Genomic DNA, 72089 nt, shown 5'->3' on the forward strand with positions numbered 1-72089 from the left:
AGGTTACCACCAGATATTTCATTTCATTGGCTTTAGTCTCATTTCCCTCGATATATATGCAACTTGCTCTCAAGACAATTCTTTCTTCAAAGGATCTGCAACATTCTCTTTTGATTTTACATAATCAATGGAAATTGTTCCATTAGAGAGCAATTGCCTGATAGAATTATGCCTACGTCTTATGTATCGTGACTTCCCATTGTAGACATTATTCTTAGCTCTCATTGAGGCTGCTAAGCTGTCACAATAAATACATATGACACTTATAGGCTTCGACCATAATGGAATATCTTCAAGAAAATTTCGAAGTCATTCTGCTTCTTCTCCAACTTTATCAAGAGCTACAAACTCTGATTCCGTAGTAGACCGTGATACACGTCTGTTTTGAAGATTTCCAAGACACAGCTGTTGGCTTTTTTTGGCCCTTAATCTCGGTTAATTAATTTAATTAATTAATGTTTTGATGATAACAAACACAGTTAGTATTAATTGTTTTTGGTGTGTAAGAATTATTATTATAAATCATAAATTTATTACGAGCTTCAATAATATTATATGATTTACTTGTTATATATATTATTTATTAAAAAATTTAGTATTTTAAAGTGTCCACGGCGTAGAGGTTGATACGACAATTCCAAAGGATTTTGAATTACCCAAATCGGAGTTTAAATGATGAAATTATGGTCGAAAGAAGTTGGAAGGAAAATAACCGAGGTGGATGCCATGACAGTTGAATAAACTAAGTGCACCATTGAAATGGGTGACATGCGCCATGGTATTAAAATGAAATGAAAAAGAAAAGAAAGAAAAAAGAAAGAAATGAAAAAAAATCAAGAAGGAAAAGAATAGAGAGAGAAAGAAATGAGAAGAAAGTAAAAAAAAAAAAAAAAAAAAAAAAAAACCTAATGTTACCGTTGAAGGTAACGTGTAAAAGAAAGAAATTAAAAAAAAAAAGGTCAGACGCAATGCGCTGACATGAGAAGAAACGGAAAAAAAAAAGAAAGAAGGTTAGTCGTTAGAAACATTTATATATATCTAATTATTATTATTATATTCAATTAAATCTCAACCTTTCATCTTTACTTATTATTTAAAATCCAGTGGTCCAAATTTAAATCTGATTTCAAATTTCTTTTTAATTTTTCTTCACCTATTTAAACCATTCATTCTCTCAAATTTTTAATAACTCATTCTCTCATTCTCTCCAATTCATCAATTGTTCATCTCTCCAAAAGCTTCAACGTTTCTTTAAATTTGTTGTGAGAAATTTATTTTGAGAGAGATATTTGAGCTATTCATTTTTATTTCTCTTAACCATTTGAGGGCTTTTATTTGTAAGAATTTTTCTTACAAATTTGTGAGCAAAAATTTGTATACCGAGAGAGTTTGTAAGCTTGTGTTCTCAAATTTCCATATTTTTTGTAAGGGTTGCTCTTGAGCCTGAAAAAGAGGAGTTGTAACGGTTTAATCCTAAACCATCAATCTTCCTACTGAATAGACAATATCAGGTCTTGTACAATTTATTATGTACATTAAACTACCCACAACTCTAGAGTATTCTAGAGAAAATACACCTTCACCATTATTTTTCTTCAACTACAATTTGGATCAAATGGAGTAACTACTAGCTTACTCTCAAAATGACCAAATTTTCTCAACACTTTCTCTATGTAATGAGATTGAGAAAGTATGTATCCATTTGGATTTCTTGTTATTTTGATTCCAAAGATAACATCATCAGCAAGACCAAGGTCTTTCATATCAAAGTTGGAACTCAACATCTTTTTAGTGGAATCAATGACACTTCTAGTTGTGCCTATTATCAACATATCATCTACATATAAACAAACAATGATGCAATCTTTATCTATGGTTTTAGCATAGACACATTTGTCACACTCATTTATCTTAAATCCATTAGATAACATAATGTGATCAAACTTCTCATGCCATTGTTTGGGTGCTTGTTTCAACCCATATAGAGACTTGACAAGTTTACAAACCTTATTTTCAAGTCCTTTTACAATAAACCATTCAGGTTGTTTCATATAGATTTCTTCATCTAAATCTCCATTTAAAAATGCAGTTTTTACATCCATTTGGTGTATTTCCAACTTTTGTAAAGCTGCTATAGCAATTAACATCCTTATAAATGTAATCCTCGTCACTAGAGAATATCAAAGAAATCTAGCATTTCTTTCTGACGATAGCATTTAGCTACTAAACGGACTTTATATTTATCAATAGTGCCATCAGCTTTTAGCTTTGTTTTGAAAATCCATTTACTTCCAATTAGTTTACTTCCATGAGGTAAATCAACCAATACCCAGGTATTGTATGTAAAATAGATTCTATCTCACTATTGATAGCTTCTCTCAAATAAGGTGCATATGGAGATGACATAGCTTCTTGAAAAGTTTGAGGCTCCCCGTCTATCATATAAGTTATGAAATTAGGTCCAAAGGAAGTAGCTTTCTCAGCTCTTTTGCTTCTTCTAGGTTCTATCTCAGTTTTCTGATTGTTTTGACATTTCAAAAAGCTAGCCTCATGATTCCTTTTGATGCCATTACTTTTCGGTCTTTTAAAGAATTCAGCTTCAATAGATTCCATGACAGTATTATGATTAATATAATGTATTTTTGATTTAATCACCAAGAATCTATAAGCAACACTATGCATAGCATATCCTATAAAGACATAATCAATTGTCTTAGGGCCAAGTTTTGTCCTTTTTGGTAAAGGAACTTATACCTTTGCCAAACACCCCCACACTTTGAGTATTTTATATGAGGGTAACTTCTTTTTCCACACTTCACAAGGTGACTTATTAGTCTTCTTATGTAGAATTTTATTTAAGATAATTTTTGCTGTAAGCAAAGCCTCCCCCACAAATTATGGGGTAAACCTGAACTATTTAACATGCAATTAACCATGTCCTTCAATGTCCGATTCTTTCTTTCAGCTACACCATTTTTTTGTGGTGTATAAGGTGTCGTAGTTTGATGGATTGTATAATTAACTTCACAAAATTCAAAAAGTGATGATGATTCATATTCACCACCTCTATTTGATCTAAGCACTTTTATTTTCCTCTCAAGTTGATTTTCAACTTCTGCCTTATATGTTTTGAAAACATCTAAAGTCTCATCTTTACTATGTAATAAATATACATAACAATATTTACTACAATCATCAATGAATGCAACAAAGTATCTCTTATCACCTCTTGTGCAAGTACTTTTTAAGTCACATACATCACTGTGGATTAAATCAAGTAACTCATTACTTCTTTCCACAGATGAAAATGACTTTCTAGAAAATTTTGATTCAACAGAGACTTCACATTTGTGTCTATTATCAATATTAAAATTAAGCAATAGTCCTAAACTTACCATTCTCTGTAAAGAGTGATTGTTGACATGCCTCAGCCTAGAATGCCATACATCACACAACTTAACAATATAAGCAGAAGAGTTATTATTATTATTATTATTATTGGGCACTTGTTCCAGTACATTCAATTTAAACATGTCTTCATTTAGATAACCTTTTTCCCACATACATACCTCCCTTAGTCAGTATAAATTTATCTAACTCAAATACGAGTTTGAACCCATTTTTGTTTAGTAGGGTTCCTGATACAAGATTTTTTAGAATTTCTAGTACATGCCACACATCAGTGAGGGTAAGTATCTTTTTCAGAGGTCCATTTTAGCATGACTTTTCCTTTACCTTCCACTGAGGCTGTTGAAGCATTTCCCATGTACGATTTATCACTGTCATCTAGCTTCTCATAAGTGGTGAACAGTGATTTGTCCCCACAGACATGCCTAGTAGCACCAGTATCAATCCACCAGCCTTTGGTGTCAAAGACCATATTTACCTTAGAGATGACAGCAATTAAATTGTCATCTTCCATAACGTTGGCCTGGTTGTTGAAACTTTGTCCCTTCTTGTGTGTACAGTTTGCAGCTATATGACCACTCTTGCCACAAACCCAGCAGATTGCACGAATGCGCTTGTTAGCATCATTCCTTGGCCCAAGATTCACATTCTTTGTCTTGGATTGATTCTTCTTGGGATGACTCCTTGAAGCTTCAGCCATATGGGCATTAACTTTAACTTTATGTGGCTCTTTGTCTTCCTTTCTGTTGTCCTCTTCAATGCGAAGTTTCACAGTAAGATTCTCCATGGACATCTTCTTTCGCTTGTGTTTGAGATAACATTTGAGTTCTCTCCAAACAGGAGGCAACTTCTCAATCACAGCAGTAACTTGGAATTGTTCATTAATAACCAATCCTTCATTTTCCAACTGGTTGACTACCAACTTGGTATCAACCATTTTATAATCTAAGAATTTTCCAACAAGGAATTTCTTAGTACGAGCATCTTCCAGTTTATACTTCTTGTCTAATGCCTCCCACAATTGCCTTGAAGTATCAAAGGCATTGCAGTAGGCATTATACAAGGTATCATCCAGGCAACTCAGGATGTAGTTGCGACATAGAAAGTTTGAATGTAACCACGCTTGCTTGATAGCTTCAATTTTTGGAGTGATTACTTCTAGGGGAGTAGTTGGGCATACCTCCTTTAAGATGTGAGTAAGATTTAAGGTTGTGAGGTAGAAGATCATCTTCTGTTGCCATCTTTTGAAGTTTTCTCCCTTGAACTTCTCTGGTTTTTCAGCATGAGATTTGACAATGGTTGATCCCATCATCGAAGGAGCGTTGGCAGAAGTGTTTGCAGCCATGACTAATTATCTTTAGATTGTTGGGTAAAGATACACTGTATATATGAACTGTGTAGTACTGACAAACAGATTACAACGTAATTGGCTACAAATGATATAAATTTGAACAACTTGATGAATACCAAAACTTGATAAAATAGTCGAGGCACGCTTCAATAGCGCTGACCTGAAGACAATTATTCACTCTGCACAAGTTGTTAGCAGACTACATTGATCGTCTCAGCAGGATACAACGACTAACTTCGGTAAAATTGCAACCTCGAACTACTCGGATCTGGTAGAACTCTTAGACACTTGCTCTCAACACAAACAAAAACAAGAACTTAAAAAGAAGAGAGAATTCTTATGAGAGGAGGAGAATACTCAATTGAGGTATGCTTGGATATCTCAAAATGAAGAAATCCACAACTATATGTAGTTGTACAAACAAGTAACATCTCACTCAAAATTAAATACATATGTAACATTTTTACATATGTTACATAGGTAACTTTAACACATGTATTTGTAACTTTAACAAAATAATGAAATAACTTAAAATTTAATAAACTAAATAAACAAAACCACTATAATAATAAATAAGAATAATATTAACAACGTATATGTGAATAATTTCTTTTAAGTTTCACTTTCTTTCACACTTTAAAATACCAACAACTATAATTATGCATAAATGTTGCATTTCTTTTCTTGGCCCAATCTTAGAACAAAAGATAGTGCATTCGTGATGTAGGTCTCAACAAAATATATTTTTCAAATTCTAGGAGTACTTAAGGTGCGTCTAAAAAGATACTTTTATCAAAATTACGTTAATTGATTAAGAAAAAAAGTACGTAATAATTTTTTTAAAAAAAGCACGTAATAATAAATCATTTTTATTGATGAAATTATATTAATTAATATACTTGAAGAGAAACTAAGGTAGTTATCGTTGCCCACGAGTGAATACAATACAAATCAACAAAAATCTTCTATTACTCCTTCAAATAAATTAAAATTGGGTCAAAATTATTCCAGATTAGGTTTAATGATTTTTTTATTATTTTTATTTCTAATTTGATTTTTTAAGGGTTTTCAATTGCTTGTGTTTTCATGTATCATAAGTTATTTTTTCATTTGCATGCCTTTTAATTTATCGTAATTTTTCGTAAGTTATGAATCTTTCCATTTACTAAATCTTTTTATTTTTATAGAAAAATTATATCAAATGACGTGAAATAAATATGTGTTTATAAAAATATTATTATTGTTTATTTTATTTTTCAAAAATATCACAAGAGTGGCCTTTGGTTGGTCTCATATAATGGTATAAGTTTGTAATTTATGCTATTTTTGTAAAATTTTAAACTTGATGCTATCTATAAGAATTCATATTATTTTTGAGCTATTTTTGTAATTTCCTTATTTTCGTTGATTAGTGGCTATATATAAACCTTCAAATTGTTTATTTGTATTAAAGAATTTAATACTTAATAAAAATGAAACTTTGAACTTTTCTTAGAGATAATCTATTTTTAAATATTGAGATATTAAAAAGAAAAAAAATTTAAAAACGAAATCATTATGCAACAAAATCAAGTCTAATATTTTCAAAATAAAAAAATCCACCGTCAAGAATAAGATTGAACCTCTGAGTAAATAATTTAACCTAATTTAAATCGGGTTCGGAGCACGGGTCGGGCTCACCAGACCCGACCCGCTGGGCTTTTGCCCCTCTTCCCTCCCTCGCAGTCGCAGGCCCTCAGCTTTCTCCAGTTCCCTCTCTCAGATTCCCCAATTTCCATAGCTTTCAAGCTTTTCTTCTTACACTCGCATCTCTCCACTTCAATGGCTACTAATGCTGGAAATGGATCTTCGCACGATCCCACGAGCTCGAACGAGGCGGAGAAGCCTCCAATTGAGCCCATAAGAATGCCTACTGTCGAAGAGATTCGCGGCCAAGATATTTGGAACAACTGTGCAGTTCGCAGTGTCGTTAGTGGAGTCATGGGTAGGCCATCTAATTTGTTTCAGTTTTTGTTCACTACAATTTGTTTGTTTCTCTGTGTATACTTTTTCCCGCATTCTCACTCATATACTCTGCTCTAGTTTCTCTCGTCGCGAGCGAAACGAATCTTCTTTGTTTTGATCGATTATGTCAGTGATTGCTCTCTCTTCTTCTCTTTCAACATGATGTATTTCAGTTAAACCATTCCCTTCTATGCAGTTTTGGTATGGCGAGTATATTTAGTTGCTATAAGGATTGAGATTGAGAGGCTCAATTCCACTGCAACTTTTGTTCTTTGTTTACATTGTTTACTTTGCGAGCAACCACTATATCAAGTATTAATGTATATTGCCTTAAAAAGAATATATTTTTCTTATTTACAAGAAACAAACCTTATTTTTGTTGAGAATTGAAGAGTTACAAGCGGTCAACTACAAACTAACATCGATACAGTCTATAAAATTACAAAATACTAATCATTTTTTTTTCTTTTTTCTTTGTTGATAAAACCAAACAAGAAACCCCTCCAAATAAAGCAGTGCAAAACGAACATAAAAGTCTTTCCAATTAGATTTAAGTTAGTGTTAGGATAGTTCCGATATTTGGAGAGAAAGCATCAAGAAGCCACATGTACTTTGATTAGCTCAAAGCTTTCTTTCATGAAACATATTTGTTGTTGAAGGTCCTCTTGTTTCTTTCATACCAAAATTTGGAATTTTAACTTTAACGAGACTAGTGTTCTTTCTTTCCCTCTAAAGTCATGGCTGCAAAGAGCAAACATATTATCATTAACCCTCAAATTGATGACACATGACCAATCTAACATTTGAAACAATTTCCCTCCAAATAGACTCACTTTTAACTTTTTCTTTTCGAGTTTAAAAATGTGAGGGTGAGAATTGAAACATCTGAACTTTAAGACAAATATATTATGAGCTATGGTTAGGTGGACAATAGCTTCACTCTATTGCGTACTTATTATTATTTTTTCTCTCCAGTATGAGAATTGAGATCTGTACTTATGTGCCATTGGTGGCATATGTTCTGGAATATTTGCAGGCGGTGGGCTTGGATTGTTCATGGGTTTATTTTTGGGAGCATTGGATAACCCATTGATGCAAGAAGAGATGACTGCTAAACAACAATTTATTTTTACTGCAAAACAGATGGGACGGCGTAGTTGGGGTTCTGCTAAAGCGTTTGCAGTCATGGGCTTTATTTTCTCAGCAGCAGAATGCGTTGTAGAAAAGGTATTAACTTAGTGTCATGTGCAAATGGTCGTTTGTCTTTTCGTCTTAGTACATGCCTGTGATTTTATGGGATCTTTTTTATCCATGTGCTCAGGCTCGAGCGAAACATGATACAACTAATACAGTAGTTGCTGGGTGTGTAACCGGTGGTTCAATATCAGCTAAAGGTAGGCTCTTTACCCTTGTATCCAAGTATTTGCCTCATTTTCTAAGTCAAATGTAGTACACATGCGAACCTTTCAGCTTCTAGCCATGTAGAAATGCTTTATGAAACCAATCTGGTAATTTAATACTTTAGTTGAAGCTAAAATATCTGGAGTTCGTGACTTTAGTTTGGCTTGTGTTGGGAATTATATTGTAACTGTGTACTTACTTGAACAAGATATGTTCTATAGGCTGTAACTATGTCCTTGAGTTCTAAAAATTATATTATAACCTCTTGTTTTCCAGGTCACATTACAGAGAAATTTGAAGATTATGCATGTGCATGTGTAGTGCAATTGGTCTCGTTAATTTATTGCCTTGCTATAATTTCTGATTGTTATTTGTTGATTTTTCATCTTTTAAAATGCCAGAAAATAACCTATTTATTTTTCATGGTTGGCATCAATAACACTGCTGTGTCTGTCATTCACTTCTCTCTCTCTCTCTCTCTCTCCCTCCCCGTTTATATGCTTGATATGTAGTTTGTATTTAGCAGCCTTATTGGAAAATTTTGACCATTTTAAGATAAGAAACAATTTCTTTGGTGTGAAATTTGAGAAAGTAGATAATTTAAGGAGCTTGCTGAAAGGCGCTCCAGTATAGTTTATATAGGAGGGGAAGTAGTTACATAGATGTTTTAACAAGAGCTTCAAAGAGAAGCTACAAATCTAATGATCTCCCAGAATGTTGGAGGATCCTTGAAAATTCCTCCTAAAGAATCAGCGAGGAGGGTGTCCCTGGTCAAGATTTGAGAAGGGCGTGGACCAGTTCATCCCAAAAACGCAAAGGAGTCTCCATTCATGACAGCTGAAAGGTAAAGGAGCAAGAGAAGAAAAATCTCAACATTCTCGCATAATAAATACTAAATAGTAATTTTGAGAAAAAAAAACCTGTGAAGATTTCTTGCCTGGTCTTCTCATTTGTGTTTAAGCCTCCAAGCAAAGTCCAATGGGAAACTCTTACCTTGATGCTTGTCTTTCCATAAAGCCTTAAATATCTTTTTGGAAAAGAATTAGGCAAGTTTTTTGATTAACCTGTCTTTCTCACAGCTAACATAAAGTTTTTTCAGCGTCTGAAAAAGGATTTCCCATTCTTAATCTCTTCATCTTTTAGATGTCCATGAAAATTAAGGCATCAACAAAAAGCCTATAGTTTTTCTCAAAAACTATAGGCATTGCCTTACGAGTAGAAATGTACCACCAGTTAGATCATAGACAACCTTTGATGACAGTGGCCGGTCGATGATGCAAACATCTTTTTGAAAATCGAATTTATTTTCTTTATTTATTTTTGGATAAGATATTTAACTTATTTTCTTTGCCCAGACGGGAAGGGAATTTTCACGTCTATAAACAATCATCGATAGAGCTTAGCTAGGGAAAGACCATACAAGAAGATAGGCCAAGAACCCAACAAAAGGAGCCACCTAACTATTAAAAGCAAGCTAGGTGAAGCCAAGTAGTTATGAAGTCGTTACCAACTACCCTGTTCTCTGACTTGTCAGTGACTGTGTGTGCGTGTGCACGGGGGGGGGGGGGGGGGGGGCATTATCTTTTTAGGTTGGTTCAATAGTTGCTTCCCCTTTGACTAGTACCAAATGTTTGCATGCCATTCTTGCAGTGGCTTCTACATCCAAAAACATATGTTAGTGTGGAGAAAATTACGGTAACTGACAAGGAAAGTCTCGGTAGAGCTCCGGAAGCAACCTCATGAAAGTCTCTCTGGCATGCTGAGTTGATAATCAATTAGGCAATGATATATAGTACTCAATGATAGAAGAATTTTTCTCAGTAACTGATATAATGCATTTTCGTAAGAAAAATTATACAAAAGCATTACCGCCACTGAAACCATTGAGAAGATTTTCTTTAGAATGGGGAGATAAAACCGTTTTCCATTGATTTTATACATGTAAAGAGGAATGCTCCCATCTTGTTTTCAGCCATATTTGGAAATATATTAAATGTTGTTTTCAGCCATATCATGGAGCCTGATAGTTGAAGCTAATGCCAATTTTGGGGATCGCTAAGTTCTTTCCTTGATTTGAAATGATTTGATGTACAAACAATTACATCTAACACTCCTGAGTCCCTCTTTCACAGTAAGCAAGAGCAAAGTTTGTTGAAGGGCTATTTTGTTTTTGGATGAAGAGACTTTCATTAAAGAAAAACACAAAAACAGCCAAAAGGACAGGGGACGAGAAGACCCCCTCCCAAAAGGAACTAAACGATCAACGCTCTCCAATCTTGAAGGATTATTGAGAGGTTGTAGTTACTTGAAGGGCTATTTTGTTGGGCAGCTGCTGATGAGCTGATAGGAATGTTATCGGGAATATTATTATGGTGTTAAGGGTATATTAGTAATTGTGTTAGGAGGTTTGCTTATAAATAGATTGAAGGGGAAAGGATGAGGGTACACAATTGATTAGTATGGTTTAGGTTTGAGTAAGAATACTCAAGAGAGGGGAGGGTCCAAGTACCTCGAATTACTTGGGAGTTATTTAGTTATCCTATCTTTTATATTTCAATATATTGTTAGTTGTTTGGGCTCTATCAATTGGTATTAGAGTCGTTCAGTTCTGGTCATAGAGATGAAGTTGGACGATGCCGCGCATGAAGATATATTGAGGATTTTACCTGAAGGGATGAAACGATTGAAGAATGTGTCCCAACCTATGAGTTTCAAAATGGTGACGACAAATACTCCGGGAAAAACGAAACAAGAGATAACACCAGTAAAGCCAAAAGGAAAAGAATTTGTGATGGAATTGAACATCCTATCTGGTAAGAAATTGAAAATACTCAAGCAAGAGAGTACCAAGAAATTGGTGGCACAAATCATCATATGAGGAGCCAAGAAATTGGTGGCACAAATCATCATATGAGGAGCAAAGGCAGAAGAAACGAGAAGTCAATCGAGAAAGAAAGTAAGAATGAGTTGGGGAAGGAAAAAAAGAGTAGAAAAAGAACTAGAAGATGCCGCTCTCAAAAAATACCAATGAAGATTCAGTTATGGTTGAGAGAATAATGGTTCATATTCTGCCGGAATTCGAAGATCAGGCACAAGAAGGGTGGAAAGATGTCAAATGAGGTGAGACTGTATTTCCAGAACAAGATTGAGGTTCATTGTCGATCCTATGGCAGAAGGTGAAAACTCGAAGAATACAGAGAGATGCCACGTTTGTTGGGAGGCGCACAATCACACTGATAATTGGGGAAAAGCGAGAAAAATGGCTGACGTAAACGGTTGCTTACTATATGTTTCAGAACAGATAATTGCATTAAAGTTAAAATTGTCCATCTGAAATGAGCATAGAAAAATGATGATAGGATGAGGTTGTTCTCCCTACTTGTAGACCAAGTAGTTGGCAATTTGTAAATACATTAGAAGGCTGAACTTGAAAGCACTTTTGAGGCAATTAAAGCGCAAGCAAGACTGAGGCAGAATGAGGCAAGGAGTAGAAGGGAAAAGAAATAGAACTGCTAAAACATTACTGTAGAAATGATATCTCCTACATAGTTCGGAAGATAATAGTTCAGTTAGCAACAATCTTACTGGGGCTGTCGAGTCTTGCTTTGACTATGATTGCACTAAGTTTAACTCGGAATTAAGAACGTAGGGACTCTTGAAATTTCCTTTATTGTTACTCGGTTGTATTTTGTTCCAATTGGGTTCTTCAGTTAAGTGAGATTGTTCTTGACGATGCTGATTTGTTTGTTTGTTTGTCGTTTTTGCTAACACGCTTCACGCTTTCGTCACAAGATGCGATATCTCACGCCTTATATTGTCTTAATCACAGGTGGTCCAAAGGCAGCTTGTGCCGGTTGTGCTGGTTTTGCAGCATTTTCAGTGTTGATAGAGAAGTTTTTGGACAGACACAGTTGAGAGCTGCGTTTTGTGCTCACAATTTTGTGATAGCAAAAAAAGAAAAAAAGAAGATCAATGGTAGAGAAATAATAGGCTTAGCTTGCAATGTAACCATTCTTTTCATCATATAAACCTGAAACTCCCATCTTGATTTGGGATGTACTTGAGAATATTTTCCCCTTTGTTTCAGTAACATTATTCACAATTCCATTTGGTTGGAAGATAGTTTCATTTATACAGAGAGGAAATTGAGGCATTTGTTGCATTGCTGCTTTTTATGGCCCCATCCATAATGTTCCTATTTATCATTTATTATTATTATTTTTTAATTTTGAAAAATATAAATATTTGATGGTAAGATCAAATTTCTTATTTTTGTTAGCTTTTTTCAAAATATAAATAAAAATATTGTTTGATCACTTTTTCTTGCAAAGTGCGTAATAAATATAATAACATATGGGAAAGAATTTGATATTTAATTAAAAATTTAAATTATAGATAAAATATTAAATTTTTTTAATTTAAAATTTTAGAGAATGAAAAATAAATGAATAATTAACATTTTTATTTATTTTTTTAACAACCGATAGTATATATAAAATGTACCATGAGGAGAAACCTTTTATGTCAGATTTACCTCCTCCCACTCTTTTTTGGTGGCAATTTTGTCATTTGAATATATTTTTTCTTTTTACCTCTATTAATTTTAAAAGAGTCATTGTAATAAATAAGAATTTAAGGTTTTTAATAATCAAGAATTAAGGTTATGAATGGATGATTTAATTTTAAATATTTAAACACTAATCTAGTAATTTAGTGTGAAAATTCATTGAATGATTGAAAAGCCCATTAGACTTCTCAAACTATTAAACTTCTCATTCTTTACCTGCCCTGTCCCGATCCTTCCATATTCTTCTACTTCCATATATAAAGATTTCTCCTCTCTTTCTTGCTGGCAACAAAAACTCAAGAGGTGAACGAAATGGACTGAAAAATTACCGGTTGGTGTGAAGGTAATGAGATTTTATTCTCCTGTTTTTACAACCGACAATGGCAACGTGCGTATGTGTTAGGGCAATTCATATTTAAGAGAGAGGAGCTCAAAGGAAGACGAAAACCTCGGAATTAATAGGAAGTTGATAGCAGTTATTGGCTTTCTTGGAAATTATCACTATTGAGAGAAATTGGAGAAAGCATTCAATTCAAACTACACGATATGTAATCAAGTTATTTATTTTTAGAAAGCGACTTATGTTTACAAAATTATGGAGAAAAAAATTCAAATTTTATCCTCTCAATTTCACCAAATTGAATTGCAAAGAGAATAAAATTAAAGTATAAATAATACCAAGGAAGGGAGGAAATAACTTAAGAGGGGAGAGAATATTGCAGGTGAGGATTTTCCGCTCTTAAAATTTGGTGACGTCCATCTTATTTATGGGTATAACAATACAGAAGTCATGTGACATAAAATGAATGGGAGTAGTATGAAAATTCGGATACGGACTAAAAATTTTTCTTTTTTTTCTCTTATGATTCTCAATTGTACACGAGCAAAGTCTTTCCATGTTGTTTATATATAAATTATATAGAGATAGACTCTAACTTTTTCCTTCTCTTTTCGCTTTGTTTTCTTCCTCTTTTTAGCCCACAAATATATGACACTAGAAATATAACAAAATATAAATTTACTATTAAGTAAAATGATACATTGATATTTATTTATTTATTTATTTTTAGGCCAAACATGTGACACTAAACAACAAACGAAATACGTAAATTTATTAAGTAAAAAAATATATTGATATTTAATTAAAAATAAAGGTGATAAATAATTTTATTTTATAATTAATCATCATTGTACGTCTTCCCCACCTAATTTGATTGTTATATTCGTATGTTTCTCTCTCTTTTCTTTAATTTTGTTATTATATTTTTAGTTTGTGAACCCACACATATCACACTAAAAAACAAAATATAATTTATTATTAAGTTCAAAAATATATTAAGTATTTAAAATTAAATGGAACGTAACTATAAAAACATCATGAATTCGACCTTACATGTTGTAAAAAAAAAAAAATTTAATAAAAACAAAATGTAATATCGTCCAGGCTCTGTAATTTTTAATGTACTACAGATTATATTTTATTAATTTTTGCAGTATTTGCAAGTAGCCGAATAAAATATCCCTCAAGCGGGTCCCACGGTAGAATCTTCCATGTGGTACCGAGAAGAGACAATAGTGTATACTAAATTACTGATCCGTCCTTCCAGAAAGTGGAGTGAAGTGAAGTGAAGGGGAAGGCCATTTTGCAGAGCGAAGCAGCAAAAATCAGAGATGTCGACGAGCGAGAACGGCGAACTGGTCTGCGTCACCGGTGGCAGCGGCTGCATCGGATCCTGGCTCGTTCACCTCCTCCTCCGCCGTGGCTACTCCGTTCACGCCACCGTCCAAAATCTCAGTTACACTGTTCCAATTGCTCTGTTCATTCCTTTCAATATTTGCCGAGAAAACTTCCCTCTGCTTCTGATTATGGTTTCTTTCCGCATTATCACCAGTTTATAATTTGAAGTTTGATTCACAAATGCAGAGGATGACAAAGAAACGAAGCATCTCGAAGATTTGGAAGGCGCGGACACTCGTCTCCGTCTCTTCCAAATCGATCTCCTCCATTATTACTCCATCGTCCCCGCCGTCACTGGTTGCGCCGGCGTCTTCCACCTCGCGTCTCCCTGCATCGTCGATGCTGTAGAAGATCCTGAGGTGTTGTTTTATCTCCTGAGGTGTTTATGCTTGAGGTTCTGCTTTTTAGAAATTAACACCGCTCTGTACTCGTAGAGGGATCTATTGGATCCGGCCATCAAAGGAACCCTCAATGTCCTGACCGCGGCTAAGGAGGCTGGGGTACAACGCGTGGTGGTGACTTCGTCTATCTCCGCCATGATTCCAAACCCTCACTGGCCGGCGAACGTTGTGAGAAATGAAGAATGCTGGACTGATATAGATTACTGCAAGTCAAAGGGGGTGAGTCATCCTTCATCTCTTTTGAATCTTTTAACTAAATTTGAACCTATCGCAAGAAAATCGGATAATCAAGAAGTAAAACGAAAAAAAAAAAGAAAGAAAGACCACTGGTTCCTGACTCTGAGGCTATCAGTTATTTTTCTGTTTTAAAATTCTTCCTATTCTGTGGTTATTGGGAATTCTTCTTTCAATTCAATTGAGAATCAATGTTGCTAGGTATTTAAATTCATCGTCATGTTCTTTCTCCCACCAATTTATGGATTATGAGGGAACGACTGAAAGTGGATGTAGACTTTTCTGCCAATCATGAAGCTCGTATTCTCACGACATTCAATTGGAATTTCTTGAATCCTATTTGTTAAGCAGAGTCCATGAGCCTGATTGATCTTGTAGTGACTGCTTAGCAATTGGGATTTGAAAAGGCAGCCAGATGTTCTAATTTTTTTATTTTTTTTTTCTTGTAGCTATGGTATTCGGTTTCAAAAACTCTAGCGGAAAAGGCTGCTTGGGAATTTTCCAAGGAGAAAGGATTGGATGTGGTGGTGATTAATCCAGGCACTGTGATGGGGCCTTTGATTCCTCCCAGAATTAACGCTAGCATGAAAATGCTTTTACAACTTCTCGAGGGTAACATTTTTCTCTTAATTTATACCATACTTTCTTCAAGATGGCACTATTTGTTCATTAGAGTCTTGCAGTTCGATTAAACTTAAACAAATTGCAGCTGAAAAATCCAATGTTGAAGGTTTTGGTAGGCAGCAGGGCGGTTGTTTAGCAATGTAGTTGAAAAATGAAGCCACAAGATTTTCCATCTCTCATTGAACTTGAAAATTACTCTTAGCTAGTTTGATGCCTGCCCAAATTTTTGTCTTTGAAATTTCATTTTTCCATCAAAATGGTATGAAAAGGAACTTATAAAACAATTCATCTAAGAAATTTCCTTGCATTCCACACAAATCATGGCGTTTTTTTGTTCTTCGACAGGGTGCTCCGAGACATTCGAGGACGTCTTTATCGGGATAGTGCACTTTAAAGACGTTGCCTTAGCACACATTTTGGTGTATGAAAACAAATCAGCTACAGGAAGGCACTTTTGTGCCGAGTCTATATCTCGTTACTCCGACTATGCCGCAAAGGTTGCTGAGCTCTACCCTCAATATAAGGTGCCCAGGTAAGGAGTTCATGTGACCCAACTTTCAGCTATGCATTTACAACTTTCACCTAAGAAACAAGAAAGCTAGGATCTTCAAAGATAAAACAGAATTCTTCAATGCCCTTTTGGATCTTATACAATATACTACAGCCTCTTGATGGAGTGTTCTTCACATGAAGTTTTTTTTGGGGGCTGGTAAATTTGCACCCATCAAGATTAAACAGAGAAGAAATGACCAATCTGGTATCATGACCAATCTGGTATTATGTTAAGTCACTTATCAATCCAAAAGTTTAATCGGGTGGGTTACCGTAAATTTAATTTTTTTATAGATATCTTTTAACATTGGAGACATTTTTGTATTAGTTTGCTCTCCGATGGGGCTTGTTCCTTGTTTAATTTGCCTTTTAATAGACCCCGTTTCTTATTTCTTTTTTCAAAATCTTCTTTTCTTCTTCTTATAATTGTTTGTTTTTTTTTTCCAAATTCGTATGGAATTTGTAATGGGGTGGATACTCTGAGCTTCTGATCTCTCATATTTTTCCATTCTTCAGGTCGATAGAAGATACACAGCCTGATTTGGTGAGAGCCAAAGATGGAGCTAAGAAGCTGATGGACCTGGGGATGAAATTCATCCCAATGGAAGAAATCATCAAGGACGCGGTTGAGGATTTAAAGAGGAAGGGATATATTTCCGAACCACTATAAAAATCTCGATTTCAAATCGTCACCTGTAAGTTTTTATTTCAGCCTGCTCTTATGAGTCCTCTCTATGTGACATATGAGATCTTCATCATCTGGATGTTGAAATGTTATATTTGAATGATACCATATTCTAGTCTCCAACTGTTTCTCAAAATACTCTCTTTATCTTCTTTCAGGTAGTTTTTTTTCCTTGCTTTCTCCCCTGAAACAATAATTTTCTTCCATAAAAACCCCTTTTTTTACTATATTTTTTTAACATTTTCAAAAGAAAATATTGTATAATAAAAAAGTAAATGCTCATATCTTAAATATTTATTTGACTATTTTCTAAGGTGATTCCATTGGTTAAAAATTACACTAAGAACATCTTAAAAAGTTGGATAAAATAAATAATCAATCATTGAACGAAATAAAAATAAAAATGAATATTTCCATATCTGACATTTTAGGGTAAGAAAAAAAATGGTTTAAAAACTAATGATAACCCCTTATGCGCATAGATTTAGGAAATAAAATCCTTCTCCATTAAATCTTTCAACAGCATCATTGGATTGTTTCCTCCATTGGAATGAATTTCAAGCCTAGCGCCATAAGCTTTTTAGTTTAATTAAAACCATTGTTAATTGTTATACAAAAATATTTAAAGATTTTTTAAAAAGATAGTGTTTAGTTGGCTGCTAGATCACCTAACTATTCAAATTTAATCTAATTGAGTACCCATGTGAATATTAGTAAAAAATATTGAAACTAAGCATAATTCAAAATTAGGAATGTAATTGTAGCTTCTTTTAAATTTAAATCCGCACAATATTAAAGTTGGGTGAGTTTCTCATGCCTTCTAACTTAAAAATTTAAAAAAAAAAAAAAAAAAATCTCAAAGCACTTTTTGTAAAAATGGATAAAATTAAAATATTAGTGTGTTTGGTTACATTTTCTTAAAAGTAATTTTATTTTATTTTTATTTTTTCAAGTAATTTTAATTACAAGTTTGTTTGGTTGCACATCTAACTCTAAGAGTTAATATGAGTCTAATTCAACTAGTTAAAATATATATATCAGACCAAGATCGTGAGTTCGAATTTCACGCTCACATGTTGGAGTAGAGATTGTTATTTCACTAGTAAATGAATGAGTGGTAGAATGTTGTTACATTTTAACCTTTATTAATAATTAACTATGAGCTTCCTTTTAAAATTATTTTATTTAAGAGTTTAAGGTTTGAGACGGTTTATTTAATTGTAAAGAAAGTGAATTTGAGAAAAAGAAGTTAAAAAGTAAAACTTATTAATTTTTCTATTAAGTTACTAGATATAGCTAAAATTTCTATAAATACCTCTCTTACCACACTTTTACAATACCTGACCCATTCAACATATCTTCTTTCTTCTTTTACTTTCTTTATTTTTCTATTTTGCTCTTTTAAGAGTAATTGGCCAAAAGAGAGATATTCTTTGTTGTGGAGCTTTGAGTTCAATCTCTAGTCGCAAAGTGGTTTGAGCTATATACAGCTACGTTGAGATACTCACACTTCAACCTAATTAATTATTTACATATTTGTTTCTCAATATTTACTCCAACTACCTCTGTTAGTTATAATCCCCCAACATGTAGTTAATAGGAGAAATCTAGTCAACATCTAAGTATTGTTCAAAACTCAATACTAACCCACAAGAGATGTGTGTTGACTCGTACTTAAGTATTGTTCATTTGGAAAAGGACGAGTTACATGATTTTCCTGTCAATCAAAGGATCCCACGTTGAATGTTGAACCTTGGGACTGGGAGGAAATTATTTTAGTAGCGGAAGTAAAGTAGTTGAAGATTATATACCATTATATTAACAAATAAGTTAGGAAGACTTTGTCGATCAAAGCATGATTTAACGGATAAAACACTTATTATTGTTTCAAAAGTTGATGATGTGATCATTTACCTTGTAATTGTTAAACTAAAAGAAATAGTAGTTAGGAAGACTTCAAAGTAGTGACTACAAAAATGAAATATAATTGGACTATAGGTGCAATGTTCAAGATGACCTAAGTACGTTAAGACGGAAAAAAAAACATATGAGCACTTCATGCAAGTTGCACTTTGCTTAAGGATATAATTTAATTGGTAGAGTTCAATTTTTGCATATGCGTATTTGCGATGACAGGTGGTTACCTAACCTACGTCCAGACGATAATGAAAGCATCTTATACCTAAATACACGGATCACTCTTTTTAAGTAATATAGAATATGATTAACCTTTGTTGAAAGACTACTAAGACGAGAAATAGGAAAAAGAAATCCAAATATTATCAAATGAGCCACACAAAACAAAAAATACAATAATTTGTTAATTGAACTTTCTTTATCTACCTCAAGACAACGTGGGACTAAGAAAATGAAAAAAAGGAAGAATGCTAACCACACATTTTTACCTTTTAAATAGTGTTTCAATTTTTAAGTTAAAAGTTACAATACTTATCCAAATTTAAAGTAAAAATTGTAATATCTATTTAAATTTAATTTTTAATAACTATTTAAGTTCAAAATTTGATGAGGTTGAAAGTATAAAGTAAAAATTGATTTTTTCTTAAAAAAAAAAAAGAAAAATTTTAACTCAGTTGAAAACATCTATTCCCAGTAAAAAAGTTGTCCCTTCGAATTTTCACCCATATAAATATGTATTAAAGAGAGAGGAAAAACGAAACAAAAAATATAATAATAATAGAGATAGAAGATTAGAAGCAATTATATATGCGACCTCCTACAAGCCACGTGGCATTTCAGAATGAGGATGTTTTAGAATGAACAGAAACTTGTAAAATTTGGTGCTTCAATCGGAACTTTCCAGAACCTCACCAATGGAATTTCCGGCCAGACTCTGTTCCTTCGTTTACGTTTCTTATCTCCTGTTGTTTTCATCTGCTTCATCTTCCATAGCCGCAACCTCCGATTACTGCAACGACAAAGTCTCGCTCGAACTCTACTACGAATCGCTGTGTCCATACTGCGCGAATTTCATAGTGAACTATCTGGTTCACCTTTTCGACGACGATCTCATCTCCATTGTTGATCTCAGGCTCGTCCCTTATGGCAACGCTAGGGTTGGACGCAATGGTTCCATCACTTGTCAGGTCCTCCGTTTGATTCTTCACCATTTCTGTTTTGATTTATCATTCAAAAGAAATAGCATCTTTCGTTTCTTCCCTGCTCGATTGTGCTTGAGTTTCAAATTGATCCTACGTATTTGGTTATGGCGGAACCTTAGATTGAAAAGTGCTGCTATATGCATCTCGTTTGCGTTTCTCACCGAATTTCATACCCTTTTGTTAAATGCTTATAATGCAAAATCGATTTCGTATTTTCATTTAAATTATTCCTCATCGGGGTTTTGGTTAGTTAAAACACAGTTTGAGCCAATATCGGGGAGGTGCGATATGATATTGTATTAGCAAATCAATTCTCCTTAATCACATAGCTTAATCTATATGATTTCCATTTTAGAGTCTTTCTTGAATTGGCGTTATACTGTTTTTCTATACTCTTTCTAGACAGATCTAAAGAAACAGTCTAACATGCCTGTGGATGGCTGGATGTGCTTGCTTTATTTCATGTTTACGGGCTAATTAGCTTGTACTGTGTTGTTGTAATTTCAGCATGGCCCTGCTGAATGCCTGCTGAACACTGTGGAAGCCTGTGCCATTAACGCCTGGCCTGAGCTGGTAAGACTTTCAGTTGCTTACAAACCTTTCCTTGTGTGTTAGATAGTTTCTAGCATAGAACTCCTGTTTCTTCCTTTCATTTTAATTGCATCAGTCTGACCTGTATGTAGTTTACTTGTGTAATTAGTTATGTGCTGATCACTGTGAGATCAATGATTATAGTTTCTTCATTTTGCTTGGATTGGTACAAAAGTTTTCTTATCAGAATGATAAACAGTCTCTTTATATGTTTCTTCATTAGTCATCTCGGAATTGAGATGCTGAAACTCATTATTATACATCTCACTTTTTTCCAACATATGTCACCTCCCATATGTAGTTGTGTCATTAGTTACTAAGGTACAGATCGAGTGAGTTGGGATTTGGTAAAGGTAAGTTCTCATTCACTTGTATGATTTGTATGAATTGGGAGGCATTTATTACTCCAAGTTAACTATGTTTAGTTTATGATTCTGTTATCTTGTTATTTGTTTTCTTTTATTCCTCTTTTTCACTCCTCTTGGAGTTTGTATCTCTCAGCAATTTTGTTCCTTTTCATATATCAATGAAAAGTTCGTTTCTAGTTAAAAAAAAAACGTTCTCATTCACTCCTACTGATGTAGGATGGGCATTTTCCTTTCATTTATTGCATTGAGTCTCTAGCGTACAAACGGAAGTACACCCAGTGGGAGTCATGCTTCGAGAAGTTGGGGTTGGACCCCAAGCCCATCAACGATTGCTACTCTACCGACCTCGGGAACAAGGTGAGTTTTAACCTTTTTTTTCCCTAATGAAATCGATTAAGTTTTTTGTGCTAGTTCAAGTTTCATATATTGTTTAAATCTCATCTTGTATACAACACAAAGAACATTTAACAATTATCTGTTCCAATAAACCTTTGTGACTGCTGCCAACAGTTTCTTATTTGTTAGACCTTGACTTTTTACTGTATAAATGTTTTACTGATTTCATTGATTGAGAAATAGGTTCCACGATCAGCTCACTGTCTATAGGTTATGAATTGTGGTTGGGCAAACACAGAGATTATCAAGATGGAATCAAATGTTCTTATAATTGAATTTTTATCATATTTCTGCAGCTCGAACTGAAATATGCAGCTGAGACTGACAATCTTCAGCCTCCTCACAATTATGTGCCTTGGGTTGTTGTAGATGGGAAACCACTTTACGAGGTTTGTTTCCTTCTGTCACACGCACTCACATTTCCAAAATTAACTGCATAAAGCTCTAGGCTTGGGTTATACAAACATGGAAACTGTTTATTTAGGGTCGTTCATTAAAGTTTATACTTCTTGTTTCCTATTTCTTGCTTTCGATCTCTTAGAACATAAATGTTTAGTAACTGCTTTCTATTTTTCATTTTTTTTAAAACATTCTGAAAATTGTATATAAATTCTAGAAACAAACAAATTTTGATTTTTTTCCCTCCTGGTTCTCATTTTCAGTCTTAAGAACACAGTAAAAAAACTTTATTTTATCATTTTATACAAAATAAATGCATAATAAATATTAAAAAAATATATAATAGTTTTGAATATTTAATTTTTGCCAAAACAATTTTCATAAATCTTTGTTCTTTTAATTTAAAATTTGACAATATCAGAAAAAAGAAATGGTCCCTAAATTAAAAGAAAATGAAATAAAAGGGAAAGGAAAAGATTACCTAATATGTTTTTTTTTAGTACAACACGTGGAAATGGGGATTCAAACTCATGACTTGTGGTCAGAGATTAGTGCCTTAATCAATTGAGTTATGCTCAGTTGAACTTTTCCTTTTTAGTTTTTAAAAAATGAGGGACAGAAAAAAAAAGAGAACATTTCCATACAAGTCTCTATTTGCTAATTGATTATTAATGCACAGCTCTGGCCCAATGATTGGCATTGACTCCCCAACTACGGTATAAGGATTTTCATAACTTTGCCTTGTTATAGGACTATGAAAACTTCATAAATTACATCTGTGAGGCGTACAGAGGACCTATTCTGCCAAGTGCTTGTAGAACTCCGTCCATCAGTGTCATTTGAAGGCGAGAAGCGTAGTCCGTCCTCCCAGACACTGTAAGTCTCCTCCCAGACGAGATACTGTAAGAATAAGAAGTCGAGAAATGAGAAATGTGAATATAATACACAAGAACGCGATCCAGGTGATACCTCACACTCTTTGGAGTTGGAATGTATTCAATTTAGTAAATAAATCTAGATAACCGAACATGCTTGTACTGTATACATCTGGTTGAGAGAAACTTTGTTTTATTTAGATAATATTAATGTAATTGGGTTATTTCTTAATTTAGAAATCTAGATGAAACGAGAGATTTAGTGATGATGACATTAAGGATAGTGTTCAACATCATGTTTCCAAATAATTGAATTTGAAAGTTCATATTATTGGTTTGGCTACATCATTTACTTAGTTATATAGTTCGCATTTGCTACGAGGTGAAAGAATCTCGACAGGAAATCTGACTAATTGATTTTTGGACCTTTTTTATATGTTCATTTTCTTGTTTTCTCTATGTAGTTTGTGACATGAGAATTTCTCTCCCTCCTCAAGTTCAGCGATAGGATCAAGGATTTGAACTTCCAACCTCGATTATAAGTACTGTCTTGACCGACCAATTGAACTTGTTATTGAACTTGTTGAGGAGAAGTAGGTTGGAAATTGTTGGGATGTGGACACAAAGTTCTTGATAAGACGATCGACTTGTGACACAACAATCCAAGTTTCTTTTGGGAAAGATTTGTTTTTACCTTCTACTCAATGAGTTCATTTTAATTTTTAATATTTAATTTCATAACTTTGAATAAATAGGAAAATCACCCATGATGAATAAATATGAAAATCAAACCCATCGTGGGTAGTTTATTGGTCTAAAGAGGCTAAGAGGAAATAAGTCCGATGGTCTCCAACCTACTTTGAGAATTAGTAATTCCTGTGTTTTTTGGCACCAAATGTTGTAGGGTTAGGTAGTTGTCATGTGAGATTAGTTGAGATGTGTGTAAGCTGGTTTGAATATTCACGTATATGAAGTAGAAAAAAAAAAAGGAAATCAATATCTTTTAAAATTAAATTATAAAAACCAACTTAAAAATAAAACCAAGTTCAGTCATCAAAATTATGTCACTGAAAAGTTGTAATCTAACTGCAAATATTCAAACCTTGCTATCAGCTATAGAAGCTTTAAAAGAAATTACGAGTTTTGTTAGATATTTGTTACTTTAATATCTCATAAAAATTGTGGCCTTATCTTAGCTTTGATCATATTTCGTTTCTTAAAATAAGGTCCATTTTGCAATGTTACATTACAACGACTCTAATGCAACTTCGATCATATTGCAAAATAAACTTAATCAATAAACTTTTTGATTAAGTTTGTTTTGTCTATTCTTGTGATGTTACATCGTAAGGTTAATAATATTTGGCATAAATATGCTCAAAAGATATAATTGAGAATGGTACGTTTAACAAATTATTTAATTAAAAAGTGCATAAATGATTGTAAAATTGAATATAGTTCAAATGGTTAAAGCACTTATTTTTTACTAGAAGTTTACTAAAAAATTGGCACAAATGATTTAAATTTTATTTTACGGACCAATAAAATTATCATATTTCATAGTTTTAGTTAAATAATATTTTCCAATCTTTTGTTGACTTCCATAGTTTTAATTAAAAAAGAAACGTAGGGAAAAGAATTTTAAAATCATAAATACCTAGTTCAACCGTAATTGACATTTAATTCCTATAAAGTGGGAGGTTCAAACCATCATACCCCAATTTGTCGTACTAAAAAAATACAATAATGTAGTTAATGACAGTATAAATATAGCTTCTTACTTTCATAGATTTGTAACAATTTAATACTTGAACTTTAGCATATCGTAACAATTTAATTTTCGTAGTTTAAAATTTGAAACAATGATCATGTGATCGTGTCTATTCTAGTAGCAGATCCATGCATATAAATATAAGGTAAAAAAAATTAATTTTAAACTAAAATTTGACAATATATATCAATTTGTACATTACAAGTTTTGTAATTTTTATTAAATTTTAAAATATCTATTTTAGTCTCTAAATTTAAGGGAATCATTTGAGTTCTTGTTTGATTATATTTGCACCTAAAATTTCCTTACCCAATACAAATCGAGGACCTGATTTGAGTATATAATCACCTTAACTTGTTAGTACAAGTTCCTAAATTTTGAAAATGTCATTTTAGTTTTTAAATTTTAAAGAAATAATTATTTTAGTCTATATTTTTACTTTGATTTTAACAAATTAATAACATGAATTCAAATTTATACTCACCACAACTGCTCAGTACACATACTCAAAACGATATTATTAATTTGTTAAAATTAAAATAAAAAGTACGAACAAAAATAGATAATTTTATAAAATTCAGATAATAAAATAGATATTTTTAAAATTTAATAACGAAATGAAAAAAAAAATGTTGGAACCACAAAAAAAGATTTTGGACCTTATAAATATTCTAGAAGCGCGAGCCACCGCCTGAAATTTCTCTGTTTTTATCGGTTCGCTGTTTTCTTTCTTCCTTAGATTAATTTCACGGCCGATCGGACCACCGGGCCTCCGGCGGTAGGATCAGACACCGATAAGGTCTCCGTTCTCTAATCAATAAGCTGAAGCTGAATCGAGATTGAATTTCTGACCGAATTCCGGGCACGTGGATCGGAGGATCAGAGCCGAATCTTCAGCGATGGAAATCGAAGGAGTAGACTCGTAATTTGCAATCTTGCTTGACAAATCGAATTATTGTGTTATCGCATTCGTATACATGGATTCTAGGGCAAGAATCCCCTCCTTTGCTTGCCTCTTTCATCTCCTACTCTTGCTATGCTCTTTGGTCTCAGCTTTCGATGATTCATCTTCCATAACGGCAAACTCTAACGACGGGAGTGGGAAAGTTTCGCTTGATGTTTACTATGAGTCGCTCTGTCCGGACAGCGTGAAATTTATAGTGGACGATCTGATTAAGTTGTTCGAGGGAGGACTCGTCTCCATTGTTGATCTTAGACTCGTTCCCTACGGCAATGCGAGAGTCGGTCGAAACAGTTCCATCACTTGCCAGGTCTTCCTTTAAATTGATCTTCAGCTTTTCTTTATGCTTTGTTTGGAATCAAAAAAGTATGAGAAATAATTTTGAATCACGTGAGTTGAAAGAAACAGAAATGTTCTTTAAATTGTTGTTTCATTTGGACTGAGCATAATTTTATTAATTTTTTTTTAGGATGTTTGCTAGAAATGAAAAGAAATTAAGAATTTTATTAATGTGGCATTTCTACCCTAATGTGTGAATGAAAAATGAAATCTGATTAATTAAGTTTGACATTCTGTAATACATTTTGGTGAGGATTTAATTTCAAGAGATAACAAAAACGGGAATTCATTTGGATTTAAAATCCTCTCATATCCTGTGGAAAAAAGAGGGTTATTGATGATGACTCGAAAAATGGCATTTACAGCTGCAGCCAATTCTGATTTCATGACTTAATTATTAATTTCCTGGCCCAAGGTGGAGGAATCGGAGAAAGAGAAGGGAATTAGTATAGCAATTATGTCTAAAGATTGATTACTTAGAGCTCGTTTGGTAACGTTTCTATTTCTTGTTTCTCATTTCCAATTTTCTTAAAAAATCTAAACATTTTGCAACTAACTATGTTTTTTGTTTTTCGTTTTCTGGGAATATTCTCAAAATTGTATTTAAATTTTGGAAACAACAAAGAACTTCTAAAATATAAAGAAAAAGATTGTTTGATCATACTTGAATTTGGGGTCATACAATTCATTTTTCTTTATTAAAAATGAAAAAACAAAAACAAAAAACAAGAACGTTACCAAATAGGTCCTTAGAATCTTACACTAAAAACTGGTGATGTGATATGGTATAATTTGTAGCTTTTGGCGGATTATGAGAGCTTAGACTCCAAAACATAGTAGTAATCAACTCTTTACACAACATGCATATGCACATAAGGATATACTATACTTGATGATTCTGATGAACTTTTATTTTGTGGTGATGATTTCAGCATGGTCCTTCTGAATGTTTTCTGAACACCGTGGAAGCCTGTGCTATTAATGCCTGGCCTGAGCTGGTAAGTCTCACGACGAGAGCCAATTGGTCAGTTTTCAATGCGAGTTTCTTCCTTTCTCATCCAATTCAATCACTGAACTTATGTGACATTCAGCCATGCAACTACTTAATATTCAGATACTCTGGTTGAGGTGAGAGTAAAAAAGTTCTACAATGTGCATGGATTTTCTGGAAGAGTATCATGACTTATTTTCGTGTGTTGCTTTGTAATCAACGAGCTTAATGTAGTTGGCTGTTGTTATCTATTTGGTAAATTGGTACTCCATTAACTGTTTCTAAACCTGAGATTCAGAAAGTCATGAACATGATATAACTGGCTTGTTATCTCTTTTGATCACTTTTGAATTATTAAATAGCACTTGCACATAATGTTAACATGCATGATGGATGAGCTGGAATGCTAAGTTTTGGTTCAAATTTGTGAATGTAGACAGGGCATTTTCCTTTTATTTTCTGTGTTGAGGCTGTGGTGTACGAGCGGAAATATACCCAATGGGAAACTTGCTACGAGAAATTGGGATTGGATCCAAAGCCTGTTTATGAATGCTATTCTTCTGGGCTTGGGAAAGAGGTGAGTTACTTAAACTAACTCAGATAAGGCATTTTATTGTTTGCTGATAAATTGTTTGAGGAGAGTTGTAACAATGTGATTAATGATTCAACACGGTTAGAGGTATGATAGAATTTAAAACTGAAATTTGAACCTGTATCGAATGGTTATTTCAGGTTTCACAAGCTTTATTGTGCACTAAATGGAAACTAGTCCTTGAGGATTGATTGTGTTTATGACGAGAATTCTCATCTCTGTGCAGCTTGAACTACAATATGCAGCCGAAACCGACCATCTTCAGCCTCCTCATAAATACGTTCCTTGGGTGGTTGTTGATGGACAACCACTTTATGAGGTTTGTTTCTTTGAATCTATTCTCTCAACACATCCAAACACACTCACAAACTTAGCCTTTACACTCGATCACGTGCACATCGTGGAGGCTTTGATTAATCACCGGGATGAATTTTAAACAAGAACTATCATAAATTTAATGTCACTAGGCAAACCGAATCATCACATTTCTTTTTTTCCCTCTTACACCAAATTTTACATGCCACTTATTTCTCAAAGAAGTGATGCTTTGGCTCTGCAAGCATGAGATTGGTTTTTCACAAAGTGATTTGTCATTAATTTATAGACATTAACTGTTTAAGACATATACCCTCTACCAAAGTCAATTTGATTGCTCAATTAATTAAGACATATATGTCTTCGATCAAAAGGTCAGAATTCTCACCTCCACGTATTGAACTAAAAAAAATGCAGAGTTTAAACACTTTGATTTGAACTCAACCATTCACGTAAAGCTTTGCATAATTTCGCCCTTCTGCAGGACTTTGAAAACTTTGTGAGCTATATCTGTAAGGCGTATAAAGGTTCTTATGTGCCAAGCGCTTGTAGGGCTGAATCCCTCAGTGCCATTTAAAGAGGTAGAAAAGGAAAGTTTATAAAGCTACTGGTTTTATCTGCAATAATGTTGATCAGAATTAGCACCTTCTGCATCTTCTCTAATCTTGATCTTCTAGGTCAAAATTAGCAAAGTTCATCCATCTTTTGCATAAGTTTCAGTGTAGCGGTTCTATTTTAACATTTTTCAGTTATACTCTTCGTATTGATGAATGTTAAAATGGACCGATATAAGTTTACATGATATGATAATTAGTGAGAGCTGTCAGAACGAAGTTGGTGGAAATTTTGAAATTTTTTTTTTCTTTTTAGGTGGCTCTCTTCATCCTCTAAAACTTTTTGCCAGCTCTATTATGTGTCTAAATTTATCATCAGTCAACTTTAATACTCAGATCGGTAAAACATAAAGAACTAAAGAACTTTTTAAATGGGTCAAATTGAAAAAGGTTAAGAAAAAGTTAGGACTAAAAGATATTTGTAGCCTTTATAAATAAATAATTAGCATGCTGTTTAATAATAACTGAATATTTTATTCTAATATAATTTACGGATAAAATTAGGTTCTTGAATTTGTTTTGATCGACGTTGAATTGAATTAATGTGAAGTGGGTAATATATATTAATTATTAGGGTAGACATTATTTATTATTTACCATGTTAAAAATAAGAAATTATTTGGGTTAACTACAAAAAGAGTTTTAATTGAGGCTGGAATTTCTTTTCACTTAGTCCTGTTGTGCAGCTATTCTAATTTACGTAGTTGCTCCCGAATTTCTTTTCGTAACTATTTTCGATTTTATAGCCATCAACCATCAAGTTTTAACATTACACTTTTAAAATGTAATATTTCCACATAAAATAAAATTTCTCCACTCCAATCTAGACCATCAATTTCAACGTCTTATTTGAAGGGTCATGAGCCCAACTTAATTCAACTTTGGGCTACATATTGATTCGATCCAAAATTACTCCCTCACTAAAACCATAGTGTCATATTTGTAAATTTGTTATAGGAAAAAATAATTTATAAATGTGACAATGTTTTTTTCTGGTATATCATTAATATGTTATTTTTGTATCATTCGTGATAAACTATGTCATTAATGTATCAATATATAGGATAATATTGATACATCATTTACGCGATAATCGATATATCAATATAAAGCTATTTGTCTACTGTTGATAAAATATATTATGAATGTCTCAATAAAGCACATTGTTAATATACCATTTTTATATCACTAATATACTTAATATAAAATTCACAAGTGATACATGTTTATTATTGATTTTTGAATTCTTACATTTATGATTTCGGTCATTTTTACAAAATATTTTATCATGTGACAAATCTGTTAAAATTTGCTATTATTGCAAAACCCGTTTATATAACACCATTTTTTTCTTCTCAGACTTTCACAAACCTTATCTTTATATTTATTTCATGTACAATAAACTTTATTTATTACCTTAATTAATATTTAAAATACGTTGAAGAACGATTTAGTTTTTATAGTTGAAACTTCTTACTACTTAGTTCTTAAAACTATAAGATATAGCCGTTTAATTTTTAACAATTTAATTTGTACCTCATCGACTTGTTATTCCTCTTTTGCATAGGAATCAAGTGGCTCTTACATCAAATATCGTTATACAAACAAGATATTTCATTATAGAAACTAAGCTGTCCAAAAAAACAAAAAACAAAAAATATTAAAATTTAAGACTAACTCATTAAAAGAACCAAATTGTTATGAAATCTGTCATTCCAACTGAAAGATTCTGGTTTTTAACTGCTTCCTATTTTTTCCTAAAAATAAAAATAATAATAATAATAAAAAACAACAAAACAAAAAAATAAAAATAAATAAATTGATTCCTCTTAAAATCAACGGTATGGAACTTAAAATAAATGTAATAATGGGCGATTCATAAATACTCTTCAATTCCTAGAAATTTTAAAAAGAGGAAGAAAAAAGGTTGGCTGACGTAAATGGGTCCCAAATGTTTGAAGTCATATTCTCAAATATATATATATATATATTTAGACCTTGTATAAAAAATTTCAATTTAATCGCTTATATTTTAATATTTTTGATCTAGTCTCTCACTATAGGTAAATTTTAAAATTAACGGAAGATAAACTTACATGATCTAACACTTAGCGTATTGATAGACATTTAGGTGCCATTGTAGATATCTGATCTCTTCAGATGCTCGGAATTTTAGACGTTCTAAATTTAAGATAACCACGTTCGTTTTGTAATAAAATTTATAAGAATATCTAGAAATATTTAAATAGTCACGTTTGTTTTGTAGGATTTATCGTGGAAATATTGTCAATTTATATGATTTATATGTTAAATTTAATATTATTTGAATTCATATAAAAAATTACTTTTATTAATTTAATATTGTATTTTTATGTCAATTTTAGTTTATGTTTGGTGACTATTGGAAGAGTAAAATAAAGGAAAGATTGCACATTATATTTGAATTAAAATAAATTAAGATATTATATATTTGACTAATGTTTATTTTATATCTAAATGTAGCATATAAATAAAATTATATTTAGGTATTTATCAATAAATTAGTGTATACATTTATTTTTCAAATAAAATAAAATAAGTGAGAAATAAAATATTATTGATGAAAAAAATATTATAGAACAAAAATGACGAGGGACAAATTTGTTAAAAGGAGATACCCTCAACACGGGAATCTTAGGGCTCGTTTGGTAACGTTCCTGTTTCTTTATTTTTAATGAAGAAAAATGTATTGCATGGTTCAATATCTAAGAGTTCAAGTATGATAAAACATTCTTTTTATTTATGTTTTGGAATAAATTGGAAATGGGAACAAAAAATGAGAAACTAGTTTTTGTTGTTTCCAAAAATTCTATACAATTATGAGGATGTTCCCAAAAAAGGAAAAACAAGAAACAAAGTTAGAATAAAAATACTTAGATTTCTTAATAAAACTGGAAACGAGAAACAAGAAACGAAAATGTTACCAAACGAGTCCTTAAAAATCCATATTACATGAGGGCATCTAAAATTGCTTAGATGCCTTCCTTATAGGCATCTAAAAATTCCCGATATCCAACATTCCTATCAAACAAATACGAGAATCTGGATGTACATCCCATGTGATTCTCAGATTCTCCTGAAACAAACGACCCCTTAGAGTAAAAATATTATATACGAGAGAAAATTTATAACTCCACCAAATTTTGAATTTTTTTCTATTGATAGTTTTTTTCTTCTTCTTTAAATTCTGCCAATTCACCGAGTATTATTTCATATAAATTTGTCATCAGTCAATTTTAATATTCCCATTATATTGAATAACTAAATTGAAAAATTTTAAAACAGAAGAAACTAAAATAATTTTTTTTAAACAATAGAGTTTTTTTCTTTTATTTTTTTCAGAATTTTTAGTACAATACGTGGGGATGAAGATTTGAGTTTACCTTTTAGTAAAAAATAGATGTCTTAATCAGTTGAGTTACGTTCAAGTTGAATTTAATTTTTGAGTTTAACACGTGAAACTAAATTAAAAAAAAAATACTTAGAATATCAAAACTTAAAACATATTTTAGTGAGATAAAAAAAATAAAAAAAAATTCCATCGTGTGAGTGAGAAGCAGAAGCAGAAGCAGTGCACCCACGACTCAACAGTAACTCAACTGTAGTAATCAAAATTGTTTAAAATACAACCACAAATTTTTATTAAAAAATTTCGTTAAAATATTACAAAATACGACAGGGTAATCTTTTAAAATTACAAGAAATAAAATCAACTTTCTAAAATTATATAGACTAAAACAATAAAAATTAAAAATATATAAATCAAAAGAGTATTTAAAAGTAATAATAATAATAATAAAAGGAAATAAAGACATTGCGAATTTAATTTGGTATTTACCTGCTGGAAGGCGAAGGGGAAAAATGTGAAAACGACAGTCGTTTTGGGTTTTTGGAATCCAAAGAAAAGAGCATCACGCAGCGTTTGTCAGAAGATCTACGCTCCCGATTTGCTGTCGGCGACTCTTTATACAATTTGTCAAATTTCCCTGGTCCCACTCTCTCTCTCTAAAAGTCATTTTTCTCTCTCCCCTATTTTCTTATTTATTTATTTATCTTTTACCGTCCATAAATTTTTAATATTCTCGTAGTATTTACTCGTATTTAAATAAAAAAGATAGTATGGAGAATTATCCCGAACTAAAAACTTTGGTGTGTAAGAGATTCGTGACAGGAGAATTCAATGTTTACTAAAGTATTAATGAAATATAATAAATATTAAAAAATTCTAATATGAATTATACGCGTGATAGTATTTATTTATTAACTTGTATGAGTTTATATTGTCAATGTTGGTATTTTATTAATATTTTCATACCTATGAAATTTTTATACTTTAATCCTTTATTTGTTGAAATATAAACTTTGCCTTTAAAATATACTCTCCTTTCTCATTTAATCTAAAAATTTCAAAAGTTGAATATTAGTCCAAGTTTTATGGTCAATTATTATTCTGGGAAGTAGCGGTTGTTGATTAATTTTCAATAACAAAAGACTAAAAATCATCAAACGAACCTACTTTTTAGTTTTTAAAATTTTGCTAAAATTTTGAAAACCTTTTTAAAACGTGATAACAAAATAAAAAAAGCAGATCGGTAGGAAATTGTTATCAAATGGGGTAAAAAAAAAAAGAAAATTATACTAAATATAAAATAATGAATATGTATTATAAAGATATTTTTATTTTTATTTTTCGTTTTTCAAAAATGTCACAGAAGTCACACTACTTGTTGATTTCATGTGATTGTATTAACTTGCCATTTATGTCATTTTTGTAAAATTTTAAACATAATGTTATTCATATATATATATATATATATACAAATTCCTTCGGTGCTATTTTTGTAATTCCTTAAAAAAAATTATATTAAAGCCAACAGGAAGAAAGTAAGTTACATAATTAGAAATCTTATAGGACAATTTTAAAATTTTAAAAAATAGTATATTTAGACAATATATAAACTAGTGATATTATTTTTAACTTGTTTAATAAAACGTTTTAGCAGCAACCATTTTTCCCCCATTTCAGAATTGATTAGATCCCAATATAGTTAATTTTGTCCAAATACAATTGATTGGTGACTCTACTCTAAAAATAAAAAATAAAAAACAAAAAAGATTTGTGACAGTGAAATTATATTCGTTTCATATAAGAAGTCAAATATGTACAGTAAAATGCATCTCTGATATTTTAAAATTTAAAAATCTCTTTTTTAGTGCTACGACAGGAGTTTAAAAAAACTTTTTAAAATATAAAAATTTAACTAAATATGAGATATTAATCTCACGAGTACTTTGTAGTTCACTAGCACATTGATTCTAGTAAAAAGCAAATTTGATTCTCGTATTGTTTGATCTTAAAAAGCAAATTTAATTTTCGTATTAGTTCATTAATATTGTTTGATCCTAAAAGATCAAGTTTGGAATCCACGAAGGTCGAAGAAGACGGGATGATCTTCCTAGTCCTCCGAAGAACCTGCAAAACAAAGTTAGTATTCTGACGAGCAAGTTAGCTCTTATCCAATCTAACTCAATGAATACAAATGGATTCACGTACTTTGTAATAGGAGTAGACATCTCTATTTATAGAGATTGGATATGACAAAAATTTCGATATGGGGGTAATGGTCGTCCGACCGTCCGCAAAACACGACGTGTTGTTTGATTTAAAGAGTTTACTGGACATTTCCTTGAATGCATTATTTTCAGGTCGGCTCGAACCATTTAAATAGACTCATAGTAGAGAACGACCAGCTCATCTGCTTCTGACTTGAAGGGACTTGAACAAATTATTATAATTTAAAACAGGTTTTAACCCAAGTACCTTTACGATGCTGACACGTGCCATGTGATAATTTTCCTCCGAACAATTATGACTCAATCTTGTTGAGTAATAATTTTCTTTATATTTAGTCCAATAATAATAATAATAATAATAATCTTCTTTATATATTATTAAAACAATTACATTTTTTTAATGCACATGGTGTGCAATATATATAAATTAATACAAATTTAAAATACTTTATGAAGATTGCATCCAAGAAAATACTTCATTGACATGAATTATTTATAAAGCCTCAACTAATACATTTATAACCTTATTATCTTATATTAAGCTTACCGTGACCACCAAATTAATTAGGAAAGATTATATATATATATATATATATATATATATAATACAAGTCTATTCGCTCAATTTAAAAAAAAAATTTATTCTCTAAACTTTTAGGTTTGTATCTAATAGGTTTAGTAGACTTCAAAAAATATCTAATAGATATTTAAACGGTTAATGTTGTGTTTAATAGATAATAAACTGTCTAATATTATTTAAAATTAAAGAATTTATTAAATATAAAATTAAATTTTGTGTCTAGTATAGAACTATAAGTTTTCAATTTAGAATCTCTAATATGTTTGTAAATTAAAAAAAAATGTTGAATATGTCAAAGAATACTGAACACAAAATTGAAAGTTCAGGAATCTATTAGCTATACACAAAATTGAAAATTTAAGAATAGACACTTTAAAAAATTTAGAGACGTATTAGACATAAAATTAAAAATTTCATAGACATATTAGATACTTTCTATGTTGGGAAAAAAAATATAGATAATCGATCCTCCTGTAAGTTCTTCAAATATGAACTATTTGATTTTCCTCTTCCACAGACTAACGGCAGATAAGTAAGTAACAATAACAAAGGAATAAGAGATAGGGATAGAAAAGTTTTAACACCACAGGGTTTATACTGGTTCGCCCTTATCTTGGGAATACGTCCAATCTTTTGCAAAAAAAGCAGGTTCAACTATAGTTGGGAATATTACAATGGAGATCTCACTCAAAATATTATTATCTTGCTTCTAAGTACCTTAACAATGGTTACCTAGGATTACACAATTGGAAATACCCTCACTAAACCCACGAGATGCAAACTCTTTTTTCATACACTGTCCACAACACTCAAGTCTCTCTTATTTGGACTCTGTATAAATGAAATCTTAACAAAAAGGTTCTATTTATAAGAGGTCAAATATTCTAATCCTTATAGAAAAAACAATATTGTAATCCTTATAAGACAATAATATCCTACTCCTTGTAGGAATTGATAGTAGTGTTTGAAAATCCTTTTCCTCGTAGGACACGGATCATCTGTTTTGGCTCCATTATCCCAACAATCTCCCACTGGGAGACCAAACATCGATCTTGCCTCCCACTGTAACAACAGTCTATGATAATCTTGGAAAACTCCAAGGCTTCTACTGCAACAACGTGTGATTTTCTTGAAAAAATCTTCAAGGCTTCTCCTGCAAGTTTAAAAACTTGTAAAACAAAATATCAGAAATCACTGGTCTCATCTGTCTTTGCCCTAAGGTCGGGCAATCTACGTGGTCTTGTCTCCCAGACGCAAGAGACACAGCCATGTGCTCCCACTCAAACTAAGTGGCGATATCTGAAGCTTCCTTCTTCGTTCTCAAACACTGATTCTTGAAGAAAGAACTTCCCACTGATGACTTGACAACTATTCAAGCCTGCTGCCAGAATTGAAACTTCATTCTTTACCTCAGCACCTACTGAGTTTATCTTATCTGATGCAACTGTTCGCTAACGCGACTTCATCAATTCACCCATTCGTCTGAGAACTGGAGATAATCCCAGACAACCTAAAGAACATGTTATCGTTCTTTGACTTCCCAATTGTTCTTCCTGAATTGATGGCAGATTCTCCTGATCTGTTCTGGTTGTCTTTGTTGGTGGTTCAATCCTTCCTCTTTGGACACCATCTGCAACTTGCATCTGCTGTTTCAATGATCCTCTGGCAACACTCAATTGCGACGTGTAAACTGTAGATTTTCTATGGCCAACTGCCACCAACTTGGATCCTTTGGTGAGCTTCCACTGGTTCCCACCAAACTCACTTTGATAACCATCATCGTCCAACTTACCTGTAGAGATAAGGTTCATTCTGATACTGGGTACATACCTGACATCTCGTAGTAATAACTTAGTCTCACTATTGGTCTTCAATCGTATATTTCCAATCCCTTTGGTCTTGGAAAGTTTTCCATTCCCCATCCTCACGTGGCCGCAATTGCCTCTTCTGAAAGATGTGAATAATCTTCTATTTGAAGATATGTATACTGAAGCTGCGCTGTTTATTACCCACTCTGATGACTGGTTTCCTATTTCTGTGTTGCTTTCAACACAGACGAGGGCATTGTCTACAACTGCATTTGACTCCGCCATATACCTTTTCAGATCCTCTTTTAACATTCTACAGTTTTTCTTGATGTGGTCTTTTTTGTGGCAGTGAAAACATTCAACATCTCTCTTCCAATCCCACCTACTATGCTTCTGCTGCCTGTCATCAGACGCAACCTTCTCTTTACTTTTTTCGACAGCCAATGTTGAACCTTGTACAAAAGTAGATTCTTTTCCACTTCGCTTTCTGCGAACTTCTTCAGTAATTGCCGCATCACAAATTTCTGAAAATTTCAAAGATTTGTCTCCTAACAAATTGGACATTGTTGTCTTCATCATTTCCCAACTTTCAGGTAAAGATGTTAGCAACTGAATAGCATTCACTTCGTCACTAAAAGTAATCTTAACTGATGCCAATTGATTGATTAATTTTGTGACCTCATTTATGTGGGAATTGACAGAAGTATTCTTTTCCATTTGAATGTTAAAGAACCTCCTTACGAGATATACCTTATTATTAGCTGAGGGTTTCTCGTACCTATTCTCCAGTGCTTTCATCAAATCTATTGTTGTCGTTTCGTTTGCTACGAGACTTGCCACATTCATCGACAAACATAATCTGATAAAGGCAACTGCCTGTTCATTCGTCTCCACCCAATCTTCATCTTTCATCCCTGCTGGTCGTTCCTTTAAAGCTTTATTCAACTTCTTGCAGGTCAATTAATCCTTAATCTGCATCTTCCAATATTCGAAATTGGCCCCATCGAACTTCATGATTCCTTCAAAACCTGACTTCTCTGCTGATCTCATGATCTCTGAACCAAACTCTTTGATACCAATTGTTGGGAAAAAAATATAGATCAATCGATCCTCCTGTAAGTTCTTCAAATAGGAACTATTTGATTTTCCCCTTCCATAGACTAACAGCATATAAGTAAGTAACAATAACAAAGGAATAAGAGATAGGGATAGAAAAGCTTAACACCATGGGATTATACTGGTTCGCCCCTATCTTGGGACTACGTTCAGTCTTCTGCAAAAAAAACAGGTTCAACTATAGTTGGGAATATTACAATGAAGATCTCACTCAAGATATTACTATCTTGCTTCTAAGTACCTTAGGAATGGTTACCTAGAATTACACAATTGGAAATACCCTCACTAAACCCACGAGATACAAACTCTTTTTTCATACACTGTCCACAACCACTCAAGTCTCCCTTATTTAGATTCTGTACAAATGAAACCTTAACAAAATGGTTCTATTTATAAGAGGTCAAATATCTCAATCCTTATGGGAAAAACAATATTGTAATCCTTATAAGATAATAATATCCTACTCCTCGTAGGAATTGGTAGTAGTGTTTGAAAATCCTTTTCCTCGTAAGACACGAGTCATCTGTTTTGGCTCAATTATCCCAACATTCTAAAGTTCGTAGACTTGTCAAACACAAATGCATAATAAGTTTAGAGATGTATTCAAAAAAAAAAATCATTTAATTATCTTCGTAAAGAGATACTACCTTTTTTTTAGTTAAATAACATATGAAGTTTGAATTTAAACCTCCAATCTTTTTAATTGTTCAGTAGATTACAATATTGATTATCTTATGATAATTAGTTTCGAATTTAAGGCTAAGATATGCCAAATGTCCCAATCCCTTAAATAATTTTTAATTTAGTCCTTCTTTTAAAATTTTCAACTTTTAGTCTTAATGCCTTATAAATTTTCAATTAGATTCTTCCTTAAAAAGATGGTTAATTATATTTAGGAAAAGCTAATAATTCATTAAATAATTATTTATTACCATATAATTTGGAGAAGTGGGCATGCGACTAGGACATACTACTTGAAAAAAATTGATTTTTTTTCTTCTTTTTTTTGGTCAATAGATTAGATGTTATGTGTCACGTAACATTTATTAGATCGTTTTTCTAGTGACATGTTAATGTGTTAAATAAAAGATAATTTAATGATACACTAATGTATCGTTAATAATATTTTATAAAATGACTTAATTAAGAATTTTTAATACATTAAACATATAATCGAGAATTATAAACGATTAATACCAAAAAAAGATTATGATTTTTTTTGTATGTTTAGTCAAAATATATCCATTCTAAATCTGTGACATCTCGAGTTGATATCATGTTAAACAATCTATCCACCCAAAAGCTTACACAACCTTCCACAAGTCTTTGATCAATGGACTTGTTATTTTTGAGTGTCAACCAAGCACCAAAACTTTCCTACATTATTTTGTTGATTTCATTAAATTATGAAATTAAAAATCTACCCTAATTGTAGATATATGAATTTATGGACATGTAGAGAGTTCAGACACTTTGGACCACCACAATGGTAACATTCATTACGACACTCTTTTGTAAATTTCACTTATAAATGTTTATTAATTTCTATAGATTATTTTGTTTGTTTCATTAAATTATGGAATTTGCATCTAACATAGAAAATTCAAACTATAGACATATGATGTATTTATAAGCATTGTCGGTGGTCAAAAATCAAATCGACACGTGTAGGTTTATTCTTAGTTCGAGACATCATAAATTGACGTCAGAATCCAACACTCCTTACCGAGCTGAGACGAGAAAATGAACCCAATCGACCTGAGGACTCCGACCTCATATCCGACCACCGACCTAGGGGCTCGACAGGCATAACCGTATGTCGTAACTAATTAACTGTCATGTCTCCCCCAGCCTGCCTATAAAAGGGACATTTCGTCCACAAATCAGGAATGCAATTCTCTCCGAGAACGACCTAAAACTTCTGAGCTCGTATTGACTTGGACGTCATAGTGTCTGTTCCTTGTGCAGGTTCACTTGTGAGCACCTTGAAGTATCGTCCACGTCAACTCGTCACCGCGTGCAAGTTCGGTCGAAAAACAGCATCAACAAGCATGCTGGGAGGTAAGAGGGTTGGAGCACCACAATGTTAACATTAACATTCTCGTTTCAATAAATTATCGAATTTAAATTAAGCATACGATATTGAAGTAATGATAATTAAGTTAGTAATATTAATTCATTAGATTATGGAAAAACTACATGGTAAATTATTTAAATAAAGAACCACTCAATACACAGATTAAAAGAAAATAAAAATTTCAAATTCCAAGTCAATAATTTATTTAAATGAAGATAATAAACTATGGAAAATTCTTAGTTGCTCACTTCTCAGCATCTATATTGTGCTAATCATCATTAAATTGTTGACAAATAAAATGAAAATCAATCGGAATGAAAATGTTATTCTTTAATTAATTACCATAAATTTTCTGAAATCGAAATCAGAATCAGAAATATAACAATTACTGGTATACATTTTTCTCATTTTTAGCTAATTACAAATACATTATTGTGCAGAGTGAGAAGTTTCCCTTTATCCCTTTCTCTTTAATGCATTGTTGAGGAACATTCAAATTTTCATGGGAGGCAATGAGTGGAGTAACTCATCTATATTATAAATCTTTGTTAAAAACCTTATCTTTTAAATGTGAGATAAGAGTTGGCACCAAACTTGTGGAGTGTTTCCATCTCGAGTATAGTGGGTAATCTGTCTACTCGTGATATCTGATTATAAAGGTAATCCATCTAACTTTTTCTTTTTTGAGTTGAATAATAATCTATATGATTGAATTCAAATGGCTAGAGACTTGTTTGTCCATACCCTTGGTTGTCACGTATCAAAAGGATTTGAACTTAGTCTCTTATATTTTAAGATCTTTCAATTATATCGTTTTTGTTAGTGAATGTTAAAATGACCGGTGATAGACTTGCATAACATGATACTAAGTGAGTTAGCAGAGATTTATAAAAAGAATAAAAAATTTCTTCTCCAAGATGATCTAATTTCTTCTAGAACCAAGAATCACCCATATAAATTTACTATAACTAATTTTATTATTCTCTAACCGCAAGGACAAGAGCATGAAAGAAAGATATCGAAATATAAGGAACTAAGGGCGAGTTTGATAACGTTCTTAGTTTTTGTTTCGGTCCCTTCATTTTTAATAAAGAAAAATGAATCGCATGGTCCCAACATCCATGAATTCAAGTATAATAAAACAATAAATAAGAAATTTGTTTTGGTTGTTTCCAAAATTCTATATAATTTTGAGAATGTTCCAAAAAAGAATGAGAAACAAGAAGCACAAAATGTTTGGATTTCTTAAGAAAATTGGAAACAAGAAACAAGTAAAATATGGCTCGTTTGGTAACGTTCCTGTTTATTGTTTCTGTTTCTTTATTTTTAACGAAGAAAAATGTATTGCATGGTTCCAATCTCAAAGAATTTAACTATGATAAAACAATCTTTTTATTTATGTTTTGGAACAAATTAGAAATGAAACAAGAAAGGAGAAATTGTTTTGGTTGTTTCCAAAATTTCTTAAGAAATTTGGAAACGAGAAACAAGAAACGGGAACGTAGCCCATAAAAACTTTAACAAACGAACCCTAAACAACAACTTTTTAAATCATAGGAAAAATGTTGAGAAAACACGCGAAAACGTTTATACATATACCACATGCGCGACAATTTTGAATGAAACTCACTAAACTCTATCAATTAATTTTTTTTTTGTGAAAACTTAGATTGCTTTTTTTCTTCCAGTTAAATGTTGTATATGATCAAGGTTTTAAAAATGGACAGAAATATTGATGTCTCAATTTTATAAAACTGCAAAATATATACTTTAAAATAAATATGCATTTCACTCTTAGTTAAAATTAAAAAAGTTTTATTATTAATAAGCCATGTGGAGAATATTTACTGGACGATAGCATGGTGGTTCAAGACGAACAACCCATGAGAGTAGAGTTGCCGGCAGTGGATTGGTCCAAGAATGCTCGTTCCACCTCTGGAACGACCAACTACACGATCAAATAAGCGTGCACAGAGATTCAGACTTCGCACGACTAGCACGACCATATCCGCCTGGAATAGCAATTTTCCGACATGTTCAACTAACAGTCGGATGTACTGTCGGACGGCCAAACCTATAAATAGGGGGTCCTACTCCGCATTCAGGTATCTGATTTTATCTCAATCTTAATATCTTGGTCGAGCTCCTTACTAACTTGAACATTAACGTATTTGCCTCTTTGTGCAGGTCTTTCCAGTATAAGATGTGTTTATGCAAAGATGTGCACAACAGTGTGTTCCAGATTGCAGCTCGAACTCGGCCTCCGGACCGACCTGAACACTTGGGCGGACCTGCACAAAAAGGTGAGCACTCCGACGATCAAGTCAGTATAGGTCGGATTCCCAGTTTAGTTCGAGGCCAGAAATCATCATACCTGATCGGGGAGTGAGGTCCTCTACTTATGGGTGGTAGTCCCGCTAATCTCGCGACGGTTACATTCGGTAATCTCGGGACCGTCGGTTACACCCGGTAATCTCGGGACCGACGGTTACGCCCGATAATCACGCCGCAGACAGTTGCTCACATCGGCCCCTACCAAGCTCCCCGGTAGGTCAGACCGGAGCCAGGTTCACCTCGGCCCTCATACTTAGCATTTGTCGACGTTAGTGGCGGCCATCTCGGCTATCCGAGCTGGACATGACTCATGAGCCATCTTGGAGCACCAATAGGGGTCCTCCACGTGTTCAGGGTATTCCCTTCCCCAAACATTGGCCCCCTCTCTGTCTGGTCCGATCTCGACCTGGCAGAGAAGTTCATTCGACTTGCTTTGGACACGTGGCGACTTCCTATTCGTGGGAAAATACAACCGTCGCGGAAGATTTAACGTCGGAATATTCAAATATTCCGTCGCTTCGGATCTCAGGGAGGATCCTAGCCGCTCGTTGATTACACGTGTACGGTGGGGAAATTCTTCCGACAGGCTATAAATGCCCCCAATCCTTCAGATCATACCTTACGTTCCTTGAATTCTTGGAGTTCGATCTGAAGGCAGCTCGAACCCTTGGTAGGTCGGTCTCTTCCCTCTCTCTTTCGAACGTAGTTGCCATGTCGTCCTCTTTTAGCAGCAACTTAGGATCCGATTTAGCCCGTAGGTTAGAGTCCGAGCTCGAGGAGATAGAAAACTTTAGATTCTTCGATGACGGGGAGGATAGTGATGCCTCCACTTTAGGTCAGGGTTTGGAATACCTTTCTAGGATACCTGAGCACTACCTCGGATCCCTTCGTAGGGGGTTCGCTATCCCTGAGAACATCCTCCTCAGGCTTCCGGAGGAGGGGGAGAGAGCTGACAATCCTCCAGAGGGATGGTCACTCTCTACTTCAAAATGTTTGAGTACGGCCTCAGATTTCCCCTTCACCCTTTTGTCCAAGAATTTCTCTTCTGGACTGGATTGGCTCCGGCTCAAGTGGCCCCCAATGGGTGGGGTGTCATTTTCGCTTTGGCCATCCTTTTTTGGCTACGAGCTCGGGATAGTGAGGAGGCCGAGCTGTTGGACGTAGACCAGCTCCTCGCGTGCTTCGAAGCGAAAAGGATAGCTAAGAAGCCTGGTCGGTTCTATATGTGCGCAAGGAAAGGCGCAGGCGGTATAGTTAAGGGGCCGACCTCCATCAAGGGATGGGTGAGGAAGTGGTTCTACGCTTCCGGGGAATGGCTCGCAAAGGACGAGTCAGGTCGTTCCTTCTTTGACGTCCCCACTAGGTTTGGGAACCTAGGTACGGAGTAGTTCTTGCTTTTCGTAATTTTCTTTTCTGTCATTCAGGTCTAACTCGAATTTTGTCTTTGTGCAGTTTCAATCCGACCAGTCTAACTCGAATTTTCTGTCATAGAACCTCTGGTAGCTCCTCAGCCCACCTGCCTTTCTTGGAGTCTAGTCTAAGTTTGATGCCTCGCTTGATGATCTTGTTGACTGCCTCCACCTGCCCATTTGCTTGCTGATGTGCGGGGGACGAGCTAAGATGACTTATGCCAAGTTTGCTGCAAAAGTCTTTGAACTTGGCGTTGTCAAACTGCTTCCCATTGTCTGTCACTATGGCATGCGGTATACCAAAGCGACATATGATATTCGTCCATACGAAGGACGTGACCCTGGATTCCGTTATGTGGGAGAGCGCTTCGGCCTTGGCCCACTTGGTGAAATAATCCACAGCAACCACAGCGAACTTGGTCTGGCCCTTGCCCAAAGGGAAAGGACCAATGATATCTACCCCCCACTGCGCGAATGGCCACGGGGCCGAGATGGGGGTGAGCAGTTCGGGAGGTTGGTGGATTATGGTTCCGTAGCGTTGGCAATTGTCGCAAGTTCTAAAGAACTTCTTGGCATCCTGGCCGAGGGTCGGCCAATAGTATCCTTGTCGGATCACTTTGGCTGACAGCGACCGGACGCTTGAGTGATTGCCGCACACTCCTTCGTGGATCTCTCTGAGGACGTACAGGCCCTCTTCAGGGGTTAGGCATCTCAATAGAGGTAGGAAAAAGCCACGTCGGTACAATGCCCCATCTCGGACCACGAACCGAGCTGCCCGCCTTGCCAACTTTCTGCGCTCATTGGGGTCTTGTGGTGAGTTGCCCCTAATGAAGTCCGCGATCGGGTCCATCCATGAGGATTCTGGAGCGCCGATCTCCATCAGATCTGGCTCTAAGATCGAGGGATTATCTAGGATCTCGACGGGGACCGACCTGGCCAGGTCGGTCTCGTACGCCGATGCTAACTTGGCCAAGGCGTCAGCATTAGAATTTTCTGCTCGCGGAATCCGACTTACTTCGTAAGTTCGAAACTGGGCGAGGTACGATCTGACCTTGCCCAAATAATTCTCCATTCGGGTGTCTTTGGCTTGGTACTCGTCCTTGATCTGGCTCACAACCAGCTGGAGTCACTGAAGACCTTAACACAAGAGGCCCCCAATGCTCGAGCGATTCGCAGGCCGGCAATAAATGCTTCATACTCAGCCTCGTTGTTAGAAGTCCGGAAGCCGAACCGCAAGGCATACTCAAATCGCTCGCCCCCTGGTCCGAGCAAGAGGACCCCGGCTCCGCACCCCTTCTCATTGGAGGATCCGTCGATATAGACTGTCCAAGGTAGGTCGGACTCGCTCAGCTCGGAAGGTGGTGTGAGCTCGGCTATGAAATATGCCGCTGCTTGTCCTTTCAACGCAGTTCTGGGTTCGAACTGGATGTCGTACTCACTTAGCTCTATTGCCCACTTCATTAGGCGTCCAGAAGCTTCCGGCTTATGGAAGATGCTTTTTAGGGGCAAGTTAGTGAGCACCACCATTGTATGGGCTTGGAAGTATGGTCTGAGCCGTCGGGCCGAGGTGACCAAAGCGAGAGCCAACTTCTCCACCTGAGGGTATCTAGTCTCGGCTTCGGTCATAGCCTTGCTTGTGTAGTAGACCGAGTTTTGCCGCGCTTCCTCTTGCCTGATTAGGACCGAGCTGACGGCATTGTCAGACACTGCTAAGTACAATTGGAGCTTGTCCCCCGGCATGGGCTTGGCGAGCAAAGGTGCCGAACAGAGGTAGCTCTTCAATTGCTGAAACGCTTGCTCGCACTCCGCTGTCCATTCAAACGGCCCTTTCTTTCGTAGGATTTTGAAGAAAGGAAGGCACTTATCTGTCGCTCTTGAAACAAACCGGCTCAGGGCCGCAACCCTGCCATTGAGACACTGAAGCTGCTTCAGCGTCTTCGGTGCCTCCATCTCGGTCACGGCTTTAATCTTTTCGGGATTGGCCTCGATTCCCCGGTTATTCACCATGAAGCCGAGGAATTTTCCCGAGGAGACTCCAAAGGCACACTTAGCAGGGTTGAGCTTCATTTGATATGCCCTCAGAACCTCGAAGGCTTCGGTCAGGTCGGAGAGATGCGACTTAGACTGCTTGCTCTTGACAAGCATGTCGTCCACATACACTTCCATATTCCGGCCGATCTGCTTGGCGAACATTTTGTTCACCATTCTCTGGTAGGTCGCTCCTGCGTTCTTTAACCCGAAGGGCATGACCTTGTAGCAGTACAGACCTTGGTCTGTTATGAAAGCGGTATGACCTTCATCTGGGACATGCATCTTGATTTGGTTGTACCCAGAGTAGGCGTCCATGAAGGTGAGCAGTTCGTGCCTGGCTGTGGCGTCCACGAGCTGATCAATCCTCGGCAGTGGGAAGCAATCTTTCGGGCATGCCTTATTTAAGTTCGTAAAATCTACGCACATTCTCCACTTGCCGTTAGATTTTTTAACTAATACAACATTGGAGAGCCACTCGGGATACGAAATTTCTCTTATGTATTCAGCTTTCAAAAGTTTGTTAACTTCCTCAACAATTACATCACTCATCTCCTTGTTTATAGGTCTTCTCTTTTGTTTCACAGGTCGGAATGATGGATCTATGCTGAGGCGATGCGTCATAATTCGCGGGTCAATGCCAGGCATGTCCTCATGGGACCACGCAAAGACGTCCGAGTTGGATCTGAGGAAGTGGATTAGCTCCTCTCTGTCGGTGGCCCCCAGCTTGGTTCCTATGCTTACCTGCTTCTCGGGACTCAGCAGAGGAACAAGCTCGAGCTCCTCAGTGGGTGCGGCAAACTCCTTCCTCGGCAGGTCGGCCTCGAACTCGAGCGGCCCATCCCTGCCGGCGAGAGTTTCGAGGGCGCAGACCGATGAGCCTTTGAGTGCGGAGGCATAACACTCCCTCGAAGCGGCCTGTTCTCCTCGGACCGTGCCCACGCCATTGGGGGTGGGATACTTCAAAACTTGATGAAGTGTTGAGGGAATGGCCCGAAATGAGTGGATGATGGGTCGCCCAAAGATGGCGTTATAGGCCGATCTACCGTCAATTACCACGAACTCGGCCATTTGAGTGACCCGAGTTTGGTCCTGCCCCAGCGTGACCGGCAAGTCGATGCAACCCTCTAGGATGACCGATTCTCCAGAGAACCCAACCAGCGGTGTCGGGCTTCTCTTCAATTGCGACCTCGTCCATCCCAAGGCGAGGTAGGTCGGTAAGGACAGGATGTTAGCGGATGCGCCCCCGTCTACCAGCACTCTCCTGACCACCACATGATCAATCAAGGGAGCAATCACAAGTGCATCATTGTGGGGCAGGTGGACCTCCTCCAAGTCTGCACCGTCGAAGGTGATTGGGCAGGTCGGCCCCTGCTCCCTGATGATGCACACCTCGCGCCTGGCTGCACGGGCTAACTCCTTTCTTTTATGTCCGGACTGACCCCCGCTTGGCCCTCCAAAAATGGTATTGATGACCGCAGGTCGGTCGGTGGCGTCCTTGAACGCTTTCGCTCTTCCTTTTTCTCTGCTGAGCTGGTCCTGGGCTTTCCCACAAACTTCTTGAAGTAGCCATCTTGAATTAGATTCTCAATTTGGCGCTTCAACTCCCAGCAGTCCGACGTGTTGTGGCCGTGCTCCCGATGGAAGCGGCAATACTTGTCCTTGTTGCGCCTCTCCGGGGCTCCCCGAAGTTTCTCAGGACGCTTGAGTAGTTTTTTCATTCCAGACTCCTCGATGTTCGTTAGGATCTCGAAAATTGGAATCATGGTCGGGGTGAAGCGCTCGTAAGGTCGGCTCCTGGTAGGTCCGTTCTCCGCCCTTCGATACTCGGCTCGACCGCTGGAAAAAGATCCCTTGTCCTTGGACTTGGGATCTGCCCTTTCTACATCTTTTCCACTTCTGCCCCGGCCGATCTTTCGCTCCGGTCGGCCGGTTTTGGTTCGGAGGAGCTCCTGTCCATCGATGACTTTCTTCGCCTTCTGAAGCACCTCGGCGAAGGTGGCCCTGACCTCCTCTCCAAGTTTCACCGTGAGGGCTTCGTCGGCTAGACCGGTGAGGAAATAGCACATGGCCGAGTCATCGGAGCAGTGTGCAACCTTCAACTGCTCCTCCTGGAATCTGGTGACATACTCCCGCAGCGTCTCACCCTCCTTCTGCCTGATGGTGGCGAGATGGGTCGCTGTCTTTTTGTCATAGTGCCGAGAAGAGAACTGGGCGAGGAACTCCCTTCTCAGCTGAGAGTAGGTCGAGATCGACCTGGCTGGCAGTCTCCGATACCACAATCGCGCGCTGCCAGTAAGCGCGATTTGAAAGGCGCGGCATTTGATTGCGTCTGATGCCGCTTGGAAGTCCATGAGGCCTTCAAAGACCTCAACATAGTCCTTGGGGTCCTTCATCCCATCATAAGGCTTCACGGTAGGAGCTTTGAACTTCGGAGGGATTGCTGCTTCCAAAACGTCCGAGGTGAAAGGCGATTCTCCCAAGTCGCCATCGTTCAGTGAATCGTCTTTCTGCTCACATTTGGCCTTTAAGGCCTCCACCTGAGCATCGAGCTCCCCCCTCAGCTGGTCGAACTCCTCCCTTGTGATTATCCCTGCGAGATTGTGAGAGGATTCAGCCTGCTGGTTGGAGCTCCTGTGTGAGCGGGATGGTGACTGCCCTTTTTGGAGAGACGAGCCTCTCTTTCTGTTGAGATGCTCATGGAGGTCTCCCCTCTGGCGAGTGTACCCCTCGCTCTCGTTGTCTTCGGGACGTTCCTCCTCGGCTAGGCCGAGGTGGGAACCCCTTTGCTCGCGTATGTCCACGCGCGTCACTCGATTTTCAGATCGGGACCCTGCGCCTGCAGCTAGCATCATTTCGTTATATATTTCCTCCATGGAGCGCATTTGTGTGCGCATTGCCTCCATCTCTCTCTTGAGCGCATCAAAGTTCTCGCTTGTTGGAGCCGGGGCTGGACTCCGGGCGCCCTTCTTAGAGGTCCCACCTCGGCCACGGGTGGCCTTGGACGTCCTCGGGTGCGCAGGCGGTAGGGCAGGCGCGGTGATCCGTGCCGACCTGCGGAGGGGTTCCGCTGCTAGGCCGTCGTGACCTTGCCCCTCTACCGCTGCTGCTCCGACCTCCCTCTGGTGGGCATCGCTGGCAGCTAGAGTCCTTCGATCTGTCGTATTGGTCGAGTTCGCTGGTTGAACCATGTTCGCTCGCGTGTTGGTTTAAAAGAATTGGGATGACTTAGATTGTCGCTCCCCATAGACGGCGCCAAATGTTTATGCAAAGATGTGCACAACAGTGTGTTCCAGATTGCAGCTCGAACTCGGCCTCCGGACCGACCTGAACACTTGGGCGGACCTGCACAAAAAGGTGAGCACTCCGACGATCAAGTCAGTATAGGTCGGATTCCCAGTTTAGTTCGAGGCCAGAAATCATCATACCTGATCGGGGAGTGAGGTCCTCTACTTATGGGTGGTAGTCCCGTTAATCTCGCGACGGTTACATTCGGTAATCTCGGGACCGTCGGTTACACCCGGTAATCTCGGGACCGACGGTTACGCCCGATAATCACGCCGCAGACAGTTGCTCACATCGGCCCCTACCAAGCTCCCCGGTAGGTCAGACCTGGGCCAGGTTCACCTCGGCCCTCATACTTAGCATTTGTCGACGTTAGTGGCGGCCATCTCGGCTATCCGAGCTGGGCATGACTCATGAGCCATCTTGGAGCACCAATAGGGGTCCTCCACGTGTTCAGGGTATTCCCTTCCCCAAACAAGATGATCTCCCAGCCACTTGGATTCTTTAGCTAGCCCAATTAGTCCATCTGGATCTGGTGGGCCAAGACCGCTCTTTGTTGCACAAACATTATGTCTACTCATATATTTGGTTTATATTTTTTATATTACATTGATTTTTTTACGACATAATCAAAATATCGATTCATCATTTATGTCAATATTGAACTAATAGATATATAAAATTGTTGATAGAAATATCGACATAAAAATATCTACTAAAATTCTTTTTGTACTGTTTTCTAATGGTATGATTTAGAGATCATAAATTTCTCAAAAAAAAAGAAAAATTATATGTTCCTACCCTACCGCCAGAGCCGCAGGCGATAAAATCCAACGCGCAAAGGATACAAACTCGAAACGAGGTCGTTTGGATTGCTACAAGAAACATAGGGCGGGACGGGTCCCACGTGACGGACGAGGACGAAAATATATCTAATTTAAATTTAAAAAATGGGGAAATTTTGCTGATAGGAGGACGGCTTTGGAATTTATTAATAAAACAGGGCAATAATTTGGGGGATTATTCCGATGCCATTCTAGAAGGATTTGGTTCAGTTTGGGTCTAATCAAGGCCGTTGATGGAAAATCAACGGCCAGGATTGAAAAGATTTTGTTGGATCGAGACAAATAAATGTCCAAATTTTCAAATTCAAATTGTTTTCTTAGAACGTGATCGCGTCATTCACTGATTACGAAAATTATTTTGTGTTTAATTATTAATTTTATATGACGTTAATATTCTTCACAGATTTGAAAACACGTCAATATCACAAATTATTTAAGGTCTTTTATTTTTTCTGAAAATTATTGAACTCTCATCAATCCAATTTACCATCTAAAAATTTAATTGGATAAACAAGACAGGAATCGCCCGCTCTATGTTTGGGAGGAGACAAAAATTCATATTCAAAAGCTTTTTTTATATATGAACAACACATTTTATTTTAAAAAATGTTACTAATCCTTTATAATTTATAAATAATTCGAAAAAATGATACAATCTATATATACCCATTTTAAACCGGAGGTTTATTAACGAAAAAGTCAACTGCTTGCTTGATAATTATTTTGTTTTTTCTTTTCAGTTTCTAAAAATTATTGGTTTATTTCATGCAACTTCTTTAACATGTTATTTACCTCTCTTAATATACATGAGTAATATTTCAAAAATAAATAAAAAATAAAAATATTTGATGTAGATTTTGAAAACGTTTTAAAAAGATAGATAACAAAACAAATAAACACATACGTAAAAGTTGTGTTTAAACAGAATAGTTATTAGGACCTCATAAGACGTCATGTAAATTATCGAGCGAGTTTTTTTTTTTTCTTTCTTTCTTTATATATATGTTTGTCTCTTTAATGGACCATGAGATTCACAACTTTTGTTTTCTCTCTCTCTTTCTTTATCTGAAGATACCTAGAAGAAGTATGGGTTATAAAGTGATTCTTGATATAGATTATTGCAAGTGAAATGACATTTTGACTGTTTAAAAAAAAAAGAAAAAGAATAAATATTTATTAATTAATATTATCTCTATATTCACCCTACAAAATCTCCGGAGAGATGATAAGATGAACCATATATGCCCATACAAATTATCAGAATCACGAGAGAAATTCATATGATATCAAATCTTATTTGGAGTAAATTGAAAAAAATTGTAAATTGAATTGTATTTATGATTTTTCTTTTTAAAAACCTATTTTTCTGAATATTTCAATCCTGAAATGTCTCTTTGAAAAACGATTTCTTCAAATACCACCACGTCGAAGAGGTGTTTTTGAGCTCCCTAGAGCTCGTGGATGGATCCGTCCCGGTTAAGGTCATGAGTTTGAGCTATAGGAAACATATTTTTGTTGTATTTTTTAATCTCTTTTTAAAAGATTTTTTTTTTAAATAAAAAGACATTTAAATAATAACATTATTATTTTGAAAATATGTTTAAAAATAATAATACTTTAAAATCCCAATTTATTTCGTTCCTAAATTGTGTGCATCGAAGTTTTGATAGGGATGTTTCAAAAATAATATTCATCTCAAATCATAAATTAAGTGAGATTAAAGTGTCAACATGAGTTTAGCTCAACGTTTCTTCTTTAAAGTTTGAGAATTCAATATTCTATCCCTGTATTTGTTATATAAAAAAAAGTGACATCGACGGTAAAAAATAAAATGAAATATTGTTTCAATAATTTCTTAAATTAAGTTCTAATGCAATAAATTTTATAATCTTCTTAAAATTAGCTCTATTTTAACTAGGCATATATTATTAGGGTAAAAGTAGCTCTATTGTAACTAGGCTATTGAGTTTTTATCACCAAAGTGTATCACACTAAAAATAAAAGCATTTAGTCCTGATATTTATTTATTTTTCTCTTTAGTCTTTAATCTTTTAAATATTTCAGTTTTATCCTTTATATAATTATTTTTTTTCAATTAAGTGCTTATTTTTCATGAAACATTATAGTTGATTGAGAAAAATATGATGTAATGTTAAAATATACTATTAATTAATTGAATGTAATACGACTTATGCTTGGAAAAAATCAATATAAAACATATTCTTTGAACATTTATTGACTATAAGAAATTAATTGGAAAAAATCCAACACATAAAATTAGATACATAAAACTGAAAAGTTCCACCACATTAGAGATGAATTTAAAAAGAAACACACGCACGAATTATATATTTAACCAAAATAAAATAACCAAACAGTTTCACGTGACCCTATGCATAACTAGTACCATAGTTCAATATATAAATCATTTGCCATGAATATATATATATAAATCATTTATTACCATTCGAAACGTACTAAACTTTTCAGCACCGAGAAGCTTCTCCTAAAGAGAGGTAAAAATCAATTCGTAGAATCAGTAATTTTGAAAAAAAGAGATTTAAGTATAATTGATTTTTCAAAATCATCATCTAAGTGATACTTTAAGTGATTTTAGACTTTCCTAAAATAATTTTTTTAATTTTGTCAAATACAATTATTAGAAAGGGAAGTGATTTTGACAACGACAAAAGTCCAAAATCACTCTCAAACATACTCTTAGATGATGATTTTGACAAATCAATTATACATAAATCTATTTTTTCAAAATCACTTTTCCTTCATACCATTACTCCCAAACACACCTTAAATCTTTTACAATTATTTATCTGAGCACGGTAAATGATAGGAAAGTATTGTTGAAATGAAAATAATAAATATAGCTAAATATTAGTGAGAGTCATATGAAAATTAACTCTCGAGAGAGCAATATTTCAGCTATACAAAACACAAATTTTGAGAACGTCAAAGATCTCATATCGAAAAAACAAAGGGACCTGACAAGAGTTTATAATAAATTTGGATTACTCCTCCCTCTCATTGTCAATTAGTTTTGAAATTAATATTGATAGAGAAATAGGAATATATTAAAATAAAAAAATAATAATTAAAAAAAGGCATACGTACACCATTTGAACAGTGAAGACAAAGATTTCATGTCTTCCCAAAAACAGTGTACCTTGTACAGATTTGTGTGTTTCTTTTTGCTGCCACATAGGCAAAAAAGCTGGTCATGCTTATTTATAAAGATGAGCGACCACCACCAACCACCACCGCCGTACCCGCCGCCGCCGCCGCAAGCGCCGCCACAGACGGCGTCGGGGCAAAAGTACAGACGGTGGACAAAAAAAGGGGATGGCCCAAAATGCATGGTGGCTGGAGCTGTGGACTACAAATGCATATATATGTATTTAGCCTCACGTGCCTTGAAACCCTCCCTTTTTTTTCACTTTAATACTTGCAACTGTTTTATAAACCGATGTATATTTATTTCAACCATTCTCGTCTAGGGCATTGAAATATATCGCAATGGGACTCGAAGAATAATAAATCTATCGCGAGCTAAAAAGATGAGTAAATATGATACGATTTTTGACAAAAACTGTCAATGTATTTAAACCCACACGTTCATCAGTGATAGATGTCTAACGTTTATGGATCATGTCTCTCCACTAATTTACCTCTAACATGTAGGAATTTTTTTGGTAAAATTTTAGAGTAAAAGTTGTCCTACATCGGAAAGGTACAATCAGGAGTGTGCTCCATGACTTTGAATTTTATTTTGCAATCACAATTGAAATACTTTAATCCCAATGTACCGGCTTTTGTTATTTGAATGATATTTGTTTCGAGAGAGTGTTTTATGTAGGGGTCGGGGGAGAATTATGTGTGATTGTAATAATTTTTCATTTAGTAGATTTTCATTTTCTTTTTCTTTCTCCAGCTTGGAGAATTATTGTGTTTCTTTATTGTTTATGTTTTTTTTTAATTTCTTAGTTATTTCCTGTTTCTTAGCAGGAGTAAAGAGTTTTTTCCCATCACAACAATCTATCAATGACTGACATTTATAAAGCTCTATAAGTGATGCGTTTAACGTCTATTTGGTTCGTCTATCCTAGAAAGTTGTCACATTTGCAAAATCCTATTCCTTGTGCTATATTTGCAAACAGGCTAAATTACAAAAAGCACCCCTATTATTTCAAAATTTTCAATATTATCCAAACAAATGACAAAATTGAAGAATATTTTTTGTAATTTAATCCGTGCAAACATTACAAAACTATTTACTTGTTAAAATTTTCCCAAAAGAAAGAGAAAAAAAAGAACATAAAAGATTCTTGCAAACTAAAACAGGTGCTGTAGCAAGACAAGACTGGTCAGTACACCAAGTCAAGCCTCTCTCTCTAGAGTGACATGACATGTAAGGCCAATAAATTCCAATGGCGAGTTTTGGCGAAAGGGCCGGCTTTTTCTTCCTTTCTCTACACCAACCTCTACGACATTGTTTCCCTTTTGAAACTCATAATCACCTCTCTGTGTTCTCCACCGTGGCCCACCTTCAGCGCGAGCGTTTGTACGTTTGTCGTCGTAAGAGTGATAGCCGTATTGTGACAAGTATTACCTCTCCTTCTGTCTCGGAAAGGAAATGTAGATGAAGTAAGAATTGGAAGAGATTGTTAGACACTAATATTTGTGCATTAGATCCCAAAGGTGTTTCAAATTAGAAAGAAAGAAATGTATATCTTCACGAATAATTGAGGCGATTATAATGACTACTTCTATTTTCATTTCGGAACTAACTACTTCGATTTTGATTGCCCTTTAAATTTTTAAAATAGAAGAAATTATATATATACATGTGGGGTGGGGGATCGAACTCGCAACTTCTTAGTTGAAGATATATACCAATTATTGCTGAATTATGTTCGTTTTGGGTAGAAGAAATTATATATATATATAAAAGTTAGAAAGAAATTTTTTTACCTCTCCTACAAAAGTTTCTGACTAAGTCTGTAACAAGTCTCAGTATATTTTTACAATGTACGATTTACTTTGTGGGACAACCGCACCCCAAACATTTTTCTCTTAAAAGAACTCGAGAGAATAATGGAGAGATTGTTATAGCACCATCCGCAATCCCTTTAATGGACCAAGTAGCTAGGGCTTGAAAAATTTACCATTTGGGAGGAACTTAAAATTCAAACTTTGAAGAACAAACAATATATTTCATACATTTAAATAGTCATGAGAGTGATTTTAGTTACCAGTCTCACTCGTTTGGGAAAAACTATTGAAAGAGGGTCTAACACCATTCACAATTTCTTTTACGATAAATCAACTAAATCATTTTTTAAGTTGAAAAAACATGAGTCGAAGTTCGAATCTTCAATTTTAGAGAAAGTAATAAGTGCTTTATCTCCAGAACTATTCTCGAATTACGATCAACTAAATGGTTGTGAGAATTATAGTGGTGGTTCAGTCTGGATCCGTCTCTCCAAGAAAAGAAGAAACCTAGGAAAGAGAATTGAGACGAGGAGATATATGGTAGGGTTTATGAACAAATACAATTATAAAGGGCATAAACCCAAATTCCCAAACTTCAGAAGTGATCAACAAGGATCTCTCATCAAACATACCTCACTTCTTTATCCATGGTAAATCAAATGGCAACCCAAAAAAAACAACAAGATAATGAGAGAGAAATGGAGAGAATAATGTTACAAAAATCCATAAATAATAAAGATAGACAGAGAAGGACGACGATGAAAAAGATGTTTTCCATGGGAAAGAGAGAAAAGGTAAAAAGAAAAAGGGAAACCCAAGAAAAAATCAAGCAAACCAAATTATGCAAGCAATCATCATTTCGGTGGAATCTATATATTTAATATTATATATAAACAATAATATAATATAAATATCAAAATGGGTGCAAAATTTTGAAATTTGGAGATGGGTGTGAGTGAGTGTTAGGGCATGGACAGTGGATCTTCCTCTTCCCCCATTATTATTATTATTACCAAATGGAATAATAATATAAAACAAAAAGTGGTGAGAGAGATATACATATAATATTATAAAAATAACACAAAATACAAAATAGAGAATGGGGGAAGCAAAGCAAGGCAATAGTTGGCGACATGTCGTTTTCATTCTGCGGTGGTGCTTAACTCAAAACTCATATACATTTTTCGTGACAAGAGGAAGAAGAAGAAGAAGAAGAAGTAATATAATTTAAAGAGAAAGGGCACCTGAAACGCACGTGTTATTGTGTCATAAAACAGAGAGATTGATATATACAGAAACAGAAGAAATGGACCAGAGAGAGAAGAGAGAGGCTTATAATTGGTTCAACTTACATGAAAAAAGATGGATTATTTGGGGGCACTGACTCTCTTTTCTTTCCTATGCATTCTCTTTGCCCTTCCAAACCTAAACAATCTCTGCCTTCCTTTGTGGCCTCCACACAAACAAATAGCCATTCGTACCAGCACAAATTAAAACCAACAAAAAACAAAAAAACCCACAAGACAAATTTCAAAAAAAAGAAAAAAAGAAACAAAAACAAAATTAGCTTTAATGGGTCAAATATTAGAGCGAAGGAAGATTGATGTAGAGCAAAAAGTTTTGAGCTTTTTTATTAGTGGATTTTGGGTAATTAAAGCATCGAGCAAAAGAAATTATTGTGTGTTCGTTATTTAACTTGCATAAGATTTGGTAGTAGTGATTTAATTTTGTTCAATAAAATGGGAATCGTCGAATATTTAATTATATGATTAAAACTCATATAATCACAATTAGGAGAGATGATGATGATGAGAGAAAGTAATAAAAAAAAGAGAGAGAGAAAGTAATTGAAAAATTAGTAGAAGACTATACGGTGGAGGTAGCGGCGGTTGTCGACGGCGGAGCAGCAGTAGGATGATCGGGATCGGCGGCAGTTTCCGGTTGATGATCCTCACCGGCGGTTGCAACCGGAAGTTGTTCTTCGGACGGTTCGGTGGGCGGCGGCGGTGGTGGCCTTTTGCGCTTCTTCTTCTCGTAGGGGATTCCTCTGGCTTTGGCCTGGGCTTCTCTGACCTCACGGAGGTAAATCCTGACGGCGCGTGCGGCGAATGGGTTGGACTCGGGGCGGCCGCCGTTCTCCTCGTAGGCGGCGCGTAGGCGGCCGATGAGGGCGTCGAGGCTGCCCCAGGCCTGTTTGAGCGGGCAGGCGCAGGGGGCAGGGGGGCTCGGGTGGCCGAAATACGGGCAGCCCGAAACATGGACCTTAGTCTTCCCGAACTGGTCCAAATACTTCAAGAATTCGATCACGTGAGCTCCACTGCAACGCGCCAGCGACAGTGGCGGCTTGTGGTTCTTCAAGTACTGCAGAAACGTGTTCCAATCCCGCCGCTTCTGTGACTCGTACCGGCTCGGCGCCGCCACCGCCGCCGACGACCCCTCCGCCGCAGCCCCACTCACCGACGACCCCTCCCCCGCCGCTAATTCCGACGACCCACCACCTCCGCCCGCCGAATCCATCGGAGAAATACCAGATTGTGAAATCGCCGCTCTACGCCGGAGGGAGAGGAGATTAATTTCAGATTAAAATCTTCAGGTGGGTGAGGGAGCAATGGAAGAAAAATTGGATCTTTTTTCTTTTTTTTTTTCTTATGTATCACGGGAAAGGTTGTGTCTTGTGCTGCGATTGCTTGTTTGTTTATTTTTAAAATTTCTTTTTCTTTTTTTTTTTTAATTTTTTTTCCTACTCTCTTTCGAAGAGGATTTTGGGAGAAAACCGATGGGGAGAAAGGAGAGCGTTTGTTTGATGATGGGACGTGAAAAGTTTAGATGAATGAATTTGAGAGAGAAAGAAGAGAGAGAGAGTGGCCGTGAAAAATTAAATAAATGAAAAAATAGAAGAGGAGATTTTGAAGAGAGAGACACACGAGAGCGTGAGATCTTGTTAAAACAATACAATTTTCGTACTTGCCACCCTTCTCATTAAATTATCGATTTAGTCTTTATAATTTAAGTTCCGTTTCAATTTGTGCTCATATTATTTTGAAAGTAGTTTTAATTTGGTCTTCAAAATTTTAAAAGTTTCAATTTGATATTTATATTATGATTTAACCTTAAAACTTATACCACTAGTTACAAACCTGTTCTTTTTTTTCTTTATTTTAGTATAACAAACAGTTAATGATCATACATTGAAAAGAAAAAGAATCCTTACAATGGTTTATAATAGATATGATCTACTTTCTTCATTGTCAATTGGTTTTAAGATGAAACGTCATGAATATTGATATGGTATCAGAGCCCAAAAAGCTGAAACGACATCTGATCCAAAAATGGGATCGAGCCAAGATCGATGAGTCAAAAGAATCACGATCTTGAGAGGACATATTAAGGATCTCATATTGAAAAGAAGAGGGATCGTAGATTAATAGAGTGTGAAGACGAGTAAAAATAGCCAAACATAATCTTAGTTCAGTGGTTAAGATATCTTAAAGGTCGGAAAGGGAAAAAAAGGAAATTAAGTTTTAAAAAAAAAATTCCAACGGTTAAAAGGGAAAATAGTAAGAAAATGGGTTGGGTTTAGAAGGGGCTTTGGGTTGGGTTGGAGGGACAAGACATGTTTACCATTCAACGCTGGCGGGACCCACTGGAACCCTATCTCTAAACTGTAACGGGAGCGAGGCCACGCGCCGACAGGATCTGGCAGCGCCACGCTCTTGCGGAATAAGTTCACAGCGGACCAATTCCCACCCTCCAAGGGGCCGCGTGTATCTCACGTGCGAAGATTGAAGAGTAGTGGTGGGTCTGAGGGTACCCAAACAAAAAATCAAATATATTGTCCAGGATAGATAGGGCAATAAATGGGGTCTAAATTAGGTCAAAGTTCTTCCTCAGTTTTTTTCTCATTTTAATTTCGTTTCCATAATTTATGTCCTTTTTTTTGTTTTTTTTTTACCTAAGTAATTGAATTTATTTCAGCTTTGTTAAATTCCAACGTTTAGTTGGAATTAATCAAACAAATTAATAGAGGGAAAATATCGCAAAGTATTTATTGCTCTAATAAATTTGGTTTTTACCAACGAAATATTTTCCCGTCTAAATTGTGCCGAATATTGTTTTCATTGGCAAAGATTGACCTTGGTTGATGACTTCCAAAAGCATCGGCAATTGGACGTATGCTGATGCTTTTGCCTTTGGTTGGTATAGGTAATATATGTCGACAAAAGTAAAATGCATCAACATAAGTTCAACTGTTGACGATGTATTCTCTTATTCACATAAGGAAATTTGCAAAGTTATCTTAATTTCAATTAAAATTGGAAAATTTCTTCAATATTATCATAAAATGTGATATTTATATTAAACCAAAAAAAATGTTCTTACAATTTTTGAGTTCAAACATAACACAACATAAAATAACTATATATACTACACCTAATTGATTTCTAAGGCTGTATTTATGTGTGATCAAATCTTCATAAAAGTGCCTAAGTGTCTTTTCAACTATCAAACCCAAAAGTGCCCTAAATGCATACCTACCTCATTTTCAATATAAACTCACCTGATAACGCCCCTAAAGCGCCTAAATGTTGTTTCGATTCTAATACCAACATAGAAGCACTCTCCAACAAATCACACAAGCACCCTCTTACACTAAAAATTCACTTAAATGTGTCCAAGTGGCTTAAAAGTATATACGGGCGTATTTGAGAGTAATGGTAAAATGAATGATTTAAAAACAAAAGAAATTTAATTACAATTGATTTTGTAAAATTTATTTTAATATAATTATTTTAATGTTTGATTCCACCCCCTTAAAATTGATTTTCTCATAGTTAAAAATAATTTTAAATTATTTATATTAGATTTCTAAAGTGATTTTAAAATTATAAAATTACTAAAAAGATATTATATTTAATAATAAATTCGAATTATTTCTGTAAGGGGTAGAATACCATTACAATTAATTTATTCTTTATAAATATATGTTTCTTTTAATAACCCGTTTGTTTTGTTTTTTTCCACTCTCCAATCTCCGACCACCATTCCTCATTCTCTTGCAACTTTTATAAATATGACAATCCATATCCTGGAGTGGTTGGCCCCCGGGTGGTCAGGCCTAGGTTTATTGACCTAGGATGGTCGATCCTTGGTGGTCGGTCTGAGTGGGTCTAAATTGGTCGGCTCGAGGTTATTAGCCTGGGTGTGACTGAGTTGGTTGGTCTGGCTCAGGGTGGTTAGGTTCATGACAGTCAACTAGGGCTAATTGGCATCGGCCTTTGGGCTTGGGACGGTCGTCCTTGGGTGGTCACCAAGAGATGATTATATTGAGCCCGATGTTGTAGTTTAGGGGAATTCGAGCTCATGTTGGTCAACCTAGACTGGTCGGCTTGGACTAGTCGGCCCTGGCCTTTAGTTTCGAGATGGCCATCTTGGGATGGTCAGGATCAGGGTGGGTCTAGGTTGGTAGGCTCAGGTTTGTCATCCTAGGTCGTCGTCCTCAAGTGTTTAGGCTAGAGATGGTCAGTCGAGGTGGGTCTTGGTTGGCAGGCTTGGGTTGATTGGTAAAGGTGGCTGACTCGGGTTAGTCAGCTGTGGTCGACCTTAGATGGTTGTCTCGAGGTGGTCAGGCCTGCATACGACGACTTGGTGGTCGAGCTTTGGTTTGTCGGCATGCGCTCATTAGTTTGAGGCGATTGGGCCCCATGCTAATCCTGTGCTTGTTGGGCAGACGAGGTCAGGCTTGGGTTGGCTGACCTATCATGGTCTACTCATGGTGATCAGCTCGAGCTGGTCGGTCCTAGACAGTCGACAAGGACTATGAACCAATGGTGGTTGAGCTTGGGATGATCGACCCTACGTTGGTAGACCCAAGTTGGTTGTTTGGGGTGGTCGGGCTCATGACGGTTATCTCAAGGTGGTTACTTGTGCTTGTCAGCTTGAGTTGGTCGATTTAGGGTTGGTAGGCCTGGGGACGTCGGTCTGGGTTGGTCGATCGGGACAGTCATCAGACCTAGGGTGGTCAACCCGAGATAGTTGCCAAGTCGTTAGGCCCGTATACCTAGGTTCGTTTCATGGTTATCTTAGGATTGTTGGGCCTGTGATTTTCTGTTGGGGGTGGTTCGTCGAGCTCAGGGTGGTTGAGCTTAGGTTGTTCAACTTGAACACAAGGTGGTCGAGCTTGTGATTGGTAGTCTGGATTGGTCGAGTTGTGGTGGTTGGTTCGAGTTGGTCGGCCCAATTTGGTTGGCCCATGCTGATCAACAAAAAATACCTACCAAATAATATTTCAAAAATCACTTTAAAATGATTTTAAAATTTCCCAATGATTTCACCACTGCCAAAATCATTCTCAAAACGTACTATAAGAATCATTTCATTTTCAACCATCAAACCAACCTGGAAAGTAATTGCATAACTGCCTCCCTTCACTACAAACTCACCTACAAACATGCATAAATTGCCTAAATGTGTCTAAGTGCCGTTGGATTCTCAAACCAATAGAAGAAGTGTCTAAAGTGCATATAAAGCACACAAGCAACCCCCTTGTTACAAACTCACCTAAAAGCGCACCTAAATGGCTTAAATGTGCCTAACCCATCCCAACACTTTGAATTTAGTATTAATATTTATGAGTTATCTTATCCAGCCAAATCTCATTTTTTGATCGGATGCTCGTTTAAGATTTTGAGCTCTAATATCATGTCAATATTCATGGGTTTAATCTCAAAACCAATGGGCGGTAAGAGAAGAATCCCAATTATATTAGAAACTTTTATTAGGTCATTTATCTTAACAACGTGGGATCCTTAATATTTAGCACTTTGAACCTCAAACTAATTAAAATGTTCCATAAAGATATTTTAAGACCTAGAGGAAAAAAAACATGCATAAATGGAACTAAATATGCCTAGCTAATGTTGGGATTGATGGAGCCAAATCGACGTTGGAACGAGCTATGGACAAGTCGAGATTGAGCTGGGACGCGTCAGGACGATGCAGGAATGAAAACAAGTGAAGCGGGGTACTGTAGGCCAGGAGGGCCGAGGAGGAGTCAGTGCTGTGACGCTGTCGTGATGTGTGTGCTCGGACTAAATTTCCTTCCAATAGCACCATGGCTCTGTATCGACTTTATAAATACTGTAGTTTTACGATTTTAGGGATTTTGAGCCATGGGCTTCAGTTAATTTTCATAGTGTTTTGTGGCATAATTGAGGCGTCGTGTCGAGGTATTAGCAGCAGCATTGGGATATATCAAGATCGTCATATTCAGGGTAATTTAATCTTGATTCTTGTGAGTTTTTTATTCCTTGTACCTAAGTATAATGTGTTATAATACTTAGAAGCTAGAGGGTTTTTGTTGGCATTTCTAGAGGGTGAATATCTGGGGAGATATTTGAGTGATTTGTATCAAATTTTTGATTATACTGGAACCCGCATCTGAGTGGAAGACTAGGCGTAGCCAATAAACTATTGGGGTGAACTAGTATAAATTTGTTGTGTCATTTTTTGCTTTCCCTATATTTCTCTTTGTTTTGTGATTGGCTTAGATAAGTGGATAAAACTGTGGAAGGGGAGATTATTTGGAGCGTCTATGTCCCAACAAGTGCCATTAGAGCGAAGGTTGCAATAGCATGGGATCCAGCCAGAAGTCAAGTAGTGTTGACAAATCTTCTTACATACAAGAAGATTCATAAAACTCTAAAAGAACGATCGGCCACTGGGATAACAGATAAAGATTGGACAGAGATGGATGAGAAAGCAGTAGAAATCATCAGGCTGTGTTTATCGATGAACGTGACGAGTCTCATGACGAGTCAGAAAACAACAATGGGACTGATGAAAGCTTTGATTGACTAGTATGAAAGACCTTCTGAAGTGTATCTCATCACGAGATACAAGACATCAACATGGAGGAGGGTACTTTAGTGAACTCCCAAATAAATGAGGTCACTGATCTGATGAACAAGTTGGAGTCAATGTAGATCACTTTTTCAGAGGAGGTGAAGGCCGTAAAACTATTGTCCTCTTTGCCTAACAATTTGGAGATGATGAAAATGGTGGTGTCGAATTCATAATGGGATAAGAGTCTTAAATTTTTAGATATTTATGACTTTGCAATTGTTGAGAGGGTTCACAGAAAAGGGAGTGCGAATAAGTCCACATCCACTTTCAGACAGGAGAACAGTATGAAATCAGTATTAGTAGCTCAGAGTAGGACAAATGGAAAATGAGTTACAAGCAGCAGTATAACAGCTAGAAGAGTGAGAGTAGCGGTGGAGATGTAGATAGTTGTTACTGTCATGAGAAGGAATATATTAAACGATTTTGTAGGAAGCTTAAGGAGGAACAGAAAGGTGATTCTGCAACATTAGCAGAATAAAGATGAAAGTTTTGGACCAAGGAACGATTAAAGTTAAATATTTCCCGTAGACCTCATAAAATTTTCATCAACAATTACTACAAAATGAGTACCATAACGATCTTAAATTTAAGAGCGAAGAAGGATAATAAAATTTAAGTCATACAACACACATGATTATCAAGAAATAGTCTTTTAAACATATAAAAAGTCAAGTTAAAAAGAAGATTTGCTCCTTGTTTCAGGGTTTCAAAACAAAATCACTCAAATTAAAGTAAAATTAAAAAAACTAACAGCCAGTTAATATTAGAAAATAGAAATCTGAAAACAAGAGATTTAATGAAAAAAAATTGTATCATTTACTTTCAATGTTCTTTTAGCAGTTTTGAAAATTAAATTTCAATTTTAAAAAATTTTCAACCTATATTTAGCCATATAAATTTGTAAACTCATATTAGTTATCCACTAAATATTTATTTTAATAAAAAAATAATATTGATTGATTTATTAACATCCTTGTATAATTATTATCTTACAATATTGTATAATTTATAATGTATTATATTTAAAATATTTTAATTTTAACAAAAATGAAATGAATTTATAACATGAAATAATACATTTATCAAGGTGTTTATCGTTATTTAATGTAATTCTGCATTTTAAAGTTTCAAATTTAAAATCTGAAAATATTGTTGTTTAAAAAATTTCAGGCTTCCACATGGATTCCGCTCGAGTACACATCACATTAGGAAAAAAATTAAAACCCATTAATCTTAAGCCATAATTTATTTTCTATAAAATGTATAAACATGTCTAAATCATCTTCTTGTTGAAAGCAAAAGTGCAAGTTTGATATTCCAAATCTAGATATATCATGTTTTATGCCTTTGTTCATTACCTTTCTTCTCTCTATGTATAAAAAATGAGAATATACGTGCGAAGACTATATGATATTTCGAGTCATAACCTCTAGGTGGCCGATCAAAAGCTATAAATGGGTAACAAATTTATTTAATTTCTAATTTGACCCTTCCTCAAATTAGAAATGAACTAACAATAAGGATATCTATCCGTAATTTTCTTAGTAATTTTATAATTTCTATATACCAAAATTTTAGCATAATTTGATTACTTCCCTTGATTTAAATAAATTAGCAAAATATATTAAATAATTACATGGGTACCCAATAATATTAAAATTTCCACCCCATGATATTCTAACGTGGTTTTTATTTTAGTATTATAGTCCCAAAAACATTTGTTTTTTTTTAGTTTTTCAATTGGGAGTTTATCATTTTATAATTATCACATAACACTACAAAGTGGTAATAAATAGATATTTAAAAAACATTAATTAGGATGGTTTAGATTTATGTAGAAAACTTCAACGAATATATATATAATTTGATTTTGGAATAATTTTGAGTTATATCTATGATGGGATTGAGCAAGTCTAAATCACATATCTTTTCTTCTTATTATTGGTCAATTGTGATGCTTAGTCGTGTTACAACATTAAATACATGAAGAGAATAAAAACAAATTAAAAGAAAGGTGTTGTGATTAAAAATTGAAGTAATTTTCAACACAAATTTATTTGTCTTTGACAAATGATAACAAAGTAAGGTTAATTTTAATTTTAAGAAATTGCATAGCATAACTAGTCAATCTTTGGAAAGTAAATGTCCATGTTTGAATTCTCTACCCTACAATTGTTGATATATATATACATACGTACATATATAATGATTAGTGTCATCATATTTATATACATACATATATAATGATTAGTGTCATCATTTTTAAAGTGTATACCTTAAGTTTGAAAAGTAGGGGTGTCAACAGGCGGAGACAACTTTCCAAATAATTCCTCATCTGTACAAAATTCCTCGTCGAATTTTACCAAGATTGAGGCCACGATTCCTCTCAGAGAAATCATAGGGTCGGGTCTCCACATGAAAAATTTCAAATTTACAATTTATTAAGAAATATGAGCATGCTTTCGTTGGGGTTAAATATGTTGATGTGTACAGAATCCTCATTTAAATTGTTAATTACTTTGGAGAAATTCTCATTTAAATGGCTAAATTTTTTGAACTTCTAATAAGAATATATATCCCATTTTAATTGTAACAATCTAATAAATATTTCATCTTCACAGGGAAAAAATATATATATGTTGTGTTTGGGGAGAATCCCTGAGTTCTCATCTTCATAGCTAGGTGTTGGGAGATAAAAATAGCCTTGCAACGTAGAGGCAAACAAAGGTCCCATCGATAAGGTCTTTCCTAAAGACGGATCTCAAGATCTTGCCTAAAGACTGACCTCAACGTCTTGCCTAAAGACCACCCTCAAGGTCTTGCTCAAAGACCTACTTCATGGTCTTGCCTAAAGACTGCCTTCAAGGTCTTGCCAAAGACCGACCTCAAGGTCTTTCCTAAAGTGAACCTTAAGGTCTTGCCTAACGACCGAACTCAAGGTCTTTGCTTAAAGACCTACTTCATGGTCTTGCCTAAAGACTGCCTTCAAGGTCTTGCCAAAGACCGACCTCAAGGTCTTTCCTAAAGTGAACCTCAAGGACCGAACTCAAGGTCTTGCCTAAAAACCGAACTCAAGATCTTGCCTAAAAACTGACATCAAAGTCTTGCCTGAAGACTGACCTCAAGGTTTTTCCTGAGGAGGTCTTCCTTGAAGATCATTAAAGAGAGGAGTGACCTTCCATACTTAGTTAAATTACGGATGACAAGCATACGAACAGACCTTTATTGACTCTCTCTTTTAAGTCTATAGCGATTCTCCAGTGTTTTCTTCAGTGGTCAAATAAACGTAGTTTCGTGTGGTTGCTAACGATAGCAAAAGGTTAGAGAAACTTATTCTGTAAAACTAGGTAAGATATATCATTATTGCTCTTAAATTTTTAGGTTTGTACATAAGAAAACTCTAAAATGAGCTCTATGATATGATATTTTATTTTAATGACCTAAGAATATGACACACGTGATTGATTGAGAAATATAAACTCAAAGTCGGGTTTTAAGTTACTATATTTGTAGGATAATAGACCTCTCAAAATTTTCACAATAATATGATGTTGTTTACTTTTGACGTAAGACTTATGACTCTTAAATAGTAATAAATACATTCAACTCTCTACTACACTGAGAGTCTGTTCTTATCCGCACTAGCTAACTATAATTGTTTTGAGCACACCATCTGTCCAATAAAACTCAACCACGGATCACACATGACTACGTGATTAACCCTTGATTTTCGGGATAAAATGGTGTTTAATTCGTCTAATTTCTAGGCTTAGTTATGCAAACAACATTTATAATGTTCATAGAGAGAAAAGTAGTACAAACACTAATGAAATACTCTATTTTCCAGCTGCGTCTACACTTGACCAAGTCTTGTTCGAGATTCACCACTTATTTGTCCTACAATATAATAAAAGGTTCTATGGATGCACTAAAATTTAAGACAGGACTCTGTTACCACTTATTAGGACAATCGACCTCTCTATATTTCTACAATAGTCATATGATATTGTTCACATTATGTATAAACTCTCATGACTTTGCATTGCTACAATCTCTCAACCCAGTACACTAACATACGAATGATATCTTTCTCTTATCTAGTCGATGTAGAACTTTGATCGTGCTGCCAACAATATCTTAGTCAATAAGAAGAGAAAAATCCTCACGAGTAAGAAATAGACGAGACTAGATTGAAATTAAAGTTAAAATAAGGGGTTAAAATGCAATTTAACCTTTTATCTTTTTAGAGGCATATGCAATTGGTGAAATGAAAGACTGATGTTACGCAGTGTGTGCTCACTTCTACTTACTCCCAATAATAGAAACCCCAACCTTTATTTCTTACACGTAAACCTTTTCGTCCACGGCACGACCAAAGTTGAAAGCTCATCTTTTCTTTCTTATTTATTTATTTATTAAATTTCCTTTTTAAAAATTCATAATTATATTAAAAAAAAACCTAATGTGACATGCAAGATTATAAATGTCGAGGTCTTTATTTCCTAAAAATGTAGATAAAAATATCAATGAAATATCTATATGGATAGACATTTATGAAAATGTTATAAAAATAAAAATTTCATAAAAAATATTTAAATAACCCCATAAGCATTTCAATAATTTCTAAATAAGTTAATTATTAACCTATATTAGTAATATTTTGTTGATATTTTTCATATTTTGTCGATTTTTTTGTAATATTGTAGAATTGTCGATTTTTTCCTCATGTTAATTTTGAACTTATAGAAACATGAAAATTTTAAAGGTGGAGATATCGACGTGTCGACAAAAATTTAATACTATGGTTACATGATCTTGAACGACATGTCGTCATTGGGTTGAAATTCAATTTGGCCGAAAATGGAAAGGTGAGATGAGCCCACTTTGGTCGAAATGATTATTGATTAGTAGTAGTGTAGGCTTTGAAATAAGATGGAAGGTAGGACCAATATACTAAGATTCTCTTCTGAAAAGAAAGATGAAAGATAAGACCAATATACCAAAATTCTCTTTTGAAAATCTCATTAACCAGAAGAATTCATGTGTTACCCATCAAAAATATTGATATGATTTAATTATCTCAGAGTTAAAAAAAAAAAAAAAAACATCAACTCAAATATAGGTCAATGGATAAGGTACTTGTTATCTTCTCAGAGTTGAAGGTCTTATTATATTAAAAAAATTTAGAAAATTATAGTTAGTACTAATCATAATGGACAATGAACGTCTCCATATTTATGCAATATATATTTTCCTTGTATAGCTAACGTGTAGAACATTGTTTGCATTTCCAATAATCCTCCCGTCAAATAGTCGTTCATTTAATGGCTACTCTTATTCAAGTGAACTCCCTCTTCATCTTTTGAGCACGTTGCCAGTTCAATAGAGCTCAACCATAGATCTCCACATGACTATGTCATATCCCCTTGTTTTAGTTCCAAAAACACGAACCTCTCCACATTTCCATGATGATATAATAATGCCACATTTCCAATGGATCTCACGCACAGAATAGTTGTCTTTTATACTCATGATCTTTTTCATTATCCAGTCAATGTTGGACTTTTGGTTGCACTCCCAACACTTTCTTCCCTAAAAAATTGAACCACAATAGCTGTTGGGGGTGCAGAATGTGCAAACAAAGTTCCACATTGATTAAGGAAGAGAGTAATCCATGGTACGTGACAATTATCCCTATTGATATGAGGTTTTTTTTAGTGAAACTAAAAGCAAAACTATGAGAATTATGTCCAAAACAGACAATATATATCTACGTATAGTCTTCTGCAAAAGTAGGTTTCAAGAAAAATATTTTAATTTTGTTTTGATAATTAACTTGTATCCTTTTTGGGTGTGTTTGTTTTCAAAATTATGAACAAATTGAATCCAAAATAATCATCTCGTTTGATTGATGAGTAATATAAAATGTATGGTTGAAATTATATATCAATAACTTAAAACAATCCATCTATTAGATTTAAATTATGGAATGAGTTAATAATATAATTATACTAGCAATTAATGGTATAATAACAATGAAAATTACACGTTCTTCAAAAAAAAAAAAAAATTAAATCAATTATACGAAAAAGGGATGACCATTCCTTAACCTCCCATAAGAAATATTCTATTTTTCAAAATGGTGGGAATATGCATTTTCATAGAGTTCTTATTATTCCATTACAAATAAGTAAACCATGAAATGATGATTAATTATTCCACTTTCAATTCCTATAAATCAAATATCGTGTTAGATGATTCTATTTTTTTTTCCCAAATAAAGTGATTATTTAGATGTTACTTTGATATAAATATTTTGAAGAACTCAATTTGTTTTTTAAATAATGTGAGCAAGAAAGGAAAACAAATTCCCAAAGCTATAAATTAAGAATATTTATGAGAGAGAGAGTCCAAGTTGCAAAGTGGGACACGGATGCATTGTCTAAGAATATAATCACAACCAATTTGAAAACAGGCATTTCCTCAAAATCTAATTAATCAACATTTTCTTTCTCTTTTGGTTAATTAAATGAATAAATGTGGCTTTATTCCAAGCAATGCAATAGATCATATCAGATTTTGTTTTAGTGAAAAGATTCTGCACTAAACACCAATTAAGTAAATGATTATATAAGTTGGATTTTCCCCATATATTGGCCTTTGCTTTTTATCAATCGAATTATACTTTTTATTAAGCCTTGGATATATAGTTGATTAGACTGATTAGGTTCGCGTGTTAGCATAATTCGGGTGGCGATGTTAAATGAGTGTGTGTGATCGCATAACTACCAATGTGAAAATATGTTGGTAGACATAGTGTCTTGATTTGTTAAAAATCGTGTACTGCTCTTAAGTGTATTTTATTGTGTTTTTAGTTTGATAGAATTGTCGTAGGGTAGAAAGCGTACTTCAAACGCCATTTTCTTTGACTTCGTATAGACAAGGGAGAAACGAGTATATATATATATTGTTAGGTAAAAAGAGAGATCTCACAACTTGAGATTGAAACAAAGAGAAACTAGCTAATAAAGCTTTAGAGATACAAAAGGAAAAAATAGACAAACTCTCAAACAAACGACATAAGAAGCACATTTATCACATACCGAGTGAGACAAAAATTATAAACCTACTCATAAAAATAAATTTCAACTAGACCCTATCAAATATATAAGAAACTAGTATGATTATAAATTACTGTAATTAGTTAATAAGTACCAAATTAATCTTATTGAGGCTAAGCTTAGCACACTCAGAACGATCCACACCTTAATAGGCTAGTGGACTCTTGGTCAAGTTTAGACTAGGTCATTCCAGTTTAACTTAGGCGGAGGTGTGACTCATAGGTGGTTTTTGATAGGCGACAACTCGAATTCACGCTTAGATCATGCTACTATATGTAATTTTGCCACACTTTAACAAGTCATAACTAGTACTAAGTTGATTAGGGGAGTACATCCATGGTCGATAAACCAATTTGATCGATCGAATCGACCACTGTCAATTGATTTTAACTCCCATTTGCTCAGCAGTCGATCAATCACAACGAATCTATTCAAAATCGATCGACTGACCAACTCCTATATAAAATAATAATAATAATAATAATAAATAAATAAATAAATATATTTATATAATTAGGGTTCATGTCAAAAAGGCTTGTGCCTCTTCGTTCGTTTTTTTCATTTTGCAAACCTCGGACACCCTAAGCGATGAAACCTCCCACTAACCAGTATCGCTCTCTCTCTCTCTTTCGGAGTTTAAACCTATTAAAAAAACATAAATGATATTAAAAAAAGACATAAACGAGATTTTAAAAAAGCACACTTATTGGTTTAAATCGAAACGGACCGACTGAACAATGAGTTGGTCAGTTGGCAAAATAATAGAAAAAATAAATGTCGGTTTTCGGCACCAACCTGCTATAGATTAACAGATGAATATCCGACCAAAAGTTGATACTTGATAGTCTTAGATGATAGTATATGCTACCATAAAGTTTTAAATGTCAATGAAGACAAGAATATATCGATACTTAAATTTGATAGAAATATCGATAAAATGTCAAATCATACGAATCTAAAAATTCATAAAATAAATTAAACTAACAAATAAATATTTCACTTTTTAAAATTAGTTAAAAAAATATGATTGTTAACTTTAGATCTGCAGTAACGCTTGTCTGACATTTGTCCTCTTTTTTTTGGTATAATAGAAATATTGAAATATTGAGAACCCAAAAAGAAAAAAAAATGATTAGTCTATATATATATGATTTATAATTTTATATTGAGTACATATATATATTATTAGTAATTAGTACAAGGTATGGCTGAAGTATGTTGGCAAGGTCTTTGGATATTTTTTTTTTTATTTTTTTTAAATCTGTGTAATAAGAATAGTATATGTCATCTGAACTTGTCAAAAATTAATAGTTTCTTATGTCATCTCAAGCTGGCAACAATTATTAATTGTACTAAAAAAAAGACTACTTGGCAACAATTAATAGCTTCTTTCTTAAAATATCTTGTCTTTTTCCCTTTTTAAGAATTTGTCCTTCTTTTCCACAAAATTTAAAACTAAAAAGTTTGAAATATATCTACAACTTTCTGACCATAAAAAATATGGGAAAATGATTTTAAAAAATAAAAATATCAACTTTACCATGAACTTTGAACTTTGAACTTTGAGGTTGATTTTTTATTTCAAGAGGGTAGGCTTTCGATTTGAGTAGTTATTGCAAATTTTACCATTTGTTCCGTAACAAAAATGAATGTAAATTTTCACCAACTCCCTCATTTTAATTAAATAAAACTTGACAAAAATAAGTTTGATCAAAGTATAAAATCTGTTGGGATTATGAAGCCAAAATAGAAAACTCATATCCTATCAAGAAAAGAATTTTTCAACACTATTACCAATTCCTACCAAGAGTAGGATATTGTTTTCTTATAAGGATTACAATATTAATTAGGATATTTGACCTCTTATAAATAGAGCCTTTAGGTTAAGGTTTCATTTGTATAGAATCCAAATAAAAGAGACTTGAGTGCTTGTGGGTAGTGTTGAAAAGGATTCTGTATCCAGTGGGTTTAGTGAGTGTTTTTCATTCCAGTACCTAAGTATAGTGTGTTATAATACTTAGAAGCTAGAGGAGGGGATATTTTTTGGGAGAGTTTTGTATTCTAATCCTTAAACAATTATTAGTGAATTACCTACATCTGGGTGAAAGACTGGACGTAGTTCTTAGTGGTGAACCAGTATAATTTGCTGTGTCGTTATTCTTGTGCTTTTACAGTTTTCTTCTTATTTTCATATACTTTGGTTGTGTTTGGATATTTCTGTGGAAGGGAAAATTATTCAGGGTCTTCAATTTTCCAACAAGTGGTATAGAGCTGTAAGGTTGCAGCATCATGGGAGACAAATATCACGCACACCATTACTATGAAGAGGTCCTGAAGTTCAATGGGAAGAATTTCAGTTTTTGGAAGATGCAGGTAAAGGATCTTCTTACATGCAAGAAGATACACAAGACTTTAGGGGAGAGACCAGCAGGGATGGTAGACAAGGATTGGAATGAGATGGATGAGCAGGCCGTTGCGAACATCAGAATGACGTTATCAATGAATGTTTGTAGTCTGATGGCAAAAGAGACTACAACAAAAGATTTGTTGAAGGCCTTGCAAGATACGTATGAAAAACCTTCTGCCAATACAAAAAAACTTCTATGGACGAGGTATTTTAATATCCATATGGAGGAGGGAACCTTGGTGAATTCCCACATTAATGAACTCA

The 72089-nt window shown here is 34.9% G+C and overlaps 5 protein-coding genes across 6 annotated transcripts; 4 read left to right on the top strand and 1 right to left on the bottom strand.

Annotated features, from left to right (window-relative positions):
* Positions 1 to 6480: 6480 nt before the first annotated feature.
* LOC111022051 (Mitochondrial import inner membrane translocase subunit Tim17/Tim22/Tim23 family protein) lies at positions 6481 to 12326 on the top strand. The gene is made up of 4 exons (XM_022299213.2): positions 6481 to 6743; positions 7800 to 7990; positions 8085 to 8157; positions 11994 to 12326. The coding sequence occupies exons 1-4, from the start codon at positions 6581 to 6583 to the stop codon at positions 12077 to 12079; spliced, it is 513 nt and encodes a 170-aa protein (XP_022154905.1). The 5' UTR covers positions 6481 to 6580; the 3' UTR covers positions 12080 to 12326.
* Positions 12327 to 14329: 2003 nt separating this feature from the next.
* Positions 14330 to 17088, top strand: LOC111022053 (NAD(P)-binding Rossmann-fold superfamily protein). Its single transcript, XM_022299216.2, has 6 exons — positions 14330 to 14526; positions 14656 to 14828; positions 14904 to 15089; positions 15554 to 15716; positions 16074 to 16260; positions 16797 to 17088. The coding sequence occupies exons 1-6, from the start codon at positions 14403 to 14405 to the stop codon at positions 16948 to 16950; spliced, it is 987 nt and encodes a 328-aa protein (XP_022154908.1). The 5' UTR covers positions 14330 to 14402; the 3' UTR covers positions 16951 to 17088.
* Positions 17089 to 19717: 2629 nt separating this feature from the next.
* LOC111022050 (gamma-interferon-responsive lysosomal thiol protein) lies at positions 19718 to 23044 on the top strand. The gene is made up of 5 exons (XM_022299212.2): positions 19718 to 20069; positions 20592 to 20657; positions 21260 to 21400; positions 21736 to 21828; positions 22589 to 23044. Exons 1-5 carry the CDS (start codon positions 19797 to 19799, stop codon positions 22679 to 22681), a joined length of 666 nt encoding a protein of 221 aa, XP_022154904.1. The 5' UTR covers positions 19718 to 19796; the 3' UTR covers positions 22682 to 23044.
* Positions 23045 to 25154: 2110 nt separating this feature from the next.
* LOC111022039 (gamma-interferon-responsive lysosomal thiol protein) lies at positions 25155 to 28551 on the top strand. 2 transcript variants are annotated; one of them, XM_022299201.2, is made up of 5 exons: positions 25160 to 25755; positions 26717 to 26782; positions 27212 to 27352; positions 27594 to 27686; positions 28167 to 28551. In XM_022299201.2, the coding sequence occupies exons 1-5, from the start codon at positions 25462 to 25464 to the stop codon at positions 28257 to 28259; spliced, it is 687 nt and encodes a 228-aa protein (XP_022154893.1). In that variant the 5' UTR covers positions 25160 to 25461; the 3' UTR covers positions 28260 to 28551. The 2 variants fall into 2 exon arrangements, with proteins under 2 accessions (XP_087978245.1, XP_022154893.1); XM_088122119.1 differs by lacking the exon at positions 28167 to 28551 and having other exon boundaries at positions 25155 to 25755; positions 27508 to 27646.
* Positions 28552 to 56130: 27579 nt separating this feature from the next.
* LSH5 (LIGHT-DEPENDENT SHORT HYPOCOTYLS-like protein (DUF640)) lies at positions 56131 to 57333 on the bottom strand. Its single transcript, XM_088121947.1, has one exon. It carries the CDS (start codon positions 56910 to 56912, stop codon positions 56262 to 56264), a length of 651 nt encoding a protein of 216 aa, XP_087978073.1. The 5' UTR covers positions 56913 to 57333; the 3' UTR covers positions 56131 to 56261.
* Between the last annotated feature and the right edge of the window lie 14756 nt (positions 57334 to 72089).

This window comes from Momordica charantia (genome assembly GCF_013281855.1).
Source record: "Momordica charantia cultivar OHB3-1 chromosome 3 unlocalized genomic scaffold, Mcharantia_2.0 BLBB01000003.1, whole genome shotgun sequence".
Taxonomy (NCBI): domain Eukaryota; kingdom Viridiplantae; phylum Streptophyta; class Magnoliopsida; order Cucurbitales; family Cucurbitaceae; genus Momordica; species Momordica charantia.

What these genes read in the sequence shown, in the direction of transcription:
- LSH5 (XM_088121947.1), bottom strand. Translation starts at nt 56,912, where the DNA reads ATGGATTCGGCGGGCGGAGGTGGTGGGTCGTCGGAATTAGCGGCGGGG.
- LOC111022051 (XM_022299213.2), top strand. Translation starts at nt 6,581, where the DNA reads ATGGCTACTAATGCTGGAAATGGATCTTCGCACGATCCCACGAGCTCG. An exon ending in TGTCGTTAGTGGAGTCATGG is followed by an intron (nt 6,744 to 7,799) that starts GTAGGCCATCTA and finishes GAATATTTGCAG; the next exon opens with GCGGTGGGCTTGGATTGTTC. An exon ending in TGGTTCAATATCAGCTAAAG is followed by an intron (nt 8,158 to 11,993) that starts GTAGGCTCTTTA and finishes TCTTAATCACAG; the next exon opens with GTGGTCCAAAGGCAGCTTGT.
- LOC111022050 (XM_022299212.2), top strand. Translation starts at nt 19,797, where the DNA reads ATGGAATTTCCGGCCAGACTCTGTTCCTTCGTTTACGTTTCTTATCTC. An exon ending in TTAACGCCTGGCCTGAGCTG is followed by an intron (nt 20,658 to 21,259) that starts GTAAGACTTTCA and finishes CTACTGATGTAG; the next exon opens with GATGGGCATTTTCCTTTCAT. An exon ending in ATGGGAAACCACTTTACGAG is followed by an intron (nt 21,829 to 22,588) that starts GTTTGTTTCCTT and finishes GCCTTGTTATAG; the next exon opens with GACTATGAAAACTTCATAAA.
- LOC111022053 (XM_022299216.2), top strand. Translation starts at nt 14,403, where the DNA reads ATGTCGACGAGCGAGAACGGCGAACTGGTCTGCGTCACCGGTGGCAGC. An exon ending in ATGCTGTAGAAGATCCTGAG is followed by an intron (nt 14,829 to 14,903) that starts GTGTTGTTTTAT and finishes CTGTACTCGTAG; the next exon opens with AGGGATCTATTGGATCCGGC. An exon ending in ATTACTGCAAGTCAAAGGGG is followed by an intron (nt 15,090 to 15,553) that starts GTGAGTCATCCT and finishes TTTTTCTTGTAG; the next exon opens with CTATGGTATTCGGTTTCAAA.
- LOC111022039 (XM_022299201.2), top strand. Translation starts at nt 25,462, where the DNA reads ATGGATTCTAGGGCAAGAATCCCCTCCTTTGCTTGCCTCTTTCATCTC. An exon ending in TTAATGCCTGGCCTGAGCTG is followed by an intron (nt 26,783 to 27,211) that starts GTAAGTCTCACG and finishes TTGTGAATGTAG; the next exon opens with ACAGGGCATTTTCCTTTTAT. An exon ending in ATGGACAACCACTTTATGAG is followed by an intron (nt 27,687 to 28,166) that starts GTTTGTTTCTTT and finishes GCCCTTCTGCAG; the next exon opens with GACTTTGAAAACTTTGTGAG.